Source organism: Saccopteryx bilineata, chromosome 5, assembly GCF_036850765.1.
Source record: "Saccopteryx bilineata isolate mSacBil1 chromosome 5, mSacBil1_pri_phased_curated, whole genome shotgun sequence".
NCBI lineage: Eukaryota > Metazoa > Chordata > Mammalia > Chiroptera > Emballonuridae > Saccopteryx > Saccopteryx bilineata.
Genome location: NC_089494.1, coordinates 249149975 through 249222063, shown reverse-complemented (window position 1 = coordinate 249222063; position 72089 = coordinate 249149975). Strand labels below are relative to the sequence as shown.

Here is a 72089-nt window from a genome sequence, read left to right as displayed (position 1 = left end):
ACTGCTTTCCTAAATCTACTGGTTCAAATGTTCCTCTCATCCAGAAGACCCTGTACAGATACTCCCAGAAATGATGTTTTGCCAAATCTCTGGTCATCCATGCCCCAACCTATGTGACACATAAAATTAACCATCAAAGTGGCAGCATCACACAATGAAAGAAATCCGGGTTACTTGGTTACCAGCTGGAAGAGAAGTCTCTCCAGACAGAATATGTTCCTTGGACTCCTCAGTGGGTAACAATAAAAACTTCTATTCTGTTGGAGCCATCACACAGTTATTCCTGCCATGACATGGAAGGGACGTTGCTTGAAAAAACACACATTCAGCAAAACTGTACATTCAAAATAATGCTTTTAGGAATATTAGGATGATAGTCAAAGCACTAAAAATGTATGTAACTTGGTAACGAGAGCACTAACAAAAACAGTAACTGGTACCATGAGAGACAGCTTGGACAGCCAGGCAGGAAGCGCAGCACGGTTGGAGGTGGCCTCAGGGCTATTAAAGTGCTATTTAAAAAATAACTGTGGGAGATAACAGAGATGGAAAACGGAGGAGCTGTTTCTGGGGGTTAGGGGTGGTGGCGGAAGGGGCGGGCATCGCTATGAAGGGCAGCACAGGGAGCCTGTGGTGATGGAACGGTTCGGGAGCTTAGTTGTGGTAGAGGTTGTACCAATCTACACATGCGATAAAACTGCATGGAACTCTAGACACACACACACACACACACACACATACACACTCACATAATGTATGTGAAACTGGGGAAATCTGAACGAGCTCTGTGAACTGTACCAATGACCTGGCTATGATATTATACTGTCGTTGTGCAAGATGTTACCGTTGGGGAAACTGAGTTCGGGGGATATGGAACATCCCTGTGTATGTTTTTATTGACAATTTCCTACCAATCTATAATCACTTCAAAATCAAAAGTTAAAAAAAAAAAAGACTGGATAGAAACGCTGCCTGTGGTTGTAGAAGCCATACAGACAGACAGGAAGCTCGGAGCTGCAGGTGGCCTGAGGAAGAAATGCAGGCTGCCCTGAGCAGGGCCAGGAGTACCGTCTGGGAGAAAGTTCAAGGTGTGGTTGCACTTGTTTTTACAATATTTCCTTAACCAAAACCTGAAAGGGCCCCTGACTGTATATCAGCCAAGCTGAGGGCTTCTTCCCTTCTCATGGAAGGTTATAATTCTACTCCCACTCTTCAAGCTCTTCTTCCTTCACAGGATGCTAATGTTGCAAATTTGACTTGTTTTCTGCCTTTGTTTAGGATCTATCTACCTGGCCACTTAGAAAGGTATGTTCGATCGTATATGGGCCATTTATGAAAGATAAGCCATGAAGCATTTAAGGGACAGAAAGTTTTCTGGGAAAATTTGAGTCATATGAATAGGCCTTCCCTTTGTGGTGTTCAGGTGTCTTTCTGGGAATGAGCTTCTGCAAACTGTTGCTGTCCCTGTGTGCAAAGGAGTAAAAGAGGCTCAACCAAACGCAGTGCTTGTAAAAGCCCTCAACTCAGAGGGCTTAACCACCAGTGCACAGGCATCACCAGGGCAGATGCGGGTTACCTGATCTCCCGTTCCCAGTCTCTGAATCCGGTGGTTTGGGAATAAGGTCCAGCAATGTGCACTGTCACAACCACCCCAAGCATGTGGATGCTGCCTACTGGAGGATCCCTCTCTGGAAAACACAGGATTCAGTCCTCAACAAGGAGGAGACTGTCCCACTACCTTTTAAGTACTTAGCCGAGTTCCTGCTGAAATAGTGCAATTTGGCTGAACCGCGAGCTGTGGAAGAGATGAGTAGCAGCAGCGCTTCAAAGGCATGCTGAGCAAACTGAAAAGCAAGCTAACGCTCCGTGACATTGCTTCCAAAGCCCGGGATTGACAGCAGCTGACAGTCGCGCTTGTACTGGTGTCACCTCTGAATACAAAGAACACTGGGTATTTTGACTTATTTCAGCAGGGATAAAATGTTAGGGAGGAAAATATTCCCCTAACTAGTTTCCTCCTCTGAAGCCTCACTGTGGAATAATAATGCCTTCTATTCATGCACCAGCTTCCCCATCACCAACTTATTTGAAGCCATCACAAGAGAGATCTTTTAAATCATCTGCCCTGAGGCAAATGGTGCATTTCTTAATTTTTTTTTTTTTTGAATGTTGAAAAATGTACTTTTGGAAAACACATTCCAAGTTCTTTATAGCTTAGGAACATTTCCTTCCCAGGATGTTAGGGGACGTCCAGCTGAAATCAAAGTGAACATAAATGGAGGCAGAAAGCTGGTCAGCAGATGGTGGAGGCATCGAGGAAAACTCTCGGCCCATGTGACACCGTGTAACCTCTGAACTTACAGAAGTTACGAGGCCGGGGACTCGCCCACTACTGCCCTGAGCACTCGCTGAGGAAAGCCGTCTGCTTATACTTGTGGAGACCGAGGTCTGTCCGGTCCATGTGTAGAACTTGGGTTGGGAATAGTCTTGGCTTGTCAAGGACAAGAAACACAGTCTGTTGATTTTGCATATTCCACATTTAAAACATGATGTAACATATAAAAGATAATAATGTTGAAAGAATGAAAATTTTTTTTTCTAGAATGTACTAATCAAGGAGAATCCAGGACAGGGTGGGTGGAGGGGAAGGGAAGGGTATTTCTTGGCCCTTCCTTCCTTCCTTTCTGCTAATAATCTGTTCAGATCCAAAGAGTTACTGAAGGCAGTGGTGGTGGGACTCCTACGGACCACAGGAAGCTGTGGAGAGTTAAGAACCTTGAAATATTCTCAAAAAAGCTGGAGGTACCCAACAAATAGGAACCAAGTTCCAAGGCAGGTTGCTCTGATTAGGCATTTGGATCAAATATAAAGTTTTAATAACAATAGCTACTGCACCAGACCCTTTCTTTGCATTATTCCATTTAATCCATACAACAATCTTATGGAATAGCAATTATTTGAAAGCAGCTGTGTTTATACTTGATCATCATCCCATCCCCATCCACGTAGTGGATCCCCAAATAATAGTGTCTTAGTAAGTGGAACAACGAGTGAGTGAATGTCCACCTTTGCCAGTGAAGACCTGAGGCTCACAGAGGGAAAGGAACGAGCCCCACTGGACCAGCCGGTCAGCAGCAGAGCTGTGATTTGAAGGTCCATCTTCCGAGGAAGTTCACACAGCTGACACTGCTCAGATAGCCTGTCACTCACTTCACCTCTGAAGAACGGAACATCAGTGACTAATATTCTGGTGCCCATTTATCAGATCATTTGTGTCTCCTGTGTAAAGCTGTTTCTTCAAGTAACTAACAAGACATGACTTTGGGGACACTGAATCCCTCAGAAATGACAGACTCAGTGTCCACATTCACAGTGGGAGCTTCACTTTCAAGAGCAAATCATCACTAACACATTGCACCTCACACTACACAGCTTCCAGAGAATTCCCCCAGAGAGATGATATGCCCATAGATTTAAAAAGAAAAGAAAAGAAGAGGGAAAAAAAAGCCCAGACACTAGATCTCATTAACCAAATCAGGCCAGTTACTTAATTTCCTGAACTCTTTTTTTCTTTTCCAGTAATATTGAGAAAGTACAACTAATGCAAAGGAGGAGGAAAAAACCTTTCCTTGACCCTCTTATGTCCATTGACTGGGGCCCTGCAAATTAGACTGACAAGACAGATTCACAGGAGAAAGTTTTATTATTATGCATTTGGCTTTTGCAAAAAAAAAAGTGAAGACCCAGTGCAATGGCTAGGCCTGAGAACTTATATGTATTCTTTTAAACAAAATATGATAAATTGTGGAGCTATGACAAGACAACAGAACAGGGGTTTGGGCTAGGGGTTGTGAACTGTGGGAAAGTGATTAGAAAACAGGGGGGAAATGAATAGAAGGTAAGGGTTATATCAGTAAGGTTAGTTTACAGACCTATCTGAGTGCTGACTCTGTCTTCTTCATGGCCATCCGTTTTTGTTTGTTTGTTTTGTAAATATGTCATGAACGTAAGTGTAAGAAAGGAAAGGAAACTCATGGGATTTCCAGGAAATTTCGTGATAGCCTGTGGAGGAGCGTGCCTGTGTTTAGCTCTGTTCCGGTCTCCTGGTGCCGCCATCTTAAGTCAGGGCATCCATTTCTTCATCATGGCATCTCACGTGGCTCCATTCCTTCCACCCCATTTTATTGTATTAAGTGTTTTAATCAGTCATTTCTTCTATTCTCTTTACTGTTGCAAGCTTGGTCAAGTTTCTGTATATTCACAATACCCCCACCCCTTATTTTATTCCCTAGTTTTCTGAAAGTTTTAGCCTTTTGAATTCCTTTAGTATTTACTTTTCTTTCCCTCTTTAACCTATATTTTTATGATTAAAAATATGTATTAATAAGCTGTTATGTGCCAGTTCTTTTGTTAGGAACCGTGAGAGATACAGGAAGGCCCTCCCACTTCTGCAGGCGCCAAGACGCTCACAGTCTCACTAGGGCAGAAGCTCCCCAGCAGTTACCACTCGTCTGCACATTTCAGCTCAGAAAATGAGGCTCCAGTCTTTCCTTGCTTTTTGTGGGTTTACAACTTTTTAAAAAGCCATTTATTGTAGTTTTTAGTAGGACTTTGTAAAGAGCAGCGTAGAATTATGCACTCAATCGTCTATCTTTAACCAGCAGCCTTTATTTTTCAACAAATATATAAAAATTAAATAATGTTCATGCCATTCTAATAAGCAATTTCTTGCCCACTTCCAATAAGCTTTTAGAATATCTTTTTACTTATTTAAACAAAAATTGGTCATATAGTTGCTCAGAAAGACAACCTTTCCGAAATATACTGTTTCTAGAGGAAACATATCGATTTCTCTAACCATAAGCTAATAAAATTATGTCAGCAACAGAATTATGTCCAAAAATCTTAAATAATTGAGAGTTTTAAAACTGTCTTTTGAAAATAAAATAAAAAATTAACCTGGATCAAAGGGAGAAATAAAAACTGAAAAATCATGTGGAAATTAACAACAAGGAAAACATTTCATACTTAAGCCTATGCATACAGGTAGCATTATACTCAAATGGAAATTTATAGACTTAATGCTTTTATTAATCAAAAAATATAAAAATATACAGGGTCAGTTTAAGAAACTACAAAGAGGTTAAAATGAAACAAAGTAGGAGAAAGTAATGAATAAAAGCTAAAATTAATAAAATAGCCCTGGCTGGTTGGCACAGTGGTAGAGCATTGGTCTGGTGTGTGGAAGTCCCAGATTTGATTCCTGGCCAGGGCACACAGGAGAAGCGCCCATCTGCTTCTCCACCCCTCCCCCTCTCCTTCCTCTCTGTCTCTCTCTTCTCCTCTCACAGTCAAGGTTCCATTGGAACAGGGTTGGCCCGGGCACTGAGGATGGCTCTTTGGCCTCCACCTCAGGTGCTAGAATGGTACCAGTTGCAATGGAGCAATGCCCCGGATGGGCCAAGCATCGCCCCCTGGTGGGCATGCCAAGTGGATCCCAGTCGGGCGCACGTGGGAGTCTGTCTCCCCCCAGCCCGCCTCACACTTCGAAAAAATACGAAAATAAATTAACAAAATAGAAAATAAAAGACAATGGAAAGAAAATACCCTGAGCTTATTTTTTAAAGAGTATTAAATAGATTCTGGTCAAGATGGCAGACTAGCAAAATTAATATTCACACACATTGATAGTAGCAAATGGTAACCTGCCATATAATTTCATAATTTGATATTCAATGAAACAGATTCAGCACTTGAAGAAAATAAAGAACATTGAATATTAGCAAATAAATCAGATAATTAATTCATAATTAGCAATTCCAATCCACTAGTACAGTATATTGAAAAGATGGTACATCACTTCCTTGTAGATTTTATTTCATCGATGCTAGAATGAGTCAACATTATGAAATATATAAGCAAAATGCATTACGCTATATTAAAGAAGAAAACTGTAATTATATCAATAGATGCCAATGGAACTGACCAGGAATGCCAACTGCATCCAGCTCATCCCTAATTCTCTTTTACAACAGAGATGGCACTTCTCCTAGGAATAATAATAGCAGAATGCCCTAACTACAATTTCCCTTATATCTTCCCTCCCACCAGGAATATTTCTCATAAAAGGATATGTGCTTATTTGTATTAACTGAAATTTCAGCCATCTCCTCTGCTTCCTTCCTCATGGGTCTCCACAGGCACACAGTGAAGGATTCCTCTGCGGATGCAAATTGCCACATGGCCCCTCTGCCTTGTGAAGAGAGAGTCTAGATATCTACAAATGGGGAGAATGCCCTTCTGAGAAAACAGCTCCACTACTGTCCCCCTATGCTCAGGCCAGAAGCAAATGAGCCACTTTGATTCTCTCCCTAACCTGACCTCCTCATCCAACCCATCATTGTCTTAGTAGGCTCAAACTGCCACAATATGCCATAGACTGGGTAGTTTTAAACAGCAAATACTTCTTCCTCCCGGGCCTGGAGGCTGGGAGTCTGCGATCAGGGACCCAGCATAGCCGGGCTCTGGGGAGAGCCTCTTCTGACCTGCAGGCGGCTGCCGTCTCGCTGTGTCCACACACAGCAGTAAGAAGACGTTCTGGAGCCTCTTTCTCAGAAGGGCACTAATCTCATCATAAGGCCTCCACCCTCATGGACTCATCTCATTCTAATAACCGCCCAAAGGTCCCAAAGACTCCTACTACTATCACCCTGAGGGTTCAGGGCTTGGAGTAGGGGGGACACAAATATTCAGTTCATAACAATCTGCAAATTCTGAGGCCCCGCCTTCAAAATACACCCCCCAATCCAGCCACTCCTCACCACCTCGACACTGGTCTAAGCACCGTCACCCCCATGTAGACTATTGCAAACTGCAAAGCCTTTCACAGGCCCCCTGCTGCCATTCTCTCCCCCACTACAGGGGAGACCTTTTTAAAGGTCAAGGTGACCTTTTAAAAACATAAATTATGTCCTGTTGCGCTCCTGCTTGGAACCCATTAATGCTGCCCACTGTAGTACTCAGAATACAAGACATCTCTCTGGGCCTCAGATCTCACCTCCCATTATCTGACACCTTGCTCACTCCACTCTGCCAAGCTGGCCTTCCTGATAGTCCTCAAAAACCCAGTGCTCATCCCTAAACTAGGATGTGCCTTTCGCACTTCAGTTGACCTAACTGGGCATGCCCTGCTCCCAAATCCTTGCTGGGCTGTCTTACTGCGGGTCCCTGCTCAATGTCGCCTCCAGAAGGCCTTCCCTATGGCAGCCCCTCCCACCCCGACATTCCGACCCTTCAACCTGCTTTATTTTTCTTCAAGTACATGTCTCAGCCTGGCATGTTCAATTTGTTTGTGTCTGCCTCCCACCCTAGAAAGTTCTCCAGGAAGACAGACTTTTCTTATTTGCTGCTCGGTTCTTAGTGCCTAGTAGGTACTTGGCTCATAACAGAGGCTCAATAATAATTGATGAATAAGTGAAGATTGATTTTTTTTATTGCCGCTTGGATGGATTGACAGTCCCTAAGGGCCGGAGTCTCAGGTTTTGAGGTTGGAGTGGTGTCACAGGTTGGGTTTCCCAGAAGACGAGCTCCGAGATGGAGATTAGCACGCAGGCAGTGGCTCCGCATCTGGGCGGGGAGGGGCGGAAAGCAGGACTGGGCAGAGGCACAAGTAGAACCGTGATGCAACCCTGGTAGAAGCCTCGCCCAACTCGACTGGGAATTCTGAAAACAGGTAGAGCCTTTGAAATGGCTGGAGCTTAGAAGTTGGAGCAGTGGGACGAGGCAGCCCTCTTAGCTGATGCAACCCCTGTAGACAGCTGAGGGCTAAGCCAAGCAGCACGCCCAGCAGCTGGGGAGTTAGTCCTTCACTTCTGAGTGGCACAGCAAAACATCTTCTGCGAATGGGAGGACGTGGTTTTATTGTCCGAATGCGAGGAAGTCTATAGCTCTTTTCCCAGAGACCTCATAATGTGGCATCTATTTCCCTGGCAGCATTACAGCACTCCAGGGACTGGTTCTTAGTCTGCCAAATCCAAAGCTGTGATGGTGTGAGCACTGAGAAAATAGACCGGTCTCACCGGTGGACACATTAATTCAGGTTCACAGACAGCAATGCATACAACTGGACGCCAATTTATGTTACGGGTGACATAACTCTCACTAAACCTACAGGTGTTGTCAGCAAGACTAGTCCATGCTTTCCAGAGCCACCTACCTATCGCATCCCCGGCTGCGTACTGTGGAACGCGAGGCTCTGCCATTCCTGTGACGCAGGGCTCTGCCATTCCCGTGATGCAGGGGTCTGCCATTCCTGTGACGCAGGGGCCTGCCATTCCCGTGACGCAGGGCTCTGCCATTCCCGTGAGGCAGGGTTCTGCCATTCCCGTGACGCAGGGCTCTGCCATTCCCGTGACGCAGGGCTCTGCCATTCCCGTGGACTGCAAAGTGAATGGCACACCCCTCAACCCCATAATTGTTCAGTGCACCAGCGCTGAATATCTAGTAGGTGCAGTGTTGAAAATAGAGCCCGAGGGAGGAGAGTCAAGTAGGGAGAGTTTAGTAGCGGCCCTCAGATAGGATGGCTGAGGCATTCTTCCCCCCCTGCAGAGACCCACCATATCATGTGAAATCTGTTGGTCAGGTTCCCATCCCATGGGTAGCTTCTGAACAAGACCTTCATTTTCATCATGTTTATAACCAAGAGCGGAGGGCTCACTTCATTGTATATAAAACAGCTTAGATGATTAAATACTAACTGAATAACTAAAACAAGTTATAGCTTATCTTCCAATAGTATTGTAATAAGGCTTTAAAAGCCTTTTTGTGTTTTTCAAAAGGCAACAACAAATACACGCCAGTATATAATATATATATGCCTTTTGTGTTCTCCGTGCTAATCTAGGTAATTAGGAAACACAGAAGTCTGCGCTTACTTCAATGAGTGAAAACTACCTCAGTAATCAAACAGACAGCAGTTCGAGACCTACCTCTGTCACCCAGCAGCTTTGTGATCCAAGGCAAGTTACTTGGTCCTTACGCCTTAGCTTCCTCATTTATAAAATGGCAATAATAATGACTAATTCATAGTGTAGCTCTGAAGATGCAATGAAACTATATGAAAAATGCATAGAAAACATCGCAACATCCAGTACATGGAATATATTCAAAAAGGTTAAATGTTATTGAATGGAATCACGGGTTGGCAACCTTTTTCTGTAAAGTGTCAAATAGTAAATATTTTTGGCTTTGAGGACCATGACGTCTTTGTCCTGACTATTCAGCTCTGTGATAGAGTGTGAAAGCAGACACAAACAATATGTAAATTAATGGGCATGGCCATGTTCCAATAAAACTTTGTTTACAAAAACAGAAGTAGACTACATTTTGCCTGAGACCATAGCTTACCAACCACTGGACATGTGAACGGACTGGTTTCACAGCACCATAGTACTATTTATGCACTACTTTTCCCATTCACTTTATTGTAGACTCTAGAATTGAAGCTCAAGGATTCCTAGAGTTAATCTGCTCCTCCTTGCCTCTTCCTTAATGAACATGAAATATCATTAGCGCTAAGGGATAAATGGCTTTTACCCTTTACCCCTTCGAGTTCACGGCTTCAAAGCTCAAGAGAAAAATAAACTTTTCAAGTGGATTCAACATATCCAATGTATTTGTATAGCTATTTTACATTTTCAAATATGCTAACAGATAACACATAATTAGGCTTGTATCTGCACCACCCCAGTAATTCTGAGTTGTGTTATGACCACAGAACTCTTCCAAGTCGTGGATCTTAGCAACCAGTAGGTGGCGTTCTCATGTAATATTAATACTGAATGCTCACCCAGTTGTGGCCCCTTCCAATTTGAGGAAATAAGACCCCTCTCAAAGCCTTTCAAAATAGTTATTTTATATTTATTTAAGGCAGTGGTTCTCAACCTTTCTAATGCCGTGACCCCACAATACAGTTCCTCATGTTGCGGTGACCCCAAACCAAAAAATAATTTTGGTGGCTACTTCATAACTGTAATTTTGCTACAGTTATGATTCGGAATGTAAATATCTGATATGCATTATGTATTTTCCGATGGCTTTAGGCGACCCCGCCGGGATCGCGACCCACAGGTTGAGAACCGCTGATTTAAGGTGAAATAATTTTTTAAACCCCTAGACTTCCATTCGAATAGCTTTTATAAAGGTATTTAAAATGACTATTTCCAGTTCATGATGGGTTGCCTTGTGCTCCCTGCACCCTCCCAAAAAGATACGTCCACGCCCTAATCTCTGGAACCCAGGACATTATTGGGAAAGGATCTTTGCGTATGTAATCAAGTTAAGTATCACAACATGAGATCATCATGTATTACCTGGGTAGTTGCCTACCCCCAGTGACAAGTGTCCCTAGAAGAGACAGACGAGAAGACAGAGGAAAGCCTTGTGAGGATGTAGGCAGAGAATGGAGTGGTGTGACCACACTGCCAAGGAAGACCCGGAGCTGCCAGAAGCTGGAAGAAGCGGGGAAGGAGTTTCCCCTGGAGACTTTGCAGGGAGCACCGCTTGCCAACACGCTGATGTTGGACTTCTGATTCCCAGAACCGTAAGAGAATTTGTAGTTTTATGCCAACAAGTTTGTGTCATTTGTTATGCTAGCCTTAGGAAATTAATACACAGTCCAAGTAAAACAAAACAAAAAAAAACACAAAAACCCCCAAAACCTCCCCCCCAAAACCCAAATGAGCTCAAAACAAAGCAGATTGACAAAATTATGAAGTATTGAATTCAACTAATTAACCAAAATGTTCAACCTACTAAACTATACATCTTCTATGCATACATTATGTTTTTATTTATTTATTTAAATTTTTATAGATTGATTTTAGCAAGAGAGGAAAGGAGAGAGAGAGACAGAAATATCAGTCTGTTTCTGGATGTGCCCTAACTGGGGATCGAACCATCAACCTCTGTACCTCGAGACGATGCTCCAACAAACTGAGTTACCCGGCCAAGGCAGTGCTTCCATTATTTTGAATATGAATGTTCATATCACTTGTGAGGCATAATTATAGCACAGACTTGTGTTTTGTTTTGTTTTGCTTTGTTTTTTGTATTTTTCTGAAGTGAGAAGCAGGGAGGCAGAGACAGACTCTCGCATGTGCCTGACTGGGATCCACCCGGCATACCCACCAGGGGGCGATGCTCTGCCCATCTGGGGCGTTGCTTGGTTGCAACTGGAGCCATTCTAGTGCCTGAGGCAAAGGCCATGGAGCCATCCTCAGCACCCGGGCCAATTTTGCTCCAACGGAGCCTTGGCTGTGGGAGGAGAAGAGAGAGATAGAGAGAAAGGGGAGAGGGAAGACTGGAGAAGCAGATGGGTGCTTCTCTTGTGTGTCCTGGCTGGGAATCAAACCTGAGACTTCCACATGCCGGGCCAACGCTCTACCATTGAGCCAACCAGCCAGGGCTACAGACTTGCATTTTGATTTCCCCCAATATAACAAATACTGTCTCTTTTCTACTCTCATACATCATTCAGGAACAGTGAGGCATTCAATTGTCCACAACAACTTCTCCAATATGCAATATTAGAAACAAAGCAGGGACCACATAGAGATAAACACGCTTTGCAGCATCTTGGAATGAGTCAATCTTGTCTTAGTTATTATGACCTTGCATAGGCATTCAGTCAAATATATTCAGCAAGCACTTATTGTGCACCTGTCAGATATCTGGCATACTGCTAGGTACTAAAGAGTCATGGATGAATCAGGTATAGTTCTTATGCTTTAGTTGAGAAAATCAAAGTTGACTGAGAGAGACAAATAAGGAGTCAGATCTGGTGCATGTGATGAGTGAGAAAGCATGGTGGTTAGGGCAGCACCAAGAGAGGTGCCCCTTGGCCAAGGGGCAGGAGGAAGAGGAGGCAGAACCAGAGCTGAATCTTGAAAGCTTGGTTATCTGGACTAGAGGTTGGGACACGTGGTGCACGGTGGTAGAAGTTAGAGCACAGAGGTCTGGGAAACTGCCAGAGGGTCAGTATGTCTGGGTTGGGGGTTGTGTTACAGAGAGGCCGGAGATGCAGACAAGACTGTGATGGGGAAGGGGTTCAGATTCCATCCTTATAAAACAACGGAGGACCATGAAAAGGTTTTGCATCAGTTACTGAGTGAGATGATTAGGTTGTTTTTGGAAACATTCACCTGCTAGTGTGTGGGTCCTGGCTTCAAATGGGGCAGGAGTCGCAGGGAAACCAGGGTAAGAGGCTGCTGCAGCCATCGTCCAGCAATAGGGGTGAAGAAGCAGAGAAGTCTGGAAAGGATGTTAGAGGGCTGGTACTTTAGCGCTGGAGGTGGGGGCAGGGCAGGGGAAAATAGTATTCAAGAATCACTCTCTCTCGAGTTTTTGAGCTCCTGACAGATTAAACTCTGTCTTTTTATTCATTTCTGTGCCAGCGCAGCCACTTGTACAAAATAAGTCTTCAATTTGTTAGTGGCTGAATCAGATTTCTGAGGTTTCTATTAGAAACTGAGGTCCCAGGTACGTCCCACAGTGCTCTGGATACCCCTCACTCTCAAGTATATAAAGCTGTTAGGAGAGGTAATTGATGGCTCTCAGAAGGGCCTCCTGTTTTGTTCGTCTGCCCATTTAGTGGCTTCTTGCTAGATTAATGGCCTGGTGCATGAATCACAGTGGCTACCCGCACAGAATTAAGTGCTAACTGGAGGTTTCAGGAGAGCCATCTCTGGTGCTGCCTGGAGCCCCAGGCAAAGGTCAGCCACCACGGAAGGGCCCCCCACACACCCCAGGTCTCTCACAGGTATGTGCAGCATGCATATTTATACTCATTCTGAACAAAGGCCCCCCGTTTGTCTCTCTAGCTGCAATCCCTATAGGAACTCCTTCAGCACTGCCACTGAAACCTCTTTAAATCATTTTGTGAGTGATCGAACAAGCAAAGCACTGTGCTCCTGACCTGCTGGGTACAACTGAATCGCAGACTGGCTTCCTTTTATTATTATTATTTTTTATTCAGTGAGAAAACGGGAGGCAGAGAGACAGACTTCCGCATGTACTGCAACTGGGATACACTCGGCAAGCCCACTAGGGGGTGATGCTTTGCTCATCTGTGGCGTTGCCCCATTGCTCAGCAACCGAGCTCTTCTTAGTGCCTGAGGTGGAGGCCATAGAGCCATTCTCAGCACCAGGGGCAGACTGGCTTCCTGAAGCCAGATTGCCTCCAGTGTGCTTCAACAGACAGGCTTCTACACCCAGAAGAGAAGAATACCAGAGAATGTAGGATGAAAAGTTATGCAGGGGTAGCAACAGCCTGATGTCATTCAAGAGGGACAGGTGACTTTGGCCAGGTTGGGCAAAAAAAACCTCACAGAGATGATGTGAGTTAGGTTTCTAAAGACAGGATTTAGCAAAAGTTTTGGGAGGGATGCTCTAGTGCTATTGGCAATTTAGAGCTGGGTGATACATTCATGCTTTGTGGCATAATATAATATACATATTTAGCATCCCTGACTCCTGCCCATTAAGTACCAGTGGGTCCAAAATGCCACCTGACACACACGTTTCCAAATACCTCCGGGAGGACTGTGCTTTCCTGGGTGTGAACTACTGATGGAGAGCAAAGGGGAAGCTCAGAGGGTGATTCCAATGGAGGAGACTCAGGCATGGAGGAGGGTGCCCACAAGACTCATCCTCTGACCACTGGGAAGGTACTGTGATTCTGGTGGAGGATACAATAGAAAACACTTAAAACAGGTTAAAAGTGAGATCTATCCTTAAATGCTAACCACAGTATATTCAAATGGCCCCAAAAGGCCATGCTAAATGCTAGTGTCAGGTCCCATAAAGAAGTCAAGGCAGAGCCCTGGCCGGTTGGCTCAGTGGTAGAGCGTCGGCCTGGCGTGCGGGGGACCTGGGTTTGATTCCCGGCCAGGGCACATAGGAGAAGCGCCCATTTGCTTCTCCACCGCCCCCCTCCTTCCTCTCTGTCTCTCTCTTCCCCTTCTGCAGCCAAGGCTCCATTGGAGCAAAGATGGCCCGGGCGCTGGGGATGGCTCCTTGGCCTCTGCCCCAGGCAGTAGAGTGGCTCTGGTGGTAGCAGAGCGACGCCCCGGAGGGGCAGAGCATTGCCCCCTGGTGGGCAGAGCGTCACTCCCTGGTGGGCGTGCCGGGTGGATCCCGGTCGGGCGCATGCGGGAGTCTGTCTGACCGTCTCTCCCCATTTCCAGCTTCAGAAAAATACAAAAAAATAAATAAAAATTAAAAAAAAAAGTTACTCATGTTCTCGCAGCCTGCTTTATTATTTTCAAAATGAAGATGAGACTTACTCAAAGAGTTGGTGCAATGTCTTCAATCTGACACCACAAATATATGAGCCTTGAAGTTTGAGCTTTGTAAATCAGTGTAAGAGTTCTACCATTGTTGTATCAAACTATTTGTCAACAGTCCTCTAAATTTTGGGTGCATGTTGTTCAAAATACATGGGGTTTTGCCTGACCTATGGTGGCTCAGTGGATAAAGCGTCGACCTGGAACGCTGAGGTCGCCGGTTCGAAACCCTGGGCTTGCCCAGTCAAGGCACATATGGGAGTTGATGCTTCCTGCTCCTCCCCCCTCTCTCCCCCCTTCTCTAAAATGAATAAATAAAATCTTAAAAAAAAAATACGTGGGGTTTTCCCCCTCTTTTTTGTTAATCAAAGTAATATTTACACTAACTTTAAGTGTCCAGAAGTGTGAATTTTTGTAATTTTGTGCCATCATTTAATCACCACCACAATCAAGATATAGAATGATTTGCTCACCCTAAAAAGTTTCCCCATATGCATTCGTATTCAGTCATCTCCCTTCACCATTGGTCTGCTTTTTATCATTATAGTTTTGCATATTACAAAATTTTATGTAGACTCATCCAATATAGAATCTTTGTGTTTGACTTCTCTCACTTAGCATAGCATTGTTGAGCTGTATCTATGTTGTTGTCTGTACTCATATTTCCGTCCTTTTCATTGCTCAGTAGTTTTACAAGGTAGGAAGATACCACCCTTGGTTTATCCACTCAGTTGTGGTGAGCATTTTGAGTTGTTTCCAGTTTGGAGCTATTACAAATAATGCTGCTACAACCATTTATGTGCATGTTTGGGCTGGAAACATATTTTCATTTCTTTTTTATTTTTTTATTTTTGGATTTCAAAGTTAGAAGCGGAGAGGCAGTCAGACAGACTCCCGCATGCATCCAACTGGGATCCCCCCGGCATGCCCACTAGGGGGCAATGCTCTGCCCATCTGAGTGTTGCTCCATTGTGGCCAGAGCCATTCTAGTGCCTGAGGCGGAGGCCATGGAGCCGTCCTCAGCGCCCAGGCCAACTTTGCTCCAGTGGAGTCTTGGCTGTGGGAGGGGAAGAGAGAGACAGAGAGGAAGGAGAGGGGGAAGGGTGGAGAAGCAGATGGGCGTTTTTCCTGTGTGCCCTGACTGGGAATTGAACCCAGGACTTCCACACACCGGGCCAATGCTCTACCGCTGAGCCAACTGGCCAGGTCCCATATTTTCATTTCTTTTGGGTAAATACCCAAAAGTAGAATTTCTGGCTTATATGATAATGAATTTTTAATTTTATAAGGTAATGCTATACTGTTTTCCAAAGACTGTATTCTTACCAGCAAAGTCTGAGAGTTCCAGCTGTACCATATCATTACCTACACTTGGTGATGTCAGTTTTCTTTTTTATTTTATCCATTCTAGTGTATAGTGATATCTCATTGTGATCTTAATGAGATTGCTCTGGCGAGCAATAAGAATAGACATCTTTTTTGTGTGCTTATGAAATTTTTTAATCAAAGTATTTAATCAAATGAAATGCCAAAAGGCAGTTATTGGAAGCAAGATTTGAAATTTATCCTTTCATAAGTACAAGAGATACCCAACAAATTAAACAATGAGCCCTCAAATGGTATACAATATTAACATTGAAATTCTGTAATTGTGTTTTGGAATATCTCAACTTGCAAGATGACTCATTTGTTGAAGCACATATTTTTAATTAGATAAATTTATGTTCTGTACTGGAATGAAATGAGATTTAGGAGGCCTATAATTATGCAAAATCATAAGTAAATACAACTTATTTGATTATTTTTTTAAATAAAATATTTTTTAAAGAAAGGTACTCTGGCCCTGGCCGGTTGGCTCAGTGGTAGAGCGTCGGCCTGGCGTGTGGAAGTCCCGGGTTCGATTCCCGGCCAGGGCACACAGGAGAAGCGCCCATCTGCTTCTCCACCCCTCCCCCTCTCCTTCCTCTCTGTCTCTCTCTTCCCCTCCCGCAGCCAAGGCTCCATTGGAGCAAAGATGGCCCGGGCGCTGGGGATGGCTCCTTGGCCTCTGCCCCAGGCGCTAGAGTGGCTCTGGTCACGGCAGAGCGACGCCCTGGAGGGGCAGAGCATCACCCCCTGGTGGGCAGAGTGTCGCCCCCTGGTGGGCGTGCCGGGTGGATCCCGGTCGGGCGCATGAGGGAGTCTGTCTGACTGTCTCTCCCGTTTCTAGCTTCGGAAAAATACAAAAAAAAAAAAAAAAAAAAAAAAAAAAGAAAGGTACTCTGAATTAAGGCAAAAAGGACCACATCTATTTGGGCTGAAATATTTACACATTTCAACATGCAAAAACTTCAAATTGTGAAATCCTTATATTAGTTTGCTAGGGCTGTCTTAACAAAATATAACAGATTGAATGGCTTAAACAACAGAAATTCATTTATTTTCTTGAAGTTCTGGAAGTTGGAAGTACAAGATCAAGGTGTCAAGGCTTAGTTTTTTCTGAGGCCTCTCTCCTTGATTTGCAGATGGAAGCCTTCTCACTCTCCCCACATGGACGGTGCATTCCCATCCTGAGTGTCTCCCTGTGTGTCTGATGTCTTCTTATTATAAGGCCACCAATCAGATGGGATTAGGGCCCACCAAAACAGCCTCATTTTAACTTGATCACTTCTTTAAAGACCCTATCTACAAATGCAGTCACATTCTGAGGTGCTAGGGATCAGGGATTCAATATATGAATTTTAGGGAGATGCAATTCAGCCCATAACACTCCTCCACTTAGCAGACCACTTTCTGACATCCCTTTTACTTCCACATTACACAGAAAGGAGACATGATCAACGAGGGGAATATCATGAGTCAGAGAGTAAACGCCCTCTGCCTGCAATCTGGAATCACCCTTGTAACTGTGCTTTTCCACGTGTCATCATTGACCCGCCAGGCTCCAAAGTCTACCTGTTTAGACCAATAATATTTATCTGACCCTGTCACATTGACATATTTTTTAAAAATAGTTTTGTTCTGTTTATAAAAATAATATGTGCTTTTTGAAAAAAAAAAAGAAAAGATCAGACAGTGGTGAAGTATATAAAAGAAAATAAGAATCACCCTCCTGCCTGACCTGTGGTGGCGCAGTGGATAAAGCATCGACCTGGAAATGCTGAGGTTGCTGGTTCAAAACCCTGGGCTTGCCTGGTCAAGGCACATATGGGAGTTGATGCTTCCAGCTCCTCCCCCCATCTCTCTCTCCTCTCTGTCTCTCTCTTTCCCTCTCTCTCTCCTCTCTAAAATGAATAAATAAATAAATTAATTAATTAATTAAAAAAAAAAAAAAAAAAAGAATCACCCTCCTAAAACAAACCACCCAGAAAAAAGCTGCTGTTACTACATTGGTTGCAGGTCTATCAAAATGTTTTCTCTATGCAAATACACGTATGCTTTTATATATAAAAAGTAGAAATCACAACATACACAATGTTTCAGCTTTTTTTTCCTACTTGATATATTATGGTAAATGGGACATTAGGCACATGTCCAAGTGAAGCTGACGGTTTTCCTACTTTCTTCTTGAACAAAGGGATTTGTGGTAGAAAACAGGGACAGGAATAACCAGGTCACACTCTCCAAACACACAATCACCACCGCTACAACCATATCACACTAGGGTCAAATCTTTCCCACCTACTTCTTAAGATTTTGATGGAGCAAAGAAGGAAAGATAAAGACAAAGATGAATGAAATGAAATAAAGGCTATAAAAAGTACAATAGGGTTCACTCTTTGCCACTACTCTTTTTACTTCCAAAAGTGGGTACAGCATAGGCACTGCCCAATCTGATGGCCACTATGAACTATTGTCCCACCTGTATGGGCGCTATCTGTCTCAGTGTCAGCCCTGCCCTTACCCTTCATCCTCCAGAGTGGACACCTTCTCCGAGAACTAGTGATGAAAGGATATGGTTTTTATCTACTGGGTTTGCTGAGAAGACAAATGGTAGTGGCTGTCCTTTTATCACTAGAGATCAGCCTCTCTGAAAATGGAACCACCACAGAGGAAAGCAGGGAAGGCACACGACATGCTAACCGATCCTTTGACAACATTCAAGCACCTGACGTCAGTGCAGCCTAGACTTTTCAGTTATGGGAGCCAATCAGTAGTCTTTCTTTGGCTAAGAAGTTAAACTGAATTTCTGATACTGAAATCAAAGAATCTTATCACACCCGTGTATTCTTCCCACTGTTAAAGTTCCAGTGCCAAAGAAGCCATTAGATGCCTTACTCAAGAATGGAGAAAGGTTTGTATCTAAGAAATGAGAATAAATGTGAGGAAGGCAAGTGAAGTTCATGGGCGATCATACCGACCTGCTAGGTGCCAACTCCTTAAATGGTCGCCCCTTTCATCCATGTTCACAGCCTGCAGTTTTTAGCAGAGCATGAAAAACAGAAGAAAGAGACACTGACCACCAGGAAGCAGGGAGAGACATCAGTACTGCGTATCTTATCCCTCCACTAAGAAAGATTTAGCACTAGCCGCAGTGAAGTTTCATATCCCTAAAATTCATTACAGCTATTAAAACAAACCCACCAGATTTTTATGAGCTATTAAAACAAACAATTAAAAATAAAGCCCATTTGATATCCAATATTGTTCACATGACCATATTTTTTCATGTATTCGTGAACAACAAAATTTGATTAACTACAATATACCTTGTAACTGATTCAGATTTCCACATTCTCTTTGACCCCCTAAAATAATAAACTGTAATTTCTCTAGCCATATAATTTATAAACTACATAGACATATCATAACATGAAATATATTTTCTTCGTTTCTCCTTTATCCTTCTCAACTGGTGTTTCATTTTAACAATTCTTGATGAAATCTCCAGAAACATTGAATGGCATAGGCATAAGAATAACATAAAGAAAGGGTATTAATATTTATTTGGTACCTATTATGTGCCTATCACATCACATGCTATTTTATTAATACTGACCCTAACCTTTAGAACAGGTGTCATTTCCCCCCATTTTTCTAATAGGAAAGCTTTCCCAAGTTCACCCAAGTTTAAACAGCTATAAAATAGCTATTGTAGACACTGTTAGTTGCTCATCCATAACCATTTTCCTTCGTCTTTGCTGGTTGAACATGCTTGTCATTAAAGAAGTTGAAAATGCTGACAATACTTTACCCCAGAGTTCTTTGCTATGAGAGCATGAGTATGTGACCCAATCTAGCCAAAGGGGCCTCAGGGAAAGTCTGCTGGGTATATTGGGAAAGTTTTTTCCCTGATTAAAAAAATAAAATAAAACACACGCATATAAAAAAGGTCCTCTTTCCCCCTACTTTTCGTTTTTGGATGAGGTTTTATAATGATGTGGCACCTGGAGCTGCAGCATCCTTCTTGAGTCTATGAGGTTCAAACCTGAAAATGAAATTAAATACTATAAAACACTCTAAAGATAGGGAAAAAGAAAAGTGGTCCCTAATGACTTTGAACTTCTCATTTAACTAACCCTGGAACCCCTCTACCTCAAGATTTAGAACAGTGTCTGGTGAATATTAGGCACTTAACAAACATCTACTGAATAAATAAATAAATGATTCTTTTCTTTTCAACGTTTGTCATCATAAAAGATAAGAAAAGTATCTATCAAAGCTATATGACCAAACAATTTCATTCCTGGGTATGTATACAAAAGAAATGAGTACTGATTTATGTATCCACCATAAACATGTAGAAACATTTTTATAATAGCTCCAAACTGGAAAGAACTCAAATGTCCATAAACAGAATAATAGATAAATAAATGTTGAGATATTCATATTGTGTAATACTATATACCACAATATAAAAGACCAGACTATTAATACATTAGCATATATAAATCTCACAGACATAGTATTCAGCAAAAAACACCATATATATGAGACTATGTACTATTTTATTTTATTAAATGAAGTTCAAGAGCAGGAAAAACCAATCCATAGTGACAGAGTCAGTGGTTGCGTCTGTGACAGGGGACGGTTATTGAGGAGGAAAGGGCGTGGAGTCTCCTGGGTGACGTGACTCATGAATGCTCTCCTGAGGTGTGGATTTTTCTATAGAATATGCCTGAGTAGAGCAGAAAAGCCTTTATGTACAAAGATAGTCACTACAACACTTAAATTAGTGAAAAACTGGAAACTACCTAATTATTGAATAGCAGACCATTATGCAAAGTAAAATACACATTTTTTAATAGAATATTATGTAGCCTTTACAAATTATGTTGAAGAAAGTTCATGATATAATGTTCAGTGGGGTAAAATGGAATTGAAATTGCAAATACTTTATGAACACAACCATGAAAAAATATTTAAACTTATGCCTGTAGAAAGAAAAACGCTGAATGCATTTGCATGTAAAAACCATTGTCAATTACTGCCTCTAAGGATGTGAGTCAGCAGGGTGGGTATAGGAATTATTGGGAGGGGAGGGGGATTGGGCAAGTGGGGACGGACAGGGACTGTCATTTTTTGCTTTGTAAACTCTGTATTTGATTTTTTTACAATAAATATGCATAGTTTTATGATTAAAAATTTAACTCATTAAAAACAATGAAGAAAATTTATGAAATGTTAACAATACTTGTCTTTGGATAATGGAATTTAGGGAAAAAAAATTTTGTTGTCTTCTTTCGCTTTTCTATATTTTCTAAGATTCCTCTGCTAAGCAATGTTTCTTTATATCTGAAAAAAACTTCTGCAAGCATATTGTAATCTGTGAAGCACTTCAGTTATAAAAGTGGTTGTATCACTCTTGTGAAACTATAAATGCTGTCAATGCCACTTGTAAGGGCAGAGGGCAGATCCTCTATCCAGCCATCCCAGAGCTCAAGTCTTGCCTCAGGGGCCACCTCTGGAAGGTGGGAGGGAAGCTGAACAAGCCACCACCCACCCATCTAGAACACTAGTAATGCTTGAGGGCAACCGCAGATGTTAGATTAAAAAGTATTTCTTGGGGCTGTGCTTCTCAGCCCAGACTAAACAGTAGAATCATCTGGGGAAGTTTTGTATAATAATCCACCCCCAGAGATTAGAATTCAATTGCTTGGGGTGAGGCCCAGGCCGGGGTATTTCTGAGATATTTCCCAGTTAATGCTAATAACAAGTTGGGCTAATGTCAGCCTTTGGGTGATGCTGTGGATGAATTCTCTGTCAAGTGCAGGCAGATGTTCCAAACTCCTAACTCCTCTTGGAGAGTTGAACTCTGTAACCAAAACACGAGAAAGACAGTTTTCCTCAAACCAACCCATGTGTTTTTTAGTAAGAATTTTAATCACCACTTCTTTACTTACAGTTTACATAAGGCACTCAGAGATCATCTCATTGGATGATCTCATTGGACTGTATGTACACTGCTAACAGGTACAAATGCCTAGACACTTCTGGGAAACCATTGTTTATATTTTTCTCAGGAGGAAATGGAGAGGGAAGACTTGAGACGTTTCCCAAGATCAAATAACAGAAAACTTGAATCCAAGTACTTTTTTCTCCTACCATAACGTGCCCATTTTGAGAACTGACTTATACAATGATATTGCACTTGGAGAAAAGATTTTAAAAATATTTTTCTTTCCTTTTTCCCCATTTGCATCTTCAGAACAGAGAAAGCAAAGTGAACATATGTATTTTGTGTCTATATTATGCATGAAATTGTGCCACCCAATGGAACTGCTAAGGACAGGCCTGGACACATAAATGGGTATTTAATGAAAGAAAAAATGACTATATTCTCCAAGATAACATTACCCCCATTTGTCTTAGTCTTTTCTGGCTGCTATAATAAAATACTATAGACCGAATGGCTTATAAAAAACAGGCATTTATTTCTCACAGTTCTGGAGGCTGGGAAGTTCAAGATCAAGGTGCCTGCAGATTCAATGTGTGGCGAAGGCTCACTTTCTAGTTCATAAACAATAGTCTTATCCAGTTAATCCCACGTGACAGAAAGGGCAAGGCATTTCTCTGGGGTCTCGTTTATAAGGGCACTAATCTCGTTCATGAGGGCTCCACTCTGGTGACCTAATGATCTCCCAAAGACACCACTTCCTAATATCTTGACATTAATGGTTAGATTTTAACATATACATTTTGGGGGAGGGGACATAAATATTCAATCTATAGCACTATTTTATAGATAAGGTAACTGAGACTCTAAGAGGGAAGATACATGCCCAAGATAACAGGACTTGTAAGAGACAAAGCTGGGAGAAAAGACAACTCGGGACAGCCAGCCGTGTACTCCTGCCGAACAGATCGACTAAACTACCAACTGGTTGCGGTTTTTAAAGACCGAGCCATAGAACAACACCTTAGAAATAACTTACAGGAAAACCGTTCTCTAGCTATGACACACAGATAGCATAATAGGACGAATATTGAAGAGGAATTGGCAGCAGTGATTTGTTATTATAGTGTTCTACTGAAACAATTCATTTTACTTAAGATTTACTTCCAAAATCCTTAGTCTGACTAATGACAACCTTCTGAAATGATTTTTTTTTTTAAAAATGATTTTGCTTCCTGAAAAATTCTTATAATATAGTATATGACAGATTACCATAGTCATATATTTAGATCCACAATTACTAGATACAAATAAAGGAGAGCTGGAGAGGCGATATCCTATATGCTTTTAATCAGGAAAGAAAAAGACCTCTCTAATCAGTGTCTTGCAAAAAATCATTAACCAAAGTCTTAAACTGAAGCTCAAATAATTGAAAAATGAAAACTATCCATCTTCTACTCATGACAGGAAGATTGCAATCCTATAAAAATGTTGACTGCACATATGGATGAAAAGGGTGGACACTGCCATTTGGTATCTGGCTAAATAACAGTCATAAACAAGTGGAAGAAATCACTAAGTTGAGAGCAGAAGTCAGAATTTCCCCCCCTCATTGTTGAGAGACCACGACATAGGCATCCCAAATTCTGATGCTTAAATCTTTAGTTATGTGGAACAGAACTGACCATAGTAAAACTCATTACAGTTCATCCATACATTGTCTGTCTGTCCATCCATCCACCCACCCACTCATATTCATCAATTAGGTTTAACCACATGAAAATACCATTATTTGGTTACTATTGACTTAGAAGAAAAGCAACTTCATACAATTCAATATAAAATATTCAGTTAATACTTATTGAACATGCTACATTGTGCAATGCATTATGTGAGGTTGGTGGAATAAGGCTTGAATAATAAATACTCTCCGTCTCTGCACAACCCCCAGTGGGAAAACAGCAACTATTTATCAGGAGTCATGAAGGTACAAAGTGCTATGGAGTTACAGTGATATGTATGCAAAGAAAGAGCATACAGCAAATTGGCAGTAGGGCTATGGTTAGTGGGAGTTTATAAGACTATTTTTTCTTTTGCTTAAATCTATTTTAAACTTTTTATCAATAAAAATGTATTATTTTTGTAATTAAATTCTTTTGAAAATGAACCATGGAGTTTGCATAATTGATAGTTACTAATGGGTATGATTAAGATGAAGGATTTAGAAGTTAAAATAAATGAAGCAACCTAGATAAAATAAAAAGCGAGAGATTGGGTATACAAACAGGAAATGGTTAGACCACATATAAAAACAGAACTCTAGCCTCACCAGGTGGTGTCACAGTGGATAGAGCATCAGACTGGGATGCGGAGGACCCAGGTTTGAGACCCCGAGGTCACCAGCTTGGGCGTGGGCTCATCTGGTTTGAGCAAAGCTCACCAGCTTGGACCCAAGGTCGCTGGCTCGAGCAAGGGGTCACTCGGTTGCTGAAGGCCTGTGGTCAAGACACATATGAGAAAGCAATCAATGAAAACTAAGGTGTCGCAACAAAAAACTGATGATTGATGCTTCTCATCTCTCTCTGTCCTGTCTGCCTGTCCCTATCTATCCCTCTCTCTGAGTCTCTCTCTCTGTCTCTGCAAAAATAATAATAATAATAAAAATAAAAATAAATAAAAACAGAACTCTGACCACAACCTGCAGCAACCAGCCTGGGAAACCAACCTATTATCTACAGTCAGTCGCCAGCCCAGGCAGCCAATATTTGATCTGTAAGTCAAACTACTATCTTTATCAACCAGCACAGAAAGCTAAACAATAATCTTGGTTGCAATTAACCCCAACAGCCAGGACTTGATTAATAACTGAGCTTTCCTAATGTTTGCCCCTACTTTTTTTTTTTTTTTTTTCATTTTTCTGAAGCTGGAAACTGGGAGAGACAGTCAGACAGACTCCCGCATGCGCCCGACCGGGATCCACCCGGCACGCCCACCAGGGGCGACGCTCTGCCCACCAGGGGGCGATGCTCTGCCCATCCTGGGCGTCGCCATGTTGCGACCAGAGCCACTCTAGCGCCTGAGGCAGAGGCCAAGGAGCCATCCCCAGCGCCCGGGCCATCTTTGCTCCAATGGAGCCTTGGCTACGGGAGGGGAAGAGAGAGACAGAGAGGAAAGCACGGCGGAGGGGTGGAGAAGCAAATGGGCGCTTCTCCTGTGTGCCCTGGCCGGGAATCGAACCCAGGTCCTCCACACGCTAGGCCGACGCTCTACCGCTGAGCCAACCGGCCAGGGCCTGCCCCTACTTTAAACTTAGGACCAACCAGACAGAGCCCAATATGCACTCTTAACCAATCACACAAGGTGGCCCACTTCTAATTAGCCCACCTCCAGCTTCCCCAGGTCAATAGCCTCTACTCAGGGCATATCTGAGGGCTTTGCTTTGTTTCACTCTAAAACTCCCACTCCTCTGCCTGCCTTTGAGTCTCTGCCCAAACACAAACGGTGGTGGCAAGCGCTAAATAAAGACACCTTGCCCATTCTCATTTAGTTGGTATTCATTTATTTCCACAGAAGAGAAAGAGAAATGAACTCAGGAACTAGCTTAGCACACAGAATGCAATGACACAGGCATATATGTTTATAAGAAATAAGATTTATATAGCACTTCTCCATACCCACAGGGACTAGCTGGATTCTGATTAAGCTTCAGAAGATGAAGTTGTTTGACCTCTATGTCCTTCCTCACATCCCCTTCCAGCCTGGAAAGGAAAATCTAGAGCCACCATATGTCTCTGTTTTGGTTTGAAGGCTGAGTCAGAATCAGGTAGACCTAGGAACCAGATTTAATCACTAGATACCAATTCCATGAGGGAAGGGAACATGTCTGTCAGACTCTCTCCATGTTCCCAGTTGAATGATTGAAAGAAACACATGGATATACATCCAGGGCATAAGCCAATTCAAATGACTAGATCAGATCAAAAATCTATCTTCCCTGAAGTTCCTGAATCAAGGCACAATCAGAGAAAACCTCTGATCCAACACACCAAATGTGGCCCAACTAGACACAGGAACCAAAGATTGGGGTCGTCACTCCCTAGTAATTTGTCCTATGATGCTCAGGGCTTCCGTGGATACAGCTGCATTACTAAATCCCATCTTCCTCTCGTGCTCACTGGATAGTAAACAGGAATCGCTATTAATAATAATTTTCCACTGCACGTCCAGAACAATCCAGCCAGAGAAAATTGGAACTTCTTCTTTGCTGAGGTCCGGTCCCATCAATTTGATGCTCATTTTATAGAAAGGCCATTGAGCAAAATTAATGTACCCAAACAAATAGAGCTTGTCCTTGTAACTGATTCAGAGTATGACAGGAAACAAGAGGCTGCCGTAATAGCTTCCTCTGGGAAATTTATTTTCAGAGCATTGAGTTATTTTCTTCTACTTTACCAGATTACATTAAAATCTTTTTTTAAAAAGGGGGAAAGAAGAAAAATAAAACTGAGTTGTCTGTTTTCATAGAAATCACTTTGAGATCTAGCTTCATTTAAATTCACTTGTTATTGTCCAAGTCAAAGACTGTTATAATCTCAGGGCTATTTTACTTTTTTCCGTTATTTATTTTTTTCCCATTTTCTTATATCCCACCGGGGTATAAGCCAATTCAAATGACTGGATCAGATCAATAATCTATGTATCACTGCCCCCAGCATGGTTTACGTCCAGCCTCTTAGCCTGAAAAGGAAAATCTAGAGCCACCATATGTATCTTCAGAACCTAGAAAGCAAAGTGAACACATTTTGTGTCTAGATCATGCATGAGATTGTGCCACTGCTAAGGACAGGCCTGGACATATAAGTGGATAGTTAATGAAAGAATGAATGGCTGTATCCTCCATGTGCAAAGAGAGGAAAAGAAGCACCCCTGCCTCAGTGGGTTGCTGTGAAGGTATCTATGCTAATCAACTTAAAGCACATGGAACAGCATCTGCCCTCCATAACCTGTAGCCTTCCTAATTACTGCACTAAAATCACATTTGTTTCAGCCTGACCTGTGGTGGCGCAGTGGATAAAGCGTCGACCTGGAAATGCTGAGGTCACCGGTTCGAAACCCTGGGCTTGCCTGGTCAAGCCACATATGGGAGTTGATGCTTCCAGCTCCTCCCCCCTTCTCTCTCTCTGTCTCTCTCTCCTCTCTCTGTCTCTCTCCTCTCTAAAAATGAATAAATTAAAAAAAAAAGAAAGGTTATAAATAAATAAAATCACATTTGTTTCATGAGTGTTTTAGTTGCATATAAGTTTTTGGGAACGGATTTTGCTTAAAGCAAGATTTAGTGTTAGTGTAAGATAAATTTTGAGGATGACAGGGATGTAGGAATCAAGTTTTTCCTAAATATATCTGTATTCAGATCACCGCATATACAAGTATAATGAAATGGAGAACACAGAGCTTGGAGGGCTCATCTGGAGGATCTCTGTGTTTCTTCAAGGTAATAACAGATGCCCATGAAGCAGAAGCCCACGGCAGCTAGCTAACCAAAGCCAATGCACATTATCAACCAGCAGCTATTATCTGACTTACTCAAATGCTAGTGTTCTCTGTGTTTTCCATGCATACTGATTGCTAATCAGATGAGTCATAACCTCAAAACCCCACCACATCTAATTAAGATCTCACATTAAGTCATTTTGTTTCTTTTTATTTCCATTGCTATAAAAACCTATTAATGTACTAAAAATATATTTTTAATGTAATTTTTTGGTAAAAAAAAAAATTCAAACAGCTCAAAAACAAATATAGAAGTAGAAGGTCTAGAATTCCCATAGAAAAGGGATTTAGATTTGGCCGTATATCTAGAATCTTCTCCCGGGTAGCCGACTAGGCATAACTATCATTTTCAATTCCGTCAAGCCTCTCTTTGCACGTTATTGCTTGTCTCCCTCATGAGAATAAAGGCTTCATGAGAACAGAGATGTGTCTCCTCCTCTCTCCTCAGCTCTAGAATAGCACCTGGCACAATTTACTTGCTGAATGAATGAGTGGAGGAACCAGGAAACAGTCTTGAGTGCATGTTTTCTTAGTTAGCATGGTTTCCTACTTAGACTGTGTATTCATTTGGGGTGCTCTGGAGGGGGGAGGGTTGCTGACGGTCCTGCCAAGAAGCAACCCGTGGTCCCACCACTTGTATAGAGAGAAAAGCATGTCTCATGTCCACCCCATTTTCTCATCTCCCAATCCCTCTCCAGAGGCGACCATTGTTATCACTTTTCTGTATATATTTTCCAAAACACTCAGTGCATGTGTTTGCATCTAAGATGAAGAATAACCTTCAGCAGTTATCTGTGTACAGTTTTCTGTTGAGTTCATTTATTAAGGGACCCACACATTTGTTTAAAATGTCTCTAAGCAAAAGTTCTTATCCTTTTGGGATGGCTGTGAACTCACGGAATTTATGATTAAATCTAAACTCTACATAGCCCTTACAGTCCAGCCTCATAAATCTCCTAAATCTCTAACCTCATTTTGTGTCATTGGCCACCCTGTGGATCGTAGACAAAGAGCAGTGAATGGTCAGGACCTTCAGCATAAGGACTAAATATAGTGGCATGATGTCTGTACTGAAAGGCAACACAGTGAGGCCCTGGACCACCTCAGGGCCTTTGCTCAAGCTGTTCCCTCTGCCAGGATTGCTCTTTCCTCCATTCTTTCCAGACACAGCTCTTTCTTATCACTCACGTCTCCACCTAAATGTCATCTGCCCTGTTGGGCCTCCCCTGACCTTCTACTTGCCCAGCAAAAAGCCGCAGCTTGGATTGTTGAAGAAATGATTTTAAAAATGTCAGGTGAGATTTTTGCATCACCCATAGTCTCTCCCCTACCCCTGTATTCTCTTTCCTAACCTCCTTCCCTGATCTTAGCACCTTCTATATGCTCTCCTAGCAGCCTGTACTTCCTCCACAGAGCTCTCAGTGTACTGTGCTGTAACCAGCTATTTGTAAGTTTCATCTTCTCATGACCTCCATGGGGGCGAGAACCTTGAGATCTTTGCTGTGTTCTGTAAGTTGTTTCAGTAAATTATAAAACCTGAGGAGATCACAGGCTCCCCAAATTGGAAGCCAAATTGGTCATACATGGGAGTGACCTGGGGCTCGCCAAAGTGTTGCTGTTATCTGAAGTGTTAACAACCGGATGGAGGATTGCCCCTTTACTTTGTGGGATCTGTGCTAACTCCGGGAGGGTTCGTGCTAGAACTGAACTGTTGTTACACTGGTTGGCACTGGAATACCCATCCTGAATCTTCCAATGGCTCCTTGCTCCAGGGTGCAAAACACCTGAGGCTCCCAACAAAGACTGGATTTGAAATACAGGTGTTGGCAAAGCCTCCTTTAACAGAGGCCCCACGAGGGAGCAGCAGGGCATCACACCTTTTCTCATTATAGAAGCATTATTTTAAAGGTGATGGTGACACTGGACATGGTGCATTGAGGCCTGTGTCCGGATGTTCTGAATACATAGGTATTGTGGAGTAAGATTGGGAGAGCGACAAGTGTCATTTAAAGTTTTTTGCCTTGAGTACTATCAAAGAATATACTCCTAAGAAATATTCCATGGGAATAAAGTAAAGAAAGTGCCTGTGGGGAATACTGAAGGCAGTAGAGCCTTGGAATTCAAACCTGAGGTGTTGACACAGGGGTATATTTTAACATGTTTATGTGAATTGAAAAAAAGTCTGTTTTGCTGGTTGATTTGATAATGAAGCCTGACTTTGCCAATTAACTTTTAAGTTATAAGTTTTACATGCAATAAATGAGCCAAATCTTTAGTTCCAAGGTTTTACAAAATATATACTTGAAGCTCATGATAAGATAATAAATTTTAATAAATAATATTGTATTGGCAAAAGGTTTATAGAAATGTTAATATCTTTGTTTTCTCAACTCTGACTTAAAAAATAAGGTGCCTTGAAATGAAAGTGTTATATTATGATTATTAATAACTTGATGTCTTTTAAAAGGCTTTTTGGTATACTTCCCAGAATTTGAGAAAGTGAGTAACTCCAACAAAGGAGGACCTAAATGAGGTACCTGATAATAAATTATAGAAAATGATTTTTAATGATAGCGTACCGAGTGATTTTTTTAGCATGTATCTTAGAAGAAGATTAAAGATCTGAGTGACATGGCTATTACAAAGTGTTTTCCACTTTTACCTATTTATTTGGACAGATCTTCTTAGTGTTTATGTTCACAGAAACTTAATGAATAGAATTGATGATGAATCCTGTTTTATTTCACAATAACTAATATTCTTCTGCTAATATTTAAACTACTGACAAAAATATAGCACCATTCATTTCACCAAAAGATACACTTCCAATAAAATGTCATAGGAGGTTATATCAGACTAACCTTTTTTTAATTTTTTAATTATTTTTATTTATTTATTCATTTTTTTAGAGAAGAAAGAGGAGAGAGAAAAAAGAGAGAGAGAAGTGGGGGAGGAGCAGGAAGCTTCAACTCCCATATGTGCCTTGACCGGGCAAGCCCAGGGTTTTGAACCGGCGACCTCAGCGTTCCAGGTTGACGTTTGATCCACTGCGGCACTACAGATCAGGCTCTATTGGACTAACCTTTTTATGGACAAAATAAACTATGTACAAAATGTAAGGACAATTACAGTCATGTACCACATAACAATGTTTTGGTCAATGATGGACCACATACATGACAGTGGTCCCATAAGATTATAATAAAACTGAAAAATTCTGCCTGACCTGGCAGTGGTGCAGTGGATAGAGTGTCAGGCTGAGACACAGAGGGCCCAGGTTCGAAACCCCAAGGTCACCAGCTTGCACGTGGGCTCATCCAGCTTGAGCACAAGTTCACCAGCTTGAGTACGGGGTCGCTGGCTTGAGTGTGGGATCATAGACATGACCCCATGGTTACTGGATTGAGCCCAAATGTCACTGGCTTGAAGCCCAAGGTTGTTGGCTTGAGCCCAACGTCACTGGCTTGAGCAAGGGGTCACTTGCTCTGCTGTAAGAGGCTGCAACAAAGAACAGATGCTTCTCATCTCTCTCCCTTCCTGTCCATTCCTCTCTCTGACTCTCTCTCTCTCTCTCTCGTTCTCTGTCAAAAAAAAAGTTTTAAATAAGCTTTAAAAAAATAAAATAAAGCTGAAAAATTCCTATCATCTAGTGATGTCATAACTGTTGTAACATTGTAGTGCAATACATTACAATTGCCTGCAGTATTCAGTACAATAATGTGCTGTACAGGCTTATAGCCATAGAGCAATAGGATCTACCATATAGCCAGCCATACCATCTGGGTTTGTATAAATGCACTCTATGATGTTTGCACAACAATGAAATCACCTAATGCATTTCTCAGAACATATCCCCATTGGTAAGTGATGAATGATTATATTTGAAGACACTGGAAAGTAATCAAAAGCTAGCTGGCAATAATTGAAGGAATAGCCACTCTTCAAAGAATTGAAGTATAATGAGTGTGACTTATGCTCATACATCTTGTCATCTGAGAGCACTACTCAGTTTGTACTGTGAAAGGCAGCTGGAACTCAATAAAAAAGCCACAGTCTGTGGGGAATCAAAATGGTGGTGGAGTAGGTGAAAGCTACACTCACTTCCTCTCAACCAAACTGGAATTACAACTGAATTATGGAACAATCATCCTGAATCACTAACTGAAGACTAGCTGATGAGAAGCCTTATACCTGTAATCAGGGATTTACAGAAGAAGCCACACGGAGATGGTAAGAAGGGTGGAGACATGAAAAGGGCTGGCTCTGCTTCTAGGGGCAGCAGCTGAGGTTCTGGAGAGATATCTTAATTGTGGGGGGTCCCTTTGAAAAGTGGGGGGCCTAAACCCCAAGCCAGCCTCTCTAGCCTGGGAAAGGCAAATCCACTGAAAAGCAGTGAGGTTTCTATCTACCAGGGAGACATGGCTAGAGACACAGGCACCCGCTTAAAGCGCCAATGCACAAAATTTTGTTCGTAGGCACTCACCCTGGGGCCTGGCAGAGGGAGGGCAGAGCAGACTAGAGTCATGTGTGGAGAGTCTGGGGTTTGTGGCTCTGGGGAGAGACACGGGGACAGCCAGCGGGGCCTCTGTGCTGAGTCACTCTCCAATACCACAGACACTATCGTTTTGGGGTGTAGCACTCCACTCTATGTGGCATCACCTTAGGGGGAAACAATTGCCCCACTCTCAGACTCTCTCTCACCCCATCCTTCAGAGTTGGGGACCTGCTGAGGAGTCAGTTGCCTTGGCCAGTGTGCACAGATTTGGACAGACTCAGGGCATGTCATAACTCAGCTGTTTAGCTGTGAGGCAAGGGCCATCCCCCACCACATTCCCATGAACTTGCCTGGTGTTTCTCCTCATGGAAGATCCGAAAGAGCTATTCTCCTGGCTTCCAACCTCTAGGCTCTGGAAGCCCCACCCACCCAAATCCTAGTAGCTCCACCCTGCTGAGGTCTGGCAAAATCCAGGTCAGACTGAGTCAGGTGGCTCTGAGTGGAGGACCACACCCACCACCTTCCCTGAAATCTAATCAACACCTCCCACTCATGGAAAATCCACTAGCCCCATCTTCCCAACTCCACCAGAGGCTCTTCTAGTAAATGAGTCCAACAGGCAGCTGTTAGGCAAAGAAAGCTGAAGCCAGAGCCTGGGGTGCTTTCGGACTTTTGCTGACCTACTCCTGGGCCTGATGCTATTATAAGCCAGCTGTGGTGTGCAGCTTGGTCCTTCCCACACACATCCAAGCCCAGCAGGGGCAGCCACAAATTGGAAAGGAAGAAGTAAAGCTGTCATTATTTGCAGATGACATGATAATGTATATAGAGAACCCTAACAATTCACTAAAAAACTACTAGAACTGGTAAGTGAATTCATTAAAGTAGCTGGATACAAAATAAATATCCTGCCCTGGCTGGATAGCTTGCTTGGTTGGAGCATTGTCCTGAAGCAGAGAGGTAGCCTGTTTGATCCTTGGTCAGGGCACATACAGGAACAGATTGATGTTCCTGTCTCTCTCTCTTCCTTCCTCTCTAAAATCAGTAAAATAAACATTTTAAAAAATAAGTAAATAGGCCCTGGCCGGTTGGCTCAGCGGTAGAGCGTCGGCCCGGTGTGCGGGGGACCCGGGTTCGATTCCCGGCCAGGGCACACAGGAGAAGCGCCCATTTGCTTCTCCACCCCTCCGCCGCGCTTTCCTCTCTGTCTCTCTCTTCCCCTCCTGCAGCCAAGGCTCATTGGAGCAAACATGGCCCGGGCGCTGGGGATGGCTCCTTGGCCTCTGCCCCAGGCGCTAGAGTGGCTCTGGAGGGGCAGAGCGTCGCCCCTGGTGGGCGTGCCGGGTGGATCCCGGTTGGACGCATGCGGGAGTCTGTCTGACTGTCTCTCCCCATTTCCAGCTTCAGAAAAATACAAAAAAAAAAAAAAAAGTAAATATCCATAACTGGTTGCATTTTTATATACCAATAATGAACTATCAGAAAGGGAAACTAATAAAACAATCCCATTCACAATTATGTCAAAAAAATACCTAGGAATGAATATATATATTCATTCCTAGGTGAGAGGAGAGGAGATAGTGAGGCAGACTCCCACATGTGCCCCAACCAGGATCTACCTGGCAACCCCGTCTGGGGCCAATGCTCAAGTACTGACATATTTTTAGCACCTGAGGCTGATGCGCTCAGAACAACTGAGCTATCCTTAGTTCCTGGGGTCATACTTGAACCAAATGAGCCACTGGTTGTGGGAGGGGAAGAGGAAGAGAAAGGGAAGAGGGAGAGGGGAGAAGCAGATGGTCACTTCTCCTATGTGCCCTGACTGGGAATCGAACCCAGGATGTCCATATTCCAGGACAACACTCTGTTCACTGAGCCCCCGAGCCAGGACCCTAGGAATAAATTTAGCCAAGGTTGTAAAAGACCTGTACTTGAAAAATTATAAGACACTAAAAAAAAAAAAAAGAAAAAAAAGAAATTGAGCCTGACCAGCCGGTGGCGCAGTGGCTGGAGTGTCAGACTAAGATGTGGAGGACCCAGGTTTGAGACCCCGAGGTCACCAGCTTGAGCGCAGGCTCATCTGGTTTGAGCAGGGCTCATCAGCTTGAGCCCAAGGTCACTGGCTTGAGCAAGGGGTCACGCGGTCTGCTGTAGCCCCACGGTCAAGGCATATGTGAGAAAACAATCAATGAACAACTAAGGAGCCACAACGAAAAAATTGATGTTTCTCATCTCTCTCCCTTCCTGTCTCTCTGTCCCTCTCTGTCCCTCTCTCTGTCTCTGCCACACAAAAAAAAGGAAATTGAAAAAATACAAATAAGTGGAAGCATGTACCATATTCATGGATAGGAAGAATTAGCATAATTAAAATGTTCATAATATCCAAAGAAATCTATCGATTCAACACAATTCCTATCAAGATACAAATGGTATATTTCACAGAACTAGAACAAATATTCCAAAAATTTTTATGGAACCACAAAAGACCCTGAATAGCAACAACAATCTTGAGAACAAAGTCGAAGGACTCACACTACCTGATATCAAACTATACTACAAGGCCAGAGTATCCAAAACAGCATGGTACTGGCATAAAACAGGCATACTGTTTTATGTCATATCCAGCTTTCTTTGCCTACCAGCTGCCTGTTGGGCTCAGTTATTAGATCAATGGAACAGAATAGATAGCCCAGAAATAAAACCATGCCTTTATAGTAAATTAAAATTTGACAAGGAATGCAAGAACATACAATGGGTAGAGACAGTTTATTCAGTTAATAGCGTTGGGAAAATTGGACAGATATGTGCAGAAAAATAAAACTAGAGCACCTTCTTATACCATACACCAGAATAAACTCAAAGTGGACTAAAGACTTAAATGTTAGACCCAAAACCATACAAATTCTGAAGAAAAACATAGGCAGTAAAAATCTCAGACCTTTTTCATTGAAGTATATATATTTTTTCTGATATATTACATTGGGCAAGAGAAACAAAAGAAAAAATAAACAGATGGGACTATATCAAACTAAAAAATTTTTTGCACAGCAAAGGAAATCATCAATAAAATGAAAAGACAATCCACTGAATGGGAGAACATATTTGCCAATACATTTGATAAGGGTTTTATATCCAAAATTTATAAGAAATTTATAAAACTCAAAAAAAAACCCCACAAACAAACCAATCTTAATGAAGAAACGGGCAAAGGGCCCAATAGACACTTCTCCAAAGAGAACATACAGATAGCCAACAGACATATGAAAAGATGTTCAATGTCACTAATTATCATAGAAATGCAAATTAACACCATAATGAGATATCACCTCACACCTATCAGAATGGCTGCCACCAATAAATCAACAAACAAGTGTTGCCAAAGATGTGGAGAGAAGGGAGCCCTCATGCTCTGTTTGTGAGAGTGCAGATTGGTGCAGGCACTGTGGAAAGAAACATGGAGTTATCTCAAAAAATTAAAAATGAAACTGCCTTATGACCCAACAATTCCATTTCTGGGAATATATCCAAAGAAACCTGAAACACTAGTTTGAGAGAATAAATGCCCCTCCAGGTTCATTATAGTGTTATTTACAATAGCCAAATTCGGAGGCAGCCCAAGTGCCCATCAATAGATGAATGGATTAAAAAACATGGTACATTTATACAATGGAATATTACTCAGTTGTAAAAAAGAAAGAAATCTTACTTTTAGCAACAGCATAAATGGACCTGGAGGGTATTATGCTAAGTAAAATAAACTAAGCCAGTCAGGGAAAGACAAGTACCATACGATTTTACTTATATGTGGAATCTAATGAGCAAAATAAACTAACAAACAAAATAGAGACTCATAGATATGGTGAACAGACTGACAGCTGTCAGAGAGGGTGTGGTTTGGAGGTCTGGGAGGAAATGGTGAAGAGATTAAGCAAAGAAAACAAACTCGTAGATACAGATAACAGTACAGTGGTTACAAGAGGACAAGAGGTGGGGGAAGATAGAAGAGGGTCAAGAGGGAGTAAATGATGGAAGGAGACGGGGTGGTGAGCACACTAAGAAATACAGGTGATGTATTACAGAATCGTACACCTGAAACCTATATAATTTTATTAATCAGTGTCACCCCAATAAAGGAATTAAAGGATGAGGTCTGGGCTAAGAGTTCCAAAATCTATACATGCACTCTGCCCAAATTCTTTGTTAACTACTGAGTTCTGTAGGAATGGAGGACAGTCTAAAGAGCTCAGAAGAAAGCCAAAGCTAAAAGAAATAATCAGAAATTTCAGGTGGAATTTGACTCTAATTGAGTTAACTACCTACTTGAACACATCAACACTCATCAGCTGAAGATAACAGAACCTAGAGGCTCTACAATTATCCACAATATCCAGTAAAGGAATAGGAAACTTTGTTTCACTGTCCAGAGAAAAAGGGGTCAATAAAAACTGGCTCCAAGATGACACAGATGTAAGAATTAGCCAAGACTTTTAAACAGTTATTACACATAAAAACTTTAAAAAGGGACTTAAAAATAAGTGGTCATAATTAACAGATGGAAAATAGCATAATATCTAGAAAAGCCCCTAAATATTTGATTCAAAGAAATGAGTCAAAGAAGAAATCAGAAAGGAAATAAAAAGTATTTTGAACTAAATGAAATGACATAGCAAAAATTGTAAAATGCAGCCAAAGCAGTGCTTAAAGAAAAATGCATAGCTTTAATTAAACAATAGAAAGCTTATATTAAAAATACATTAAAAGTAGAAGGGTGAAAAATTAATAATGTAATCTTCTACTCTAAGCAGTAGAAAAAGAAGAGGAAATCAAATCCCAATTAATGGGATGAAAGAAATTAATAGAGAACAAGAGTTAGGGTACTAGAAAACAAATACAATGGAACAAGAGATAGGTTTCTGAAAAGATTTGAATATTTGATAAACTTCTAGCTAGATTAGTCAGAGGGGGGAAAAAAGACGAACTACCAATACCAGGAATGTCTGAACAAGACAAGGGCCCTGCTCTCATGGACTCCTTCTAGTGGGGGGAATAAATGTTTTACAGTCAGACAAGGAAACAGGTCTAGACTGTGGCAAGCTCGACGAGAGAAACCTTCAGTGAAGAAAGAGGCCGGCAGAGGTTGGAGAGGAGCAGAGGAGCACGCGGCGGGAATAACAACGCCCACCGCAGGGCTCCACGACGAGCGACACCAAGCCTCCCCACGCGTCCTCCCCGACGCTCAGAGGCAGGTGGCGGCTCTGCGCCGCGCCCCGCCCACCCACGCCCCGGCTCTTCCGCGCAGGCGCCCGACGGTGCGAGGTGGGCCCCGGCCGGGGGCGGGGCGGGGCGACCGCTGGGCGGGAACGGAGCGCGGCCGCACGCCAGTGAGGTGGCCGCCGACCGACCCAGCGACGCGGACTCCTCCGGGATGCCGAGGCCAGACCTGGGCACCTCGGCTCTCTGAGCGGTCTCAGCGCGGACAGCGCAGGGGGAGGCGATGGCGGAGCCGTCCGAGCCCGGGCGGCGGGGACCGGCGGGCGGCCAGAGCCCGGACGAGGAGGACGACGAGGAGCGGGAGCCGCTGCTGCCGCGGGTCGCCTGGGCCCCGCCGCGGAAGGGCGCCCCGGGGACCGCCGTGAGGATGGTGGAGGCTGCCCGGGAGGAGATCGCCTCCTCGTCTGGCGAGACCGACGACCAGGAACTGCTGCTCCGGCTCAAGAACTCGCTCGGCTCCTCCTCCCGGGGCGTGGGGATCCCGCGGACCCCCGCCACCGACCCGGACTGGAACCGCCCCGTGGGTTCAGGTGCGACCCGGCTCTTCCCTCGTCCCCGCGGCCCGCCCAGAGCGCCTGCCGCCGGTGCCGCCGCTCAGCCCCCCATTCCCGATCCCCCCGCCCCCCGGGTCCCTGCCCCGCCCGGGCTCCGTCCCCTGTCCCCTGTCCCCTGTCCCCTGTCCCCTGTCCCGCACCGGCCCTGGTCCTGGGCCAGGAGGGGCACCCGGTCCGCAGCGCAGGCCGGCGGCGGCTCCTGCCCGAACCTCGGACACCCCCTGCCTTTCTCCCCTGCTCCCGCCTTTCCTGCACCTTTTCCGGGGGCTGCAGGCTCCTTCACCTCAGGCCTGTGGTTGTCATTAAACTCTGATCCCTCAGGCCTCGCTAGGAGCAAGCCTAGACTTTCAAAACCTGACACTGAAAACTTTTGACCCTGTAAAATGACGCAAGTTGTTTACTTAAGTTCGGACGTGAGTTTTGGGTTAAGAACCCTAAACTGTCAAGAAAGTGCCCCGAGTGGTGAATGTGCAAGATGTACAGCAAGAATATCCAGTTGCCCCTGGGACATGCTTCAAAAACTTTTTGCTCTTCAATTGTTATTGTGACGTTGGCCAGAGGGGGCAGAGGCAGTTGAAGTTCTCTACCTGCTATCTCTTCTGCAATGTAATTTTTCTTGAGTCATTTCTATGTTTTATCTTAAAAAGAAAAGAAAAAATTTTTTGCATTAATGAGCGGACTGATAGCCTCAGGTGAAAGAGAGGGAAAATTAAATGATGTTGAAAGTTAGCAAAATTTTGGCATGCTACCGCAGGCATGAATATTTGTTCACAAAGTTGAGTTTTTTGGCATGTCAAGTCGAGTTAGGCTAGTTCGATAGTAAAATACAGTAGACTTGTAAGAGTCCTAGCTAGAGATGAGACAGTCTCGTTTGTTAAATTGTGAGAACACCTACTTGCAAGTTGTTAGGATGATTTAAATGAAGTGTGTGCACTATGTCTGAAGTATCGCTCCATACATGACAGCTTAAAAAAAAAAAACCACAGAAAGTCACAGAAAATGGAGTTTTCATTAATACTGCTTATTTTCTCTGGAGTGGTGAAATTTTACCTGTGCTGCTACTATTAGTACACTAATGGGCCTTCTACATTTTAAAGAATTTTAAAGAGAATAGGTTATTCAGGTTGTATTGAACTTTGAGTCAGACATGTCTACAATAATCAGAGAGACCTAAGGAAAGGCAGCAAACTTTCCAATTAAGTGTTTCATGGATAAAGCTTTAGCAAACCCATCAGTCATGCAGGTTGCTACCATTATAATGTTAGCTAGTGGATGCATTGACATTGCAACATTTAACAGCACAAACAAACATGAAGTTAAAACCAGATCACAAGTGGACCCACATTCACCAGCTACATTGATACTTTGGATACATATCACCTAGAGTCCAGTCTGTGAAATAACTAAGACCCCTGTGGCTACCTAGCCTTTTCCTACCCCAAAGTTACCTGTGTAGCTATATTTTAAAAGAGCCTAAAACCTTGAAAGTGTGTTTATTCTGTGAAAGTGAGATTTTAAAACAAAAAAAGCTAGAAACAGTAAAAATGGGGATATGGTTCTCAGAATACAAATGGATTATTGAAGAGAATTCCTACCTTTTAAACTCATAATAACTGTTATTACAGTATATGGTTTAAGTTTAGGGTTTTTTCATCTATTTTACTAATTCTCATAACAGCACAGCAAGTTAGTTACCCACCCCCATCCCTGTTGTAAGGATTGAAAAAGAATAAAAGTATAATGACTAGTACTATAGTTACAGAACCTCAGAGGTCAGCCAAAGTTAAGTATCCAGGAAGTGGTAAAGCCAGGACTGAGCCTTGTTCTTCATGTCCGGCACTTTTTCTATTTTGCTGGGGATCCCCAAGTATTATAAAATAATTGTTACTTTTGGTTGTTTGTATGGAGGTCTGATTTTAATGCATTTAAATAAAAATAGTTTTGAATTGTAAATGTTACTTTACAAAGTTTAAACCGGTCTCCTAAAAAGTTTATAATTCAGTAATTTAACTAGATTTTTAAGTTTAGTTATTTTTCAGTGAGTACACTAACCTCCTTTGTCCTTTACCATCTAATTTCCAGAAACCCACTTCTCTGTTCCAAGAAATTCTTGCCTTTAGATTAATATTAACATAATTTATGACTTCTGTTTATGTAATTTATGTACTTTAGCCGGTGGAAGAATGTCATATGTCTCTGATGTTTAACAAGGCATTTGACAAAGTCTAGAATCAGCATAAACCATAGTTTTGTTGGAGCAATGCAAAGTAGAAGGATCAGTGGCATTCTTTGTTCTGTCATTTTAATCAGTGAATTAGAGAGTAATCAAGATGGCAGTGTCTAATACCTATATAACCATACGTGCAGGGTATATATAGCTCTATGTTCAAACTATAACCAACCCTGTGAAGTGAGTGCTATTTTTTATTCTCATTTTTAGGAAGCACAGAGGTGAAGTGACTTCTCCAAGATCCCAATTAATACGAACCAGGTGCACTTTCCAATTTTGTTAGAGAGCCTAACAATTAGAGAACAGTGTTAGAATTCACAAAGAACTACTCGCAGGCATCCCCAAACTACGGCCCCATGGCCTGCATGCGGCCCCCTGAGGCCATTTATCCAGCCTCCTGCTGCACTTCTGGAAGGGGCACCTCTTTCATTGGTGGTCAGTGAGAGGAGCACTGTATGTGGTGGCCCTCCAACGGTCTGTGGGACAGTGAACTGGCCCCCTATGTAAAATGTTTGGGGACCCCTGTAAGGAAGTGTGTATTTATAAGCTATTTAGTGAATCATTGTGGCTTATAAATAGGAACAAAGTAAAATCATTTAAAAGTATGGAGGAAAGATAAGAATGGGAAATAGAATAATAAAATACACTAGGTGGAGGCTGGAGTAAGTGCACAAAATGCACATCAGACACTGGATGCAGGCAGCTCACAAATTCGATTTAAATACTGCTGAGTAGCCAATTTGAGAGAAACATAATTACTGTGTCCATAAAGTTAAAACAAACTATTATTTGAACCAAAACAGAACTGACAAATGATAACCTATCATGTATTCTCTTGGAGAAGAGACTATATGTTGAATAATACCTGTGCAATAAAAGTGATTGATTTTGTAGTATTTCTTATAACTTCACTGAAGCCTGTTTCAGTACAAGTAATTCTAATGGGTGGTATATCAGTACTGCTGGATATAGATTCAAGATGCTGATAATCTGGCTTACTTAGAGGAAGGTATTAGAAGAGTAGATGTTCTGTGTGTCTTAAAAATTCCCCATAACTAAGTTTTTGAAAGTATGTAGTAAGCAGCAGTGTGTTAGAGATTATTCCAGTAATTATAATATACCTATTTTTTATTTTTTGCAGAGATACAGCATTCGTGAAATGTTTTAGTGCCTACTGGGTAACCAGTAGAGAGAGAGGCTTTGGGGAAACAGTGGTGACCATGTATCAAATGGAAATTCAGTCATTGTCCACATAGCTTTATAGCCTAATGGTGGTTCAGTCAATTAAAACAAACATTTCTAACTGATGAAATAAGTGCTTGGATGGGGCAAACTGAGGATTCTATTGAGCTATGCCCTAGGTTTTTAGGAACTAGGGAAGACCTAGCTGAGAAGTGGCATCCAATTTGAGACCTAAAGGATGAATAGCACTGAGGCAGAGTTTAGGTTGACAAACTTGTGAGCCAGCTACTGTTTTTGTTGTTTTTTTTTTTAAGAAAATATTCAGGTTAGTGGGTAAGATAATTTCAACCCTTAAGTGAGGAAGAATTCATTTGATTGATTGATTTATATGATAACTTGATAAGTTAGCATGCATACCACCATAAAACTAACTATAGGCCCTGACCAGTAGCTCAGTGGATAGGGTGCTGGCCCAGTGTATGGACATCTCAGATTTGATTCCTGGTCAGAGCACACAGGAGAAGCAACCATCTGCTTCTCTTTTCCTGCCTCTTCCCCTTTCTCCCTCTTCCCCTCCTGTAGCGAGTGGCTCAGTTGGTTCAAATCTGGCATCAGATGCTGAGGAAGCTCGGTTGGGTCCAGCAGCAACCTCAGGTGCTAAAAATAGCTCGGTACTCTAGAATCAGCTCCAGACAGGGTTGCTGGGTGGATCACGGTCAGGGTGTATATCTCCTCTCCTCTCACATAAAACATGTAAACAAACAAACAAATCTATAAAAGGTTATACAATGGATTCTCTTATTCCATTTTCAATTTCAACTAAAGGGCCAGTAATAACACTTAAGTGTGGTTAAGGAGATAGTTAGGTCAAGATATTTGAAGGTATGCCATGTGCCCAGCACTGTTTTAGGCACTTGGGGTACATCAAAGAACAAAACAAAGGTCTGCGCTCCCGGAACTTAGATCATTTTGTATGGCACTGCAGGTGATGAGATGGAGTAAACGGATGAATAAGAATTAGCCATGGAAAGGAAGCTTGGTATATACATGGGAATGCCAGAAGCAAAGCTTCAGACTCAGCGGGTGGGCTGAACGTCTAGTAAAAAGTGAGAAGCTTGAATGGGACTGGAACTTGACTAGAAGGTCACTGCGTCTTCTTAGAGGAGACCCAAAGGGTACACAGAAGCGGAATTGAGATTCTTCTAGAAAATCTGCATATTCTTTGATATAGAGACAAAAGCTAATGGTTTATTCCTTAAAAGGGGTGGTAGTAATTTTAACTGATAAGAAAATTGAAGAAAAGGTAGCTAACCATGTCCTCAGCTATTAAAAATCAAACCAAACAATGACAAACTTTCAAGCCAAATCTCCATAGCACATGTAGCTTAAAGCAGCATAACTTGAGGGTGTCCTCCAAGTTAAACTCATTGACAAAGTACATTTAAGTAACTAGGATGAAGAAAGTTGTAGAATGTGAGTTATGAGTCTCAGTAAGAGAAAAATTATCTTAAAATTACTTTGACCTTAGAATAGTTATGTGGCCTCTTCTCCTGGCAGTAATTAGATAGGACCAGTTGTCTTTCAAGTGCCTTTCTTGTGATGGTAAATTTTGACCATCTCAAAGAGTGCTTGTTTTCATGGAGGGAGATTATCTCACCCAAAAAAGTTACTCAGTAAGGGACAAATTAAAGGGATTGGGAATATGTTGGCTGATTTTCTGGGAATGGTTCTGTTCTGATTGGTTGAAACTGAATTAAATATTCAGAGTATGATCGTGGGCTCCATGAGAGCAGCAAAGGCAGGTGCTATGAAAACTCATAAAGCTTAACCCATAGAGCAATTTGATAACATTTAATAGTAATAGTGTCAAAGCCCTCACATAGTTTCCAAAAGAACTGCTGAAATATAGGATGGGAGAGACCAAAAGTAGCCTTAAGAGTCTAACCATTTCAGTATGAATTAGAAGTATGACAGGACGCCTAAACAACTAATGAAATAGTAGAGGGCTTCTTTTTCTGATATAGTGTCAAGACTAAGAGATGTCTCTATTCTTTGCAAAAGGATGCTTAATTCTAGAGAACATATTTTAAGGAGGCACATTGGAAAAACAGGTATAAAACAGGAGGGCAACTCAGATGCCGAAAAGCCTTTAAACACTTCCATGTGGAAAGAGAGAATGGACTTGGGGGAACATGAATTGATCTTCAACTATCAGAAGGGCTATCCCTGGGATGAAAGGAGCAGGTAGACTTTTGTTTTGCTCCAGATGCCATGTCTAGGGCATTGGGTGAAACTGTAGGAAACTTACTTTCTGGAAGTAAAGGGAGAAGTTTATATGTTTTCAGGAAAACAATAGGAGCATAAGAAAAGGAATTATCTCATTGAAAGTGTTTAAACATTGACCCAAAGACCACCCGCTAGTGATGTACTGTGGAACATCTACCAGTATTGGGAGCAAGGTTTTCAAATTCTTTCTTGTTCAGAGGCCTGACCTAGAAGAACTCTCATTCAACTAATGATAATGCTGACTGGCACACTCAGGCATCTATAATAATACATTTATTCAATGCAGTATTATATACTACCCTCTTCCAGGTACTAGGGATACCCAGAGAAAAATAAAGACAATCTTCATTTCATTCTTTTTTTAAAAAATATTTTATTTATTGATTTTTTAGAGAGAGGGGAGAGAGAGAGAGAAGGGGGAGGAGCAGGAAGCATCAACTCCCATATGTGCCTTGACCAGGCAAGCCCAAGGTTTCAAACCGGCAACCTCAGTGTTCCAGGTTGACGCTTTATCCCACTGCGCCACTACAGGTCAAGACAATCTTCCTTTCATCCTTAAAGATTTCCACAGGGTAGATGAGAATGATTTGGAATTAGCATATCAATTATATAGTCAAGACTGAAATACGGCCCTGGCCGGTTGGCTTGGCGGTAGAGCGTTGGCCTAGCATGCGGAGGAGGACCCGGGTTCGATTCCCGGCCAGGGCACACAGGAGAAGCGCCCATTTGCTTCTCCACCCCTCCGCCGTGCTTTCCTCTCTGTCTCTCTCTTCCCCTCCCGCAGCCAAGGCTCCATTGGAGCAAAGATGGCCCGGGCGCTGGGGATGGCTCTGTGGCCTCTGCCTCAGGCGCTAGAGTGGCTCTAGTAGCAACATGGCTACGCCCAGGATGGGCAGAGCATCGCCCCCTGGTGGGCAGAGCGTCGCCCCTGGTGGGCGTGCCGGATGGTTCCCGGTTGGGCACATGCGGGAGTCTGTCTGACTGTCTCTCCCTGTTTCCAGCTTCAGAAAAATGAAAAAAAAAAAAGAAAAAGAAAAAGAAAAAAGACTGAAATACTTGGATTATTTATTTTTTAAAGTAGGTTATATATGCCCAATGGGCCTTTTTGTAGTATTTTTCTTAGCACAAATGTTTAAAAATTAGTAAATAACAGCTTTATTTCTGTCTGAATTAAGGCAAATTTTAAATTAAGGAAAGTTTATGTTTTGAATTTTTGTAAAATGCATATAATAGCATTTAAATGCCTTCCAAAGTAATTTTTGGCTTGTCTACCACTTTAAATGATTATTAATTCATTCTGCAAGTGTTTATTGAGTGCCTATTATGTTCCAAGAATTTTAAAAATTCTGGGCATACAACGTGAAAGAAATCCTTGTTTTCTTGGAGCTCACAAAAGAAATAAGTTATAGGGTAAGTAGTAAGTGCTAAGCAGAAAATTAAAAGTGGAAGTTGGGGGAGACTGGGTAGGGTATTGGGGTCATTCTAAGGATGTGGACTTTTTCTTAGTGTGACAAAGGAGAGAGATGATCTGATTTACTTTAAAGGATGGCTATAGCTTCTCTGTTGAGTGTAGAGGGCATGAGTGGAAAAGGGAGACCAGTCAGGAGACTTGTGATAACCTAAGGCAAAAGCCACACAACTTGCTGATGGATTGGATGTGGTGGGTGAGAGAAATGATCAGTAAAGAGGGAAATTTTGATGCAGGGATGACTTACTGAAGAAATGTCCTGAAGCAGTCACTAAGATATACAAAGTGGAAGAGTTGATCTTAGAGCTTGGGCGGTTCATCTATTATATAGTGCAGGGGTCCCCAAACTACGGCCCGCGGGCCGCATGCGGTCCCCTGAGGCCATTTATCCGGCCCCTGCTGTACTTCCAGAAGGGCCACCTCTTTCATTGGTGGTCAGTGAGAGGAGGCACCTCTTTCAGAGGTGGTCAGCATCCGCATCCTGTGTTCCTGGAGTACTGTATGTGGCAGCGCCGCAAAGCGTGACGTCAGGTACAGTACTACTTCCGGTAACGTGGGACGCTCGCGTCACAGCTCTGGAAGCACGTCACATCACTTGTTACGGCTAGCAATGACAAATATGGAACTGGACATTGACCATCTCATTAGCCAAAAGCGGGCCCATAGTTCCCATTGAAATACTGATCAGTTTGTTGATTTAAATTTACTTGTTCTTTATTTTAAATATTGTATTTGTTCCCATTTTGTTTTTTACTTTAAAATAAGATATGTGCAGTACGCATAGGGATTTGTTCATAGTTTTTTTTTTTAATAGTCCGGCCCTCCAACAGTCTGAGGGACAGTGAACTGGCCCCCTGTGTAAAAAGTTTGGAGACCCCTGATATAGTGGGTAGGTAGAGGCAGTGCTGAGAGTTAATGATAGCTTTTTCTGGTTGCTTCTCTTTTCATAGTGAAATAGGAAGCTAGATCATCTGCTGAGAGAGAGGAGGCATTGGGAATTTGAGGAGAATATGTGAGGTAGTTGTTCAGAAGATTGGGAGAGTCTATGGACCAGGGGAGTTGTCTTAGTTCAGGCTGCTACATATAACAAAATACCATAAACTGAGTGCCTTAACCAACGTATATTTCTCAGTTCTAGAGTCCGGGAAGTCCAGGAATAGTGAGTCAGCATAGTCAGGGAAATCCAGGAATAGTGAGTCAGCATAGTCAGGTTTTGGTGAGGACTCTCCCTGGCTTGCAGATGGCCACCTTCTCATTTTGTATCCTCACAATGCAGAGGGAACGGGAGAGAGAGCTTGCCTTCAGTGCTAATCTCCCTATGGAGGCTGTATCTTTATGACCTCATCTAAATATAATTATCTCTGAAAGACCTGTCTGCCAATATAATAACATTGGGAATTAGACCTCCACCTTATTTTGAGGGGAGACAAACATTTAGTCCATAACCAAAATGTATCATGCTTCTTGGGCATTGTGTTTTGTGTGCTTCGCTTGTCAAGGTTGGGTGTCTGAGCATAGGCATAGTTAGCTGACAATGAGTTTAACCAGGATTGGGATTTTTCCAGGTGACCATGATGAGGGGAGTGAAAAAGAGAGGGATTATATGATGAATGACTATAATTTAAGATGACCAAGGAGGAAAATAAGGGCACAAAGGAGGTGAAGATTAGTGACAACATGATAGATCAGTGCTTATAGATCCTAGTGGGATGGAAGAATTTTGGAGCTTGGTGCTAGAAGATGAATTAGGTAGATATAAGGTGCTTGAAATTCAGAGGATGGAGAGATTGCAGGTGTTGGTATTGACAGATCTGAGGTATGGCTGTGTAGTTGGAGACTTAGGTCAAGTGGAAAACAAAATCACTGGAAGAGAGGCATTCGAAGTAATATGAAGTAGTACTGTGGTTATTTCAACAAATAGGAATCTTGTGTTCCATGTGTCATTACTTGAAGCTAATTAAAGAAAAGTGGGGGTAGCGGGGAAAAGGAGGATCAAAGCGGCCCATATAATACATGATTACATTTTCACGTCCCAGGGCTACTAACCTGATCCAATGTTATAGGTTCATATCATGAACGTTTTCATAGCGGCTCTTTCTTCTTCTTCATGTACAGCATTAACACTGACTTTCTTACTGCAATGACTGTAGGTTGTTCAGAGCTGAATACATTCTTGGATGACCCCGAGTTTGCCGATGTCGTACTGAAAGCGGAGCAAGCCATAGAATTTGGAGTTCTTCCAGAAAGAATACCTCAGGGTTCAAGTGGAAGTTACTTTGTGAAGGATCCTAAGAGGGTGAGAATTTCATAGACCTACTATATGTAACAAATTTTGGAAAACACTAATTTAAATGTGAAGTCGTTGTGAGTTTCTGAAGATATTTTCCTAATAAATCTGATTGCACCCTCTTTTCAGAAACAAAGGTCAGTTGTTTTTTTGTTTTGTTTTGTTTTTTACTAAAGCACTACTATTTAGAAATAGAGCTATTCATTTGAAGTCATAGTTTACTGTTCTGTTATTTTAATATTTGGTTTCAAGCATTTATTGAATACTCACTTTCAGCTGTAGATTTGTTGAATTTATCATAAGTGCTTACCTTACAGTTGTCTATAACAGTATTAGCCAAGTAGAAGTTTAAACTTTCAAATAATGTTTCATTTAGTTCCCAAATTACTTGATTTCTTTAAAGGTTTATTCTACCCTAGGAATAGGGAAGTCTGAAGGCACTGGGATGTCACAAAGGGAAGCGAACCGAAGTATAATTCTAGGGCAGAAAAGAGAAGCTGATATGGGACTTTGTTCCATTGAGTCTAAAATTGTTCAGATATCGATGTTATCATTTGTAAAAGCTTTCTGGATGATGCATAGCCGTGAGTTCCTTTTTCAGGAGGAAGAGAGATTATAATTTTATTAGATATTTCTTCTAAAGATTGAAGTTATATTTTAAAACAGTCTTTTTTGTGGTATAAGTATATAAGTAATGTCAATCTCAGTCTTTAATCTGAGTTTGATTTCTTGATATGCGCTTGTTTACTTTCTGACTAGTGTTGCAGACATTTTGCATTATAAAACTATTATATACTTAACATTATAATAAGATTTTTATTTCTTGTCTAAAGATAATTCAGTCCCTAAATTTAATATGAATGTATTTTATCAGACCAGTAGTAAAGGTTATAAACTAATAGATGTTCATGAGCGAAAAAATTTTGAGAGAAAATATATTTAAAATTGGTTCATAAAAAAATTGGAGGCCCTGGCTGGTTGGCTCAGCGGTAGAGCATCGGCCCGGCATGTGGAACTCCTGGGTTTGATACCCAGCCAGGGCACATAGGAGAACGCCCATCTGCTTCTCCACCCTTCCCCCCTCTCCTTTCTCTCTATGTCTCTCTTCCCCTCCTGCAGCCAAGGCTCCATTGGAGAAAAGTTTGCCCGGACGCTGAGGATGGCTCCATGGCCTCCGCCTCAGGCACTAGAATGGCTCCAGTTGCAACAGAGCAGCGCCCCAGATGGGCAGAGCATTGCCCCCTGATGGGCATGCCGGGTGGATCCCGGTCAGGCGCATGCGAGAATCTGTCTGTCTCCCCCCCCTACACACACCCCAAAATGGAAAAAAGATTAGGGTAGGAGAACCTGACAACAAAGGTGTTCACTGTGTCCTGTCATTACATTTACATTTTATCTTTGTACAGAGAACTCGTTTTGTCATTGGTTTTATTAATTTAACAAATGCTTGAATGCTTGCGTGTGTTAAGTACTATTCTGAGTACTTGAGATACAGTACCTTTTGTGTGTGTGTGTGTGTGTGTGACAGAGACAAAGACAGAGAGAGGGACAGATAGGGACAGACAGACAGGAAGGGAGAGAGATGAGAAACATCAGTTCTTCATTGAGGCCCCTTAATTGTTCATTGATTGCTTTTTCATATGTGCCCTGACCCTGGGGCTACAGCAGACCAAGTGACCCCTTGCTCAAGCCAGCGATCTTGGGCTCAAGCTGGTGAGCTTTGCTCAAACCAGATTAGGTGCGCTCAAGCTGGCGACCTCAGGGTTTTGAACCTGGGTCCCTCCGCATCCCAGTCCGATGCTCTATCCACTGCGCCACTGCCTGGTCAGGTGGGATACAGTCTTAAGAGAGTTCTTGTCCTTTTAGAATGTACATCGAGTCATGAAAGTAGACAATAAAACATATAATTTAGATATTTAACAGATATTCAATGGTAACTATTTGATCTAGAGCAGGAGTTTTCACATATTTTAAAATCAGTGGAACCCTTTAATAACTGGGAAGTCCATAATATAAAACAGGTGGCATCCAAGTCCATCAGGCTAAGTGGCATGAGGCCTTAGAGCCCCGCCCCACCTCCCCTGTCCCCCCGCCCTCCCCTAGGGTTTCTCAGAGCACAGTTTGGAAACCACGAGCCCAAAGAATTATTGATTTTAGACTGTTGGATGAGAATGAATATAAAAATAGGATTGAAACTAAATCCCTTAATATTTAAGGGTTATCCAAGTCTGAGATGGGAAAAAGTATGAAAAAATTATCAGAATGAACTTTATCGATTATTATCCTTTATATATTAAAAGTCTAATAAAATTTCTACTTTTTTTCCCCCCCATAGAAAATTATTGGTGTGTTTAAACCCAAGTCAGAAGAGCCTTATGGTCACCTGAACCCAAAATGGACCAAATACTTTCACAAGGTCTGCTGCCCGTGCTGCTTCGGCAGAGGCTGCTTGATCCCCAACCAGGGGTACCTTTCCGAGGCCGCTGCCTTCCTTGTGGACGAAAAGCTTCATCTGGGCATTGTACCGAAAACCAGGGTAAGGGACAATTTGTTGTTAAGCGTGGACTTCTCATTTACAGCCTACTTCTCTGGGAACACGTTTCTAATGGCAGAGCCCGAAGTTGAGCACTGCCTTTTTGGTAACCCAGAGTCATGAGATACTAACAATTTGATTTCAGTGTAGACCCACAAAGTACCAAAGGGAGTATCTCATGCACACGTGAACTAAGATGATGCTAACAAAAAGAGGAAAAAGAACGAGCTTTAGAAAGCTGGTACAGATCAGGGATCTAGAAACTCTGTTGAAGGCAGAGATAACTAATGTGCCCAGGAGACTGTTTTTTTTATCTTTTTGTCCTTTATACGTTTATACTTGAAGTCTTCCTCAAAATATTCATTCCTCATTGTACATTTCAGGACTGTTCTTTCTTCCACGGGCTAATTTTCACTGCCTCTCTCAGAAAAATGTGCCATTTAACTGCCTGCAAAACCCCTTAGCCTTTCTATTTGAGATTCTGTGAGGCATTTAGCATAGGATTGAACTTTGCTAATTTACAGTATTTGAGTGAGTTTCATGGAGTATATGAATATAGATACTATCATGCAAATTCTAATAACCATTTTTCTAAACGGTATGTTTCTAGGTGGTTTGGCTTGTCAGTGAGACATTTAACTACAATGCAATTGACCGTGCAAAAGCTAGAGGCAAAAAGTATGCTTTAGAGAAAGTGCCAAAAGTAGGCAGAAAATTTCATCGGATAGGACTTCCTCCAAAGGTAAGTTACTGAGATAAGCTCTATTTGGGGGGCGATTCAGCACCTATTACCTGAGCTCCATGTGCTAGGCCTCGTGGATGGGCTGTGGATGTAATAGTGAAAGAAATTTGTTTTTATCTTCAAAGAGCTTATATAGTAAATAAGCAATCTCAGTGCAATATGATAATGTTGTTAGGATAGTTAAGTGCAGCGAACTCAGAGAGGATAGACGAGGGATACCTAACCTATTTTGGGGGACTAGGGAATGTTTGCAAGAGGAGGTTGCATCTAACGCTTTATAAATGAATGGCTAAAAGCACAGGTGGAGAATAAGGGATGATGAGCAGCTAGCTAAGTAATAGTGGGAGGGGTAATGGGAGAGGTATTTTAGCAAAAGCTCTAGGCTTTTTTTTTTTTAATATATTTGATCTGTGATTTTGTTGTTTTGTAGTAGCTGTGCATTTATCTAGATAAAAAATTTGAGTAGAAATTTATGGTTAGCCTAACTTGTCTTTAAAATTGTAGTCAAAGCAAGGAGTTGGAAAATTTTTACAAGGCCTATTGCTCCTTGGATATGCTGAAATAAAGTGTGACTAAAAATGGGTATTATTTCCATATTTATGATTACTAGAACTTAATTATAAGTACTCTAGAGAAAACCTTTAGGAAATCATTAAAATTTCATGCCAACCACAAGAATATAAATTATTAAGAAAGAATAAGAAGTAGATTTTTTTTGTGGTGATTTCTTGTATTTGTGAGGCCAACTAGGTTACCCATTACCTGTGTGTCATGTGCAGTATAAATTTGTATTTCCTTTAATAACTTTTTTAATGTTAACCAGTAATTTTAGTGATAGCTTTGCCTTTTATCCTAAAATAGCTGCTATGCCCCTTGAAAATCTAGGGTTGAACATTTTTATTTGCTATGTATTCTTTATGTGATTATTTAAAGTTGGTATATAAAAATAGTGTTCTTGATATTGATAAATGTGGCTTATCTAAATTAGTGTTAACTTTTCTGTTTTTCTTATTGTGTATACGTATATATTTTTATGATGATACTGCAGAGAAATTTTAAAAATAATCCCTTTGTTTTTGTACTTTCTTTTCTAACGATGGTTCTTATAATTATAGATTGGTTCCTTTCAGTTATTTGTTGATGGTTACAAAGAGGCTGAATTTTGGCTTAGGAAATTTGAAGCTGACCCTTTGCCTGAAAATATTAGAAAACAATTTCAGTCACAGTTTGAAAGATTAGTGATTTTGGATTACATCATCAGAAATACAGGTATTGAAATTCTCTCATTTGTACACTCAGCTCTTGTTAGTTTTTAAACTGTATTCAACTGTTGTTATCGAAATCAAAAGCAAAGTTTTTTTTTTTATTTTTTTTATTCATTTTTAGAGAGGGGAGAGAGAGAGACAGAGAAGGAGAGAGAGACAGAGAGAGAGACAGAGAGAGAAGGGGGGAGGAGCTGGAAGCATCAACTCCCATATGTGCCTTGACCAGGCAAGCCCAGGGTTTCGAACCGGCGACCTCAGCATTTCCAGGTCGAGGCTTTATCTATTGCGCCACCACAGGTCAGGCAAAAGCAAAGTTTTGATGCAGAAATCTTGTGGCCACTTTTCCCTCCCTGCCTGAGGAAACAGTGGGGTGGTGCTGACCCTCCAGGCAGAGGTGAGCCTACAGATCGTGAGGCACAGCAGGCTTCTGCCCTCCTGAGTGAGTGCAGTCCTTGTCCCTAGTGGTGGTGGTGTTTCTTGCAGCAGGACAAAGCTAGTTATTAAAATGTTATCTGCATAGTATGGATAATTAAAACAGATTGTGTAAATGATTTTAAATGCTTATTTTGACTGTAGGTAATTTAGGGTAATGTATAAATACATTAAACTCTCAACTCTTTATGGGCTGGAAGGGAGCAGTGTGCCCAAATGCGGTGCCTGGCCAGTGAAGGTCAGTGTTACGTGGGGGCTTGCTCCCTGTGCGTCTTCAGGAGCCCACCCAGACCTACTGCAGCAGAGCCTGCATCTGGGGCCAGCAGTGTGTACTTTAACAAATCCTCTGGGTCATCTTGCTGTGCTCTGAAGTTTGAGAACCACAGGTTCAAAACATTTGCTTATTTATATTGGTTTCTCAACAAGCATTATATAGTTTTCTAGATTTACCATCTTTAACTTAATATGGTCTTCATATTAAATTCATAATAAACTAATTCATAATAAACTAAGTGTTAAAATTAGTGTAGAGTCTAGAATACTCCTATATAGACATTAGGTGGGAGCCTATCCAGATGTTTGCCAGGTAACAGGGTAAGGTGCTTTTTCTTTCTAAGGTGAAGAGAAATTATCCTTGACTTTAATACATTGATTGAATAGTTCTTCACAGTAATGCCTACCTGTGAAGAACTATTCAGAGTGGTTATGAGGATTAAATTAATTAATACATGATAAGCATTTATAACAATGTCTTCTACAGAATAAATGCTCAATAATGTTAGCTAATATTTATGAATATTTTTAGCTTGTATGTGTTAAATTGAAGCCTTTCATATATAAACATATGTCACAGATAACCAGTGAAGTCTTGAAAATCAGGAGGTCACTAGATTTTCCCCCTTGATAATAAGCTATGATATCCATAAAAAACCAAGTAATATTTTTTTGTTGTTATTTCAAAAGACAGGGGAAATGATAACTGGTTAATCAAATATGAAAAGCAGAAACCAGGAAAGGAAATTAAGGTAAGGAAAATTTGAAAGACTATATATATGTCTATATATATATTTGGAAGGCTATACACACACACATACACAGTTCCTGTAAAAGATTTCTTTTGAGTAACTCCCCATCATTTTATCATTTTCTTTACTCTGATCCTTGGTTTTTATCTCCTTTTTCTGTTTTTCTCATCTCTTTTTTTTCCTTCCTCTGTTTACATTTTTTTAATTCTATGTTTAAAAAGTCTCTATGCAGCTTTATTTTTTTATGGTGCATTGGAATAGAATATGATACCAGCTTGGTACTTTTAATAGAGTTTGGAAACTTTTTGTAGAATGACCAGATTTATTTTGCTTTTATGTAATGAAGGCTTCTGGTATTTTTGGTCATGTTTTTATATTACTAATTCACTTCTTTCTGGTTTTTATGGCTCAGTGTTAGGTTTAATGTACATAATGGACTGCATAGACCATAACACATCGGATTCAGAGATTTTAGATCAATTTTTGTCAACTTTGACTACCCAAGTTCAAATTTTAAATATTTACATGAGATATTTTCAGAAGTTTTACTAAGTTTAAAATAGTCTATGCATTTGAGAAAGTTTTAACTAGTTAAAAAAATTTTTTTTCCCAATATTATATAATCTGTGTGTTCTCATCACTTAAAGGAACAGCATCACTTTAGTGAGTGTGTACTTTCCAATGTTCGTCAAAACAATTTAAAACTTCCTATTCATGGTCCTTAGCAGTGAAGCAGAGCAGACTCAGTACAGGGAGCAATGTGGCTGCCTCAGACTTGTGAGGGAGAGGAGCAGGGGGAGAAGCTGCACCCCAAGGCGGTGTGCTCTCTGACCCCAGCCAGGGAAGCCCTGCAAGTGCAGACGACCCTCTGGCAGGCGGACCAGCAGACTCACGGCCTGGGGCCCGGCGGGCCGACCAGCAGACTCACGGCCTGGGGCCGGGCGGGCCGACCAGCAGACTCACGGCCTGGGGCCGGGCGGGCCGACCAGCAGACTCACGGCCTGGGGCCGGGCGGAGGCTGCCCCGCACAGGACTTTGGGGTGCAGGTTGCACGTCTGTCAGTGCTTATCAAGCGTACACTTTAACATGTGAAGTTTATTGTGTGTGATCATACCCCAATTAAGCTTTAAATAGAATAATTTGATAGAAATAAAAAATAAATGCCGGTTAGAGCAGAAATGGGTTTAAAATACAGATTTGAATGTACATATTTATAGTAGTTACTAAATATCAATATATTTTATTGGTATATCTTGAGCAATTAGATTTTACTGAAAACTTAATTATTTTTCTCTTAAGTATTTTGTGCATTTTCATTGAGATATTTGATATAAACTAAAAGAAATAAACCTGGCATATATCATATAGACCTTTATTCTAATACTTTAATTTTTAATTTTTATTTTTGTTTACTCTATTGGGGTGACATTTATTAATAAAATGATATAGGTTTCAGGTGTACAATTCTATAATAAGTAATCTGTACATTATATTGTGTGTTCCCCACCCCAAGTCAAGTCTCTTTCCATCTCCATTTACACCCCTTAACCTTCTACCTCCCCCAACCCCTTTTCCCTCTGATAATCACTATAGTGTGTGTCAGTGAGGGTTTTGGTTTGTTTGTTTGTTTTTTGCTTAATTCATTCACTTTTTTACACGGCCCTCTAGTCCCCCACCCTCTGCCAGCTGTCAGTCTGTTCTGGGTATCTATGACATAGTCTGTTTCTGTTTTGCTGGTTAGTTTATTTTGCTCATTAGAGTCCACATATGGTATTGTCTTTCTCTGGCTGGCTCATTTCACTTAACATAAACTCCTCAGATACATCCACGCTGTCACAACAAGTAAGACTTCCTGCTTTTTTATAGCTGAGTAGTATTCCATGGTATAAATATACCACAGCTTTTTTATCAACTCATGTGCTTTTAATTTAAAGATTATTGATTTTACCTTTTATTATTTTATCTAGACTGCTTAATAATGGTAACTGCCTATACACACACACCCCCACCCCCACCCCCACACACACACAGATGAGAAGCATCAACTTGTAGTTGTGTCACTTTAGTTGTTCATTGATTACTTCTCATACATGCCTTGACTGGGAGGCTCCAGCTGAGCCAGTAACCCCTTGCTCAAGCCAGTGACATCTGGGCTTAAGCCAGTGACCCTGGGATCATGTCGATAATCCCATGCTCAAGCCAGCAACCTGCACTCAAGCTGGTGGGCTTGCGCTCAAGCCTGAGACCCTGGGGTTTCAAATCTGGGTCTCCAGCAGCTCAGGTTGATGCTCCGTCCACTGAGCCACCACCAGTCAGGCAAGTTCTTACTGATTTTGAAAACAGTCTCTGCCCTTCAACTGTGAATTTGTACTTTCTGGGAACTTATTTTTTAATTTTTATAGGCTCTTCAGATAAAACGTCTTTTACCCTCAACAATTACTGTAAATACTTTATCTGTTAAAAATATTTATATACTTTTTTATTATCAGACCATTTTTCTCCTTTTTAGGAAGCAAACTGCATTGATGATAAAGAACCACTTATTAAAGTAGCTGCCATTGATAACGGTCTAGCATTTCCTTTCAAACACCCTGATGAATGGAGAGCATGTGAGTATTTAGAGCCTCCTGTAGGTTCTGTAATTACCCCTTTTCCAGAAATGGAAGGGAACAAACTGTATGGTTATTAAAGTAGCAGAAGAAAACCCGGGTAGAGTTCATTCGTTAGGACTCTTCTCTCGGCACTCAGTACCACGTGGGCCTCGCTGTGTATTCGCTTATCTTCAGGTAGCTGTGTCTGCTCTTGAGTTTTTGGCTTGTGCCTTGCAAAGTAAGTGTGGTAGCTTTCCAAGTTTAAATGTATATGAAACATGGGAGTTATCTATTTAATATTTTGGTAGAGCTTTATTTTAATATTTTGGGTAATATTCACTGACAAAACAGTTTGGGTCTTACCTCCCCCCTGTCAGAAAGTGGCGCTTTAGCTGCCTGACCAGTCTCAACTGGTTTGGGTTGTGTGCCAAGGTCTGATTTCTGTGTCTTCTGAAGCCACTTTTAGACATTTTTATTTTTCTTCAAATTGTCCATATCTTGAGTTGTAGATGTATGGGTATAAAGATTTTTATAGAATTCTCTTATAAACAAGAAAATTTCCTCTTTGTATATTAAGTATTTAGGGGTGAAATGAAATGTCTGAAATTTGCCTTGAAGTATTTGGAGAGAAAGCAGTGATAGATTAAACCAGTTTTGTAAAAATTTGGGAATAATTGAATTAGGTTATTCAAAATATAGGAGTTCATAGTACTAGTTTTTTTTATTTTTGTATGTTTGAAATATGTGTAATAAATTTAAAAGTAATCTCTGTATCTATTACTATGCCTCTTTTAAATTTCTATTACTTGTTAGTATCCTTTTTTCTCTATTGGAGGTGCCAAAGATTTGTCTATTATAAAACATTGGCCTCTTTATATCTCTTTCTGTTTTTCAGCTAATTGGCCTTTTATTGATCAGGTTTTCAGTATATTTACTTTTTCTTTTCATTGGTTTATGTTTTCCATCATCATTATTTTCTTCTCCGCTCATCCTGTATGTTCTTCCCCCTGTTTTCCCTAGGACCGTGTTGGCTGAACCATAGACTGGGCTCGCTGCTCTCTCTAGTAGTCTGCTCTATAGTCAGACCTTCAGATTTGCTTTTTGACAGAAGTCATTTAGACACATTTTGTTTGACTGTAAAATTTCTAGATCCATTGATTTTAAAATATTGATTAATTAAACGTTTAAGTTTAATTGCTTTGTGACCTATGAACACGACGGTGTGAAATCTGCTTTTTGAAATTTGTTAGTAACTTCTATACACTCTGATATATGGCCAGTTTGAAGGACTGCACTTGAAAAGAATATGTTTGGGCATAAATTTCTTTATCTGTCTACTAACAAAAGCTTGTTAGTTGTTAGTCAAATCACATTCTTGACTTTTTTCTTAACTTAGCCTGAGATTCTTTTAATAGGTACAGTGAACTCTATAGTTTGTTTAATAAACTACTGATATGTTTGAACTTATACTGCCATCTTTTTATTTCTATTTACCATAAATTCCAATTATTCTTTTCCTTTCCTATTTTTATTGAACTGACTAGAGATGTCTTGTTCCATTTATTTTCCCTCCAGTGATCTGGAATCTGATGCAAATTGTACTTTAAAAAGGTTAATTTTGAATCCCCTAATTTTTGTGAGCAGTGTATTTTAAATATTTGCTAATTTGTTACTGTAACTGATGTCTCATTGTTAGTTGAGTTGATATTTGTTTCAGTCCTAAAAGTGTTAGGATTTTTAAATGTATTTATTTTCTATTTCTATTTAATTTTTGAAATGATTTGTTTGTTTTATAATTGGTACTCAGATCCTCAGGTACAGAGAGTTAATAAATCACACTCCTCACTTAAAAAAATGTTAATTTTAAGGTACCTATATTACATCTGAGAAATTTTACCAAACACCCAGTTAGGGATTGATGGTCTTGAACTTGAAAGAGGAAATGATACTGAGAATATGGTTTTGAAACTATCACCTTGGTATTGGAATCCGTGGTTGTGTCACCCAAGGACAGCATGGTGAACCAGTGCCATCCTAGGATAATTCAAGGTGCATCGTACTCAGTGTTTCATGAACGATTAGTGAACGAGTGAAAGAGGAGTGAGATAAACTCTGGGGGGTGGGGGGGTGGCGCTGAAGGAGGAAAAAGCCAGCAGAGACAGAAGGGAAACTTGGAGAGTTTCTCCAAAGGCCAGTAGAGAATTTCACAGAAGGAGATGATAGAAAACCGAGCTCTGTGACACCAGGACATTGAATCGATGAGGATTGCACGTGGGCCTGTGGGGAGACTCTTATGTGCTCTTGGGGGAGACAGTGATAGTCAAGTTGAGGGATAGGGATTGGAAGTAGAGGCAGGCATCAGAAGAAGGGCTTTTCTTATGTAATTGATTGGGGAAAGGTAAAAAGGAAGTTGGGTATAACTTCAGGGAGATGTGGGCAGCAGAAAAGCTTCCTTTGGAATGGACTGTGTACTTAGCACAGTGTCCAAAGACAGATAAAAGTAAGAAGGAATGACTGCAGGCAGATCTCTTCCTTAGGGCTCTCTGAATGGTAGGCGCCATTAAAGCTGGAGGTTCTCGTCTGATGAACCCACAGTACTTCTGTCAGTGAGCGCGTCATAAGCCATATACTTTCATGCAGGAAAACGAATATGCACTCTCTCTATAAGGTTCCATTACTTTACAGCTTTTACAACTCTTTCTAGTTTGGGCACTATGTGGATATTGGTCCTCTTGGAAGAGAACTACAGTTAGCCTGGGGTGATGAGTCTTTTATCCCTTAAAACCGCTCACCTATTTACCTACTGATGATTTAAAATTTTAGAAGAGTGTGTGTGTGTGTGTGCGCGCGCACAATTCCTGATGATTTGTGACTGGAAGGACAGGCAGGGAGACCTCAGCCAAGATGTTTTTGATCTGTGATTGTGAACAAATTATAGCTATCTCTTAATTTCCAAACTTAGGAACCAGAGATTCAGATATATGTTTTATATAGGGCTGTTTGAAATAGACTCATTATCAAAACTCTTATTCTTTAAAACCTAAAGAAACCTAATTCAGTTAATACAGTATTGTGTTTTGCCATCTGAATTGAACATCCAAACTTGGAATCTGAAAAATTTAGATAAAAAAGTATAATTGTTCTCTGTTAATTTCTTTCTCCCATCTGTTTTTGTTTGTTTGTTTTTTGAGAACCGGGGAATTACAGGAAAAGAAGTCGGATAAATGTCCGGCAAAATAAACTCTTTTAATTTAAAGGTGATTAATACACCTTTTTCTGTTAGATCCATTTCACTGGGCCTGGCTTCCTCAAGCAAAAGTTTCTTTTTCTGAAGAAACAAGAAACTTGATTCTACCATATATTTCTGACATGAACTTTGTGCAAGATTTATGTGAAGATCTTTACGAACTTTTTAAGGTAAATTTTTAGTTTCAATTATTACAGAAAATGAAACCTTAGAAGAGATTTTCTCAGTAGGGCTCATTTGTAATTTACTGCTGCTGTTATCATTCTTGCAGTAGAACTTAACATAACAGAAAGGAATTAGCAGTTTTACTCTACAGGAACATAAATTTGTGAAGTTACACTTACTATGAGTATTCTTTGAAGTGAGACCTAAAACTTGAGACAGTGTATTCTTCAAAAGTTGAATATTTATAAAATGGCTCTAAAAATTATAACAAATGTTTGGTGACCTATAATTTCCGTCTCTCAAAAAAGCCTAAACTCATTGGCTGGAGTGTCATTTTTAAATCTTTTCTGAAACAAGTTGGAATATAAATAAACTGTTATCATTCTAGGGGTGTACAAAAATACTTCAGGTAAAAATACTGTTTCATGTTATTTTATCAGTTAGGAAAGCTTTCTAATGACCTCATGTGCTAAATTGAAAGAGTTTGTTTTGAAGTATTTGTTTCTAAGACCTTGATTTTTGAAATTATAATGACGTTTTCCTTTCTGTGATAGATTGACAAGAGATTTGACAGAGGCACCTTTGAAAGTCAGATGTCTGTGATGAGAGGTCAGGTAGGTCACCCTTTTATGTTCTTACTAAGAAAAAAAAGCTCTCTGAACTAGGAATCAACCTCTTTCTCCATTGTAACTCAAAGATGCAATTCTGGATACTGTCTTTATGCTGTATCAAAATAGCTCAGGTGATTAGAAATGAAGTTGACTTCAATAGTATCTTTCCTCTATTGTCTTATTATTTGTTGTACCAAGTGACTCACTTTTCCCCTACTTGCTTAGATGTGCTGTTGCCTGTTCATTATTTGTCTCATAGAACATTTTCACCTCTGCAAGAGCAGTCAGTAAATGATCATGTCACTAAGGTTGAGCACTGATTGGAGCGTAAAAGTACTAACTGTGACTCGGTCCTCTCACCCCTTCTCACCTCCTGTAAGTGGAGGTCTGAGGGCTGCAGGGGTGGACCCACAGGCTGGGCTGGCCTGCAGATGACACCTCGTTCTTCCACTCTATTAAAAGTATTTAGATGCCAAAGGAAGACTTGACAAGAAAATAAATAATACTGTAAACACTGTCTTTTAGTGACTTACTAATGAACTTTTTCTTCCTAAAATATACGTTTATTTAAGGTAGCTGTTTGCTGCATCCCTGTTGCAAAAAAGACAAGTCTAGATTTGGCACTATTATATAACTTTAACAAATAAATATGATTAAATTAGACAATCTTTTATTCAGCAAATATTTATTGTCACAACTAGTGCCAGAAATTGTTCTGGTCATTGAGGTAAAGCAGTGAGCAAACCCAGTTCCTCTTCTGAGGGAGCTCAAGGAAGGGGCGGTTGTGGGCGTGCCCATCTCTGCTCCATTGTATGGATGTCGTGCTTGCTGGGTCCTAAGTTTTAAATAGTAAGGGGAAGATCATGAAGGGCTCTGAGTGCCAGAGTATAGATTCCACACGGAAGGGACTGGGACAGTTAGAGATTTCCCATTTAAAGGGGTTTGGTGAGACTCGTGTCTTTGGAGGAGATGTCACCCCGGTTTCTTCTCTGAAGCCCCTGAACTGTGCACTAGATACCATTTGTAAGTGTGTTTGGGGCATGGGGGAGAGGCACTAGGATATCTGAGTCAGCAAAAAGGATCCCTGTCCCAACAAAGATTAAGAACCGCTGTGGAGGGTTAGGCTGGACAGTGCGTGCAGGTTTACTCTGTGGAGGAGGGGTCTAGAGCCAGCAGGCTTCTTGGGGTTGGTTTTCCGTAATTCAGGCATGAATGAAGGGCTTAGATGATCAGTGATTGTGATTATGTTGCAGTGTTACCATCCCAGCTATCTTTGAATTAAATTTTTAGGCATTGATAATTATGCCCTAATTTGACCGCTTGAAACAAATAAACCAATCAATATGCTCCATCTTCTGGCATTGTCATGTCCCAAATAGATATCTTTCTCATAGGGATAATTTTTCAGCATAAAAGCTGTAAATAATTTTGTAAGCTTCAATTATTAATCAAAATTAGTACATGAGGAATTTAAATTAAAAACTGTTTATCTGGAAAGACATGGAGATATTCCGGTACTAAGGGAGGGCTATTACAAAATATCTGTCTGATATTTTACCTTTATTTATTTATATCCTTCCTCATTCACAAAGGAGTTAAAGTACTATACACATGTACATTATAAAGTAGAAAGATTACAGGATCAAGATCTGGGGAAAGAAAAAAAATAAAATAATACCTAATTTATATGTTCTAATTTAATTTTATTAATTTTTTAAAAATTTGGTTTTGAACTTTCTGATAGCCAGAAAGAGTAGGGTACCCTGACCATGTACATGATTATGTAGCTTTCTAGTTTTTAACAGTATTTTTAAAAATCTGATGTGAAAAAGCAGGTAGTGTTTTATATTCCAAAGTAAATCATTACAAAACAGACAACAAAATCAAATACCAGTAACCTGTATTCCAAACAACAGAATCATTATTTAGCTGGTTCCTTAACTGAGTCAAAATATGAGTGTCACTTCCATCGTTTCCAATTATCCCTTAAGTCCCTCTTCTCCCCAGTTTTGCCAATTAACTTCATGATCTGAGCTTTGTGCAGCCACGTCTTTTGCCCTGGTTTATAGTAAGTCTTTAGTTTTAGACACATTATCAGCGACACGCTCTAATTCTTCACATAAAGATATGGAATGGAACTTGAAACTACTGTAGTATGAAGGCATTTCTTTTAAAATCTGGGATAGTAATGTTTATGAAATTTAAAGATAAACCATGTTTTGCATTTATATTAAATAGCAGTAGGTCAAGATGAAGTTCAATAAGAACAATCATTTCTCTTTCTTTCTGTGCCAGTTTGGAACACTAGACCTCAGAAAATATTTATAAGCAATGTGAAATATATTTTACACATGATCTAATAAAAAAAAGGCAGAAATAATAAAAGAAAATGGCTTTATGAGCACGTAGTGAACTTGTATTCAGTGATTTGTAAACCACGCGCCTGTGCAGATTCAATAATAATTGATGTTAAAGAGAATGAACTTAACACTTGAGTATCTCCTGACTATTTGACCCTTTGCTAGATATTTTTATGTTTGTTACCTTTATCCTCATAGTTATCTGTGTCTCACACGGAGGAAACTTGGCTCCAATGGGTTAAGTCACACCTGTGAAATAAGGGGTCTCTCAGCCTGGTGGATCTGCAGCATTAGGTACCGCCTCTGCCCGGGGCCTCTCTCTTCCCCACTGGACCAGACAATCTCTCAGAGCAAACCTGATCCATCCTCTGTGATGGAAAACTTCTGTGATTCATCAGTGCTCACAAGCTCCGGGCCGGCTTCGAGCAGGCAACAAAGACCCTTCCCAGTCTGCCTCCAGCCCTCCGCCTGCCTGACCCTCTCGTCACTTGCAGCCTCCCCCAAGCCTGGCCACCACAGTGCTCAGCCTTCCGTTTTCCTTTCCCAGTGGTGCCCTTGTCCGGGCCTCAGGTGCCTCCCCCTCCCCCTCCCCCTTCCCCCTCCCCCTTCCCCCTCCCCCTCCCCCTTCCCCCCTTCCCCTCCCCCTGGAGCACGCCTTCCTTGCCGCTCCAGCTCTGACCTGCCACCCAGGGAGCTCTGATTTCCACAGCACTCTCTAGGAGTCACTGGTGTCACATTTTACTCAGAAATAGGATCTTAAAATCAGCATATCAGGCACATTATTTTTTAAAAATGGCTTAAAATCAACCATAAGGTAGACTATATCTGACCTTGTGGAGGTAATACAGTAATTCTTATGCCTACTAAAAGGTAAGGAGCAGTGAATTAACTTGTCAAAAGGAAAGAAATCTGTACATTTATACCATCTGCCCTTGACATAACTATCATATCCCTATCAAGTTATCAAATGTGGCATAAACGGAGAATTCTGAAGTGTTTCTTCTTGCCTACAATGTTTAGTCTATTTCTGAAAATAATCTCTGATTTAAACATGTAGTAACACGTGCGTGCTGCAGGTTGGCTGTGACTCCCTGGCTTCTGCTGAGTTCTCATGGGGGAAACATAACAGATTTGCTTATTCTTTGAGAAATGAAAAAATGGTGCTATGTAGGGAAGGGGCCCATATTTAAAGTCAGGGCATACACCTGCTGTTGTTGAAGTGTTTACCACACAACTCCTATTATTTGTTCATGTGGCTGTTTATAGAATGTGGGTTCTTTAAGGCTCACACAGTTCTTTTCCTGAGGAGTCTTCTCCTCAACATGGTGCATGCTCAGTAAATGTTTCTTTAATTAATAAGTGGAAGATTGTCACTCGTCTTCTCAACTCTCAAGGAATATTTACATTAGGATACTTTCAGAATACAATAATTTTTGCTGTTAGTGTATATTTGAAAACTGTTACTCTTGTAGAATCACTTTTTTTCCTGCATATCTTTCTCTTTTCCAGAATCTGTACAACTATGTATTGTTTCTAGAGTCAGGAAAATATTAGATGTTACTTGAATTAGTGTGTTTAGACTAACATTTCTGGAACAGAATTTTTAACAGCAGTAGAGGGAACCAACCAGACCATTTAATCCCTTAGCCATGCGGGTGCCCACATTTTATTTTCATGGTGAAGAATGCTGTGCTTAAGAATTTCATAAATTCTTTTTTGTCTTGTTATTCAAATATAGCTACCTAGAAGATGTTAGGGAAGAACTTAAAAGGGATCCTAAAACATAAGTGCAATGAATAACTGTTGTTAGAAATGATTCCCTGCTGAGTTAAATACTTTAAATCTTCTAAAATCTAAACCATCTAGTTTATAATACTTAAAGTATTATTAAGGGTATTTATTAGTATGGCTTTGTGTTGAAATCTTTATCCTTATCACTATTAGATAGTCTTTAATGAACCAGTAAAGTGCATATCATCCATATATTCGATGTTTCTTTTTTTAAATTTTTATTTATTGATTTTAGCATGAGAGAAAGGGAGGGTGAAAGAGAGAGAGACAGAAATATTGATTTGTTTGTCTGTGCTCTGACTGGGGATCGAACTGGCAGCTCTTTGGGATGATGCTGTAACCAACTGAACTGTCCGGCCAGGACCGTGTATTAGGTATTTCTAAATACTTAAAGGAGACATCCTTATTGCTAAAGTACATAACAAAGGATTATTCAGGGACGAAAGAAAATGAATTATTAAAATTTTATCTGAACAGAGTAGGATAGTCTGTAAGCTATGTATTGAGTTTCATAACCATATTTTTATGTTCAAGTAGCAATTCCAAGAGTATGTAAACATGGAATGCAATATATTTTTTATTTCCTATTTAAGAGTTAGCTCTTAAATATTTTCACTGGCTACTCTCCCGAACTCTGTAACCCACTTGCCTGAGTCATGCTTCTCTCTGCCTTCTAAGTCCTGGTGTCGTTTACTTATTCATAATGTGTACTTCCCCTCCCCCCCCCCCACTAAAATGTGACCTCCGTAAAGGCTGGGATTGAGTTTGCTTTTTTCTATGTTGTATCCCCTGCACTAAAACAACTGAGTGTGTAGTTTGCTTGAAATAAGTGTATTTGTTGAATGGTTATTTAGCTAAATCCAGACTGTGTAGACCAGTATTTGTTTAGGGTCTATGTCAAATGGAGTATGTGGAACCATTTGTTATTCAGTCTCTGGTTTCACTTCTCCTGGACACAGGTACATTACTGAATGTTTTAGAGGTACCAGTTGGCAAAAGTTATTTAATTCTAATTTTGTGCACTTGTGTGTATATATGTGTGTATGTATAAATATATGTACAGCCACGTAATATATATTTATAGCAGCTACTCCTCATCACAATCTATTGGGCATAAATGGATAAAATAGAAATTGTAATTATGAATAAATGGCTAAACTAATGTCAGTGAACTGAAGGATTTTTATCTTTTCTGAACTGGTGAAAAGCTCTCTTCTTTTCTCAGATCTTAAATCTCACCCAGGCCCTGCGGGACGGGAAGAGTCCCCTGCAGCTGGTGCAGATGCCCTGTGTGGTGGTGGAGCAGAGCCGGGGGAGAGCGCAGGGCTGCGTGGTGCACCTCAACAGCTCCTTCACCCAGACCTTCCACTGCCGGAAGCCCTTCTTCTCCTCCTGGTAGCGGATGGGGAGAAACAAACGGTCTGGTGGTGGTGTCAATGTAAAACGTGTTCATTTTACATTCCAGCAATATACATCTGCTGTCAAGCGTTCTGGTTGCCAAAACCTCAAATAATATAAGTTTTTAAAAGGTTATATTTTGAATGTAATCAAACGTTTACAGTTTTTTGTCCAAATATTAAATTTCTATTTCAGGGAAAAAGTCATATATCTCCTATATTGTATTTTTGTAGAAAAACTGTACTTGATGTTGTTGATGTGTAAAAGGTTTACACATTCTAAAATGACTGTAGAATTCCAGATAGACTTTGACGTCCAATAGAATAACTTTTTATATCCTTTATAACATGAAGAAAAAGTGTTCATGTTAATCTTCTTACATTATAAAAGGCCTTTGAGTGTGAAACTGCTTTTAAGAGCTCTAATAGATTAGTTCATAGAAAAGCAGGTCAGAGTAAGCAATGCTGCCTTAATGTAAAACGCTGCTGTTTTAGAACTTGAATAAGTACCCCTAAAGGGACCATTTTGAGGGACCAGAAAATTATACCTTGGTTAAGTAATTGATGACTTTTTTTTTTTTGCTTCAGAATATTTTTGGTGAATTATTTTGTTACTGTGAGAAAAAAAAATTAAAGATATTTCCTTTATAAAAAAATAGAAAATAGAAACACTAAACTGAGATTTGAGGAGGATTATATAAAATTAAGGTAAATCCTTAATGTTTTTGAAATTCTACAATAGCATTAAAAATTTCTTTTTGTTCCTTGCACAGGATCAATTACATAATCAGGTAGTATTCCAGAGAATTAATCTTGTTCGATTTAATACTTTGGTTAGTTTAAAACTTCCCTGAAAAGTAAACCATACCTCAAAGTGCACATTATATTACATTTTGGGATCTTAGGACATAAACTCTTAAAAATAACAGCAGCATTTTAAGGTACTTGAAATTCCCAGTGTTGTTATAATTACAGTCACATTTAGAATATCAGCCCTAATTAAAGTGGACATGACAGAGTAACGGTAGCATTATTTATATTTGAGTCTGAATATCAGTATGTCTGGCATCCTGGGAATTGGTAGCACTTTTAACTCACCAAGTGATTTAAATTAAGATGAACCCAAAGTGAAGACGTGATTCCAAAGAAGCAGACATTTCACTCTCTTCTCCGGGCTCCAAACAAACAGTACCGCCGCTCGGACCAAACCGGGCCGCATGTGCTGCTGGCCCTATTTCCGCTTTCTGTCTCGTGGTGTTTTTGAATTAAGTACTTCGTGTAAAGTATTCCCGAAGGTTAAGTTAGGGTGGAGGACAGGTCTGCAGTTCTCCCTTCCTTCACTCCTGTCTCTCGATCTCACGGGTGTGACGAGTGAGAAGACGGCTGTCCCCGTAGAAGTGCCCTGCTACCTCCGACCCTGTGTCATCTCCACGGTGAGATGATGGAAAACTGGAAACGCAAAGCTCAGGCTACTGTCTTTAGATAAGTGCTCGTCACTGAACTGTGCCTTTGAAAACGTTCGTTCTGAAAGAACTAAGCGTGTGGAGGTGGGTACTGCTTTCAAAAAACAGGTTTTTTCAGTATTGTGAGAGTTGCTATATTAATTTTTATAATGGAAACCATGGTAAATTGCTACTGTTTTATATCTTAAAATTAAAATAGTGTGGAAATACTTTTTAATGGTCTGACCAGGCCAGAAAAGTTAAGGTGAAATATTTAAGATGTGATTACAAGTCAGAGTTCATTGGTTATATTTTGTAAATGTTTATGAATTTAATTCTTATTTAAATATTGTGTTAATTTTTTAGGGAGTATATTTATAGTGTCAATGGTAGACTAAAGGTAATAAAAATCATTGTCTTAAGTCTAGATTTCTTCTAAAGCATGTATATTGAATATTTAGAAAGTTTGTGAAGACATTTATGTTTATAAATCATGCCAAACTACCATTTTTGAACTTTAGATCTTAATGGTATAGTTTAATTCTTAATAATTCTAAAAGTTATATTTAACTGGAACCTTTATCATTGGAGACATTTTAATTTTATTTAATGATATGCTTCTTTATTCTCCCCTAATTTGTTAGCAATTGAAGACCATGGAAACATGGTATTTTGCAGACTTGAAAACAATTTTATTCACATTTAAAAAAATAATTTAAAATACCATACTAATGGAATTAAAACTTTATTTAAAAATGATGGTGACATGTTCTTTGATCAGCTTACATCTTGAGTCCTTTACGGGTCTGTGAAGAGCCAGGCAGTGCCGTGTGTTTGATAGTCTGCCTTCTTGCCAGGGTTGCTTGGGCACCTGTTCAGAGTTGGGGCAGAAAGTCTCAGTTTGCTCTGTTTTCAATCCTATCTTAGAGTTAGTTTGGGGCCATGTGACTGAATTCTAGCCAGTGAGAGGTGGGGAAGATCGATGTGACTTCCAGTCCTGGCAGTAACTCACTGCCCTCACCGTCAGCGGTCATGACTGAACACACTCGCCTGTCTTCCTGTTTGATTACAAACAAGCAGTTTGCAGAATGGAAGCGGCCAGGGCCCGTGAGTCACTGCTTTGGAAGGGGATCCTGCTGACTTCATTGGACTGTGACACGAACAAGAAATAAATGTTCGTGTTTAGTCACGAAAATGTCGAATTTATTCATTACTAAAGCATAGTCTGTCCTATCCTGGGCATTATAATGTAAATTGAAAAACAAATCATTTTAAAAGAAAACATCAATTATCGGAGACAGGCTGGCAGCAGCAGTGGGTAGTTTTTCATCTTCCCAAACCCCCATGGAGCTAGCCTATAGCAAAAGAAACACACAGTGACACCGTCGTCACTAAAATTAGGTGATGGGCCAACCCTGTGAATCCCAGAATCTGCGCAGTTTGGACTAAAACCATCCATAGCAGCACCATCACATAGGAACAGCAGTTGGAGGAGCAAGCAGAGGAAGTCAGGGAGAGCTGTGATGTTTGTAAGAGCCAGAGAACCCAGAGTCTGTCACGTGTCCTCAGCCCCAGCTGGAGGAGACCACGGTAGTGGTGGCAAGCTCAGCCAGTGGATCCAAAAACCACAGTCAATCAAAATTGAGAGGGGACTGTTCAGTAGTAATTAGTTATCAAGTGGTAAAAGGAGCCTTCAGAAAGGTCTGAGCGTGCTCAGGCAACCTGTTCTTCGGGGTTCTCAGAAGCAGCCAGTGAGCACATAGGCTGCACCAGGCGAAATACGGGCTGTAGAACACACGCTGACAAGGGGCGGGCGCTGGGGGTAAGGGCGAGGAGGTTCAGACTCTCCATCAGGGACCAATGAGACAGAAGTCAGAGTGCCAAAGGCGCACAGAAACGAGCAGTTAACTAACACTGTGGATACAGAAGAGAGAACCCCAGAACCACAGCACTGGGCAGCTGTCCTGGCTCACCTCAACCTCCTGCACAGGAGTTTTCGAAAATGTAGGAAAACCCACTTCACTTAAACATGAACCACATCTAACAATATGCTCTAAAAAATAACAGGATAACCATCTGTTTAACACACCCACAGAAAATGAAGCTATCCCAGGGAAACAGAATAATGTTTTTTAAAATGCTGAAGGAATTTAAGAAATGATAGAAGCTAAGAACAACATAACATCAAAATTGGAAGAGTTCAGAAGTGAGATAGGCAAGCAAGAAGGGGAAATAAAACGCAAGAGCAAACACAAAATACCCACAGAAACCCGATAGCAAACATCACAGTGTTGGAAATTCTGAAGCTTTCTGTAGTAAATTACCACACACTAGTAGTTTAACACAATACGGATTGACTATCTTAACAGTTGTGCAGGTGAGCAATCTGATACAGGTCTCACCTGGCCGAAGTCGGGGTGTCCTTTCCAGATTCTGAGGAAGAAGGTTCTCTTGCCCTCCGTGGTTTCTGGAGGCCTCGCAGTCCCTGGCTTGTAGCCCTGTGCCTCCGTCGTCAAAGCCGCTGCTGTGGGTTGAATCCTTGTCTCATCGGATCACTCTAAGACCCACATGTCTGCCTCCCTCTTATACCTTTTTTTAAAATAATTTTTTACTTTTCAATTACAGTTGGTGTACAACATTATCTTAGTTTCAGTTGTACAGCCCAGTGATTACACATTTATATCACTTTATAAAGTGATCACCCAATATACTAATACCCACCCGCACCACATATAGTTATGACAATATTACTGACACTGTCCCTTATGCTGTACTTTACATCCCCGTGACTCTTCTGCAACTGACCATCTGTGCGGCTTAATCCTTTCATCTTTTTCCTCTTCTACTTTTAAGGACCCTAGTGACTATGTTGGATTCATTCAGGGAATCTAGGATCATCTTCCTATATAAAGGCCTTGCTGATAGGCAAACTTTTTTAAAAACATTTTTTTTTTACTTTATTTATTGGTTTTAGAGAAAGAGGAAAGGAGAGAGAGAGAGAGAGAGAGAGAGACAGGAACATTGATCTGTTCCTGTATGTGCCCTGTCCGGGGATCAAACCCGATACCTTTGGGTATCAGGATGACACTCTAACCAACCGAGCTACCCAGCCAGGACCTGATATGCAACCTTAATTCCACCTTCAGCTTTAATAGCCCTTTGCCATGTAACATATTCATAAATTCTGGAGATTAGGCCATGGATCTCCTTGGGGGCCATTATTCTGGCTTCCATGCACTCCCTCTGAGATCCGTTACCTAACAAGGATGTCTGTTTTCATTGGCCTTGTTCAGTGCTGTACCGTGGAGCCTACCCAGTGCAGTAAAGGCAGGAAAGAGGTATATGGGTCAGAAAGCAAGAAAGAAAACTCACTATTTACAGAAGACATAACTATGCATGTAGATAATTCAGAAGAATCTACTGATAACTATTAGAATTAATAAGTGAACTTTGTAAGGTTTATATACCAGGAATATTAGAAAAATATTTTAAAAGTTACCATTTACAGCAGCAACAAAACATCAGATTCCCAGAAATCAGTCCAACCAGAAGTGTGCTAGATCCCTACACCAAACAAAAGTATTGAGAAAACGGCAGCAAATACGAGATTCCCACATTTGTTAAAATCTAAGTGATAGGTAAGTGGGTGTTTTTATATGGTCTACCGGAAAGTTCTGTCCGTTTTTGGAATAAAACAAAATACAAATTTTTCTTACCGTCAATAAACTTTATTAAATAATATAACTGCCATTATTAATGATTTCTTGCCAGCATGAGGGCAATTTGTATATCCCATTTTTGAAAAATGTTTTATCTTTTGATGCGAAAAATTGAACTACTGCTTGTTTGATATCTTCTTCATTTTTGAATTTTTTGCCCTTCAAAAAATTTTGTAAGGACAAAAACAAGTGATAGTTGGAGGGTGCTAAGTCCAGGGAATATGGTGGATGTGACAGACATGCTTCTGTAGCATTTCTTCCTTGTTGAAATTCGTAAAAATTATAGTGGCGTAAATGAACTTTATCAGTAGCCATAGGTACACTATTGCTTCACACATAAGACTAATGTGAATCAACTTTGTTTTAGTTAATTTGCTACGTCAGTATGTATACATTAAGTGATAAAAATAGAGAGGCACACATGCGCCAAATAAACATGTGCTTACGTGTCGAAACTTGTTGTGACAGAAACAGACAGAACTTTCCGGTAGACCTTACATATTCTGTTATTTTCCATGTTTCACTTACTTCATTAAAAGAATAAGCCTTTATAAGGGAGCATGTTTACATGAATGTTTCGTTTGCCTTGGTTAGTTTGCTACGGTTGCCATAACAAAATACCACAGAGTGGCTTAAACAGAAATCGGTCTTCTCAGAGTCCAGAGGCTGGGAGTCCAAGGTCAAAGTGCCAGCAGGATTGATGTTCCTGCTTCCTTGGTTTACAGAAAGCCTCCTTCTCCTCGTGTCCTCACATGTCCTTTTCTCTGTGCAGACACGTCCCTCGTGTCTCTTCCTCTTCTTATAAGGACACCACCAGCCTTGTAGGATTAGGACCTAGCCATATGACCTCATTTGACCTTAATTACCTCTTTAAAGGCCCTTTCTCCAGATATAATGGCATTGAGGGTTAGGCCTTCAACATGAGTTTTGAAGGGGAGGACACATTTCAGTTCGTAGTACCACCCGAAGTAAAACTTTTAAGCACCTGCATGTGCATTAGTCTCTCTAATGTGGCCAAGATCAGCCTCTACCTTTGTCATTACTGCAGTCCCGGCCACCTCCTCAGTCATATTCCTAATGGAAGACAGATAATAGCAACACCCACCTCTAACTATTTTCTGAAGAAGTCTGAGAAGTCCCCCTACCCCCATAATGTGTAGGAAGTTTCCAACCTGGATTTGTAATAATTAATTTGACTGTGGAGATAAATGTCTTGCTTCCCGCTGGGCTCGTGGTTCTGTTCAATGTAATTGTGAACCAGAACCTCTCTCACTTCTCAGTCGAGGCAGATGCATGAATTTGCTTTAGCTATTTTTCATTTCTTTGATAAAATCCCAACTCCTGAATGGATAACCGTTGGTATGGTAGATACAGATCACTCACTGAATTCAACACATTTCTTAGGTACTCGCTGTATGCCAGATTCCCCAGAAGGTAGGGGGCACACAAAAATCAGTAAAGATACAATTTCAACTCTTGGATTTACTCTTCAAATGCTGCTCAGAGGGAGAAGGAATGGTAATAGATCAAAAATCAAATATTTTCCGCCTGACCAGGCGGTGGCGCAGTGGATAGAGTATCGGACTGGGATACAGAGGACCCGGGTTCCAGACCCCGAGGTTGCCTGCTTGAGTGCAGGCTCATCTGATTTGAGGAAAAGCTCACCAGCTTGAACCCAAGGTCGCTGGCTCCAGCAAGGGGCAAGGGGTTACTCGGTCTGCTGAAGGCCCACGGTCAAGGCACATATGAGAAAGCAATCAATGGACAACTAAAGTGTTGCAACATGCAA

The 72089-nt window shown here is 41.0% G+C and overlaps 1 protein-coding gene across 1 annotated transcript; it reads left to right on the top strand.

The window, feature by feature from the left end:
- Window positions 1-37032: 37032 nt before the first annotated feature.
- PI4K2B (phosphatidylinositol 4-kinase type 2 beta) lies at window positions 37033-67340 on the top strand. Its single transcript, XM_066279493.1, has 10 exons — window positions 37033-37503; window positions 46844-46989; window positions 49316-49516; window positions 50124-50255; window positions 51371-51524; window positions 52916-52977; window positions 55487-55586; window positions 58852-58985; window positions 59535-59594; window positions 64968-67340. The coding sequence occupies exons 1-10, from the start codon at window positions 37197-37199 to the stop codon at window positions 65139-65141; spliced, it is 1470 nt and encodes a 489-aa protein (XP_066135590.1). The 5' UTR covers window positions 37033-37196; the 3' UTR covers window positions 65142-67340.
- Window positions 67341-72089: the final 4749 nt, after the last annotated feature.

Bases quoted from the DNA above. Each gene is read 5' to 3' on its own strand.
- PI4K2B (XM_066279493.1), top strand. From the start codon at position 37,197: ATGGCGGAGCCGTCCGAGCCCGGGCGGCGGGGACCGGCGGGCGGCCAG. The intron at 37,504-46,843 runs GTGCGACCCGGC...CAATGACTGTAG, and splicing joins GAACCGCCCCGTGGGTTCAG to GTTGTTCAGAGCTGAATACA. The intron at 50,256-51,370 runs GTAAGTTACTGA...TTATAATTATAG, and splicing joins GGATAGGACTTCCTCCAAAG to ATTGGTTCCTTTCAGTTATT.